The sequence below is a fragment of the Pteropus medius genome, unplaced genomic scaffold (assembly GCF_902729225.1).
Source record: "Pteropus medius unplaced genomic scaffold, Ma_sr-lr_union100, whole genome shotgun sequence".
Taxonomy (NCBI): Eukaryota; Metazoa; Chordata; class Mammalia; order Chiroptera; family Pteropodidae; genus Pteropus; species Pteropus medius.
The window spans coordinates 2,132,954-2,204,603 of NW_024350924.1; the positions used below are offsets into that span (position 1 = coordinate 2,132,954).

Here is a 71,650-nt window from a genome sequence, read left to right on the forward strand (position 1 = left end):
TTGTAAGATGCGATGCCTCCATAACTCAGTTCTGCTACAGGTACCCCGTGCGAATCTCATCAAGATGCAGGCAAATCTCTTTAAAATCAAGGGAGCAAGGACTGTCTTCCTCCACATTAAAATTTTTACTACCAAACAGTTTGGGTATTAAATATAAATACATATTCATATTTAGTATGAATTAGGTCTTTTAAATTATTAACAAGATTACAATAGGCATGATAAAAAGATGAGTTTTCATTTGTACCATCTGATAGTTAACTAAAGTGGATGGCTTGGATACTCAAAAAGGTGAAAGAATGATTCTGCAGCCCCACCTTGGCCTGCTGTCTTGGTCTTGGCAGCCTCGAGCAGGAAGCAAGCACAAAGAGGCTTTTGCACTGCGAGTTCTGCCATGTGTTTCAGTTTAATTACAACACCGTTGCCCTCAGCAACCCCGAGCCCCTTGACTCAGTGTTAGAGATAAAATCATTTACCAAGCTTGTTTTTCTGGTTTATTACTGCAGCAGAATTAGAAGAGAGGTCTGTCAGCATTCACACAAAGAAGTTGAATGGGGGAGGGGACAGTCAAGGCTACAGAATCAGATATAAAATTACCCTTGTAAATCAAAGCCTACGTAGCACTGTCAGAACACCTTAAGGACCTTACCCTATTTGTTTCTTGGATTAGTCATGTTGCAGTGATTGTTCCTAGTGGCCCTGAATCATCGAGAAATATAAAATTCATTTAGAGTACAGTTTAATAAAGCAGAGATGGGTCATATTTTTAAATCAAAAATGGTTACCATAGTAAGTTTCTCTAAAGGGTAATTTGAGGCATTAGGAACATTCATTTATGGTAGTCCTCTCTAACCTGAGTTCCATGGATTTGCTTCAGGTGTCCATGAACTTTTAAAAACTTGCAAAATCGTGTGTGTTCATATATTTTGAGATTCTCAGACGATCGAACCAAAAAAGGTTAAGAACTAATGAATTGTTTAAGAATACTTCAACCAAGAAGTGTGTAATTTTAAACTTGGGGACAGGCTAGTGATGCTTGGCACGTAAAACAGGTTATCAAGTTGTGATTGTATTTAGCTGAGTGTTGAACCTAGAAGCTCTTAGTGCATATGAGTTCCTTTTTCTCTCTTAAAATACTGCTACCAGTCTTCACTGTCTTATAGTGCTACTGCTTAAGGTAAATTTAGCCACAAAGTCAGAGCTATCTTCAGGCTAGTGGCTGCTTTTTCTCTTTAAAGGTACCCAAAACCAGTTTTGAAGCCCCAAAGTTAAAAATAGCTCAGTCTCCATCCAGCTAGACAAATAGCAGCTGCCTTAGCACAAAATCTTCAAAGCGGGAATAGATTCAACTCACTCTTTCCCACTGAGCAAAGCTCTGGGGTTTGGAAAGCCATTTGTTGCATGTTTGGAGTGAATGGAGGCCTCAGGAAGGAGGGAAAGAACCAGTAATTTGCTACTCTGTCATTAAGGAGATTATAAATCAGCCTTAAAGAAGCAAATCCAAATCTCGTTCTGACATTCAACATAAAATGTTATAAATTTACTTAATCCCTGGTCCACAGTTGTAATGAATTTTCACTTTTGTCCCAAATTTCATTAATCTATAACTATCGTTTTTGCATATTTCTGACTTCAAGAGATCTTTAATCAAATAATTTATAAACATATAATTTTATACAGTACAGAAAGTCAATGAAAAGTAACAATCCTTCCCATCCCCACAAAACTCCCAGTTCCAGTTCTTAGAGGTCCACTGAATATTTGTGTGTGCTTTCCAGAAAGTATATAGTCCCTTTGAAAAACACACAAAAGGTCACACTGTGTTTATTTGTTAGGTATCATCCTTTTTTTCATTATCTTGCAGATAATCCATCTCATTCATTTCAGTGACTGCAGAGTATTCATTGTATGACTGCTGTTATTTATGAATCGTCACAGGATATTTAGATCAGTTCCACCTGGGGCTATTCCCATGGGGCTCTGGTGGCCATCTTTCCACACTTAGAGGGGCCTATTGTGTGACTACCCGAGAAGTGAATTGCTAGTGTGGAATTGCAGCTCAGAGGGTAAGTGCTTTTAGAGTTTATAGAATTTGATAGATATTATCACTTTCCCTTCCAACAAGATAGTACCAGTTTCTACTTCCTCTGGCTGTGTAGGAGAGTGCCTTTCTTCCCCATCCTCACTGACGCTAGGTCGGTGTCTGCCTGCCTGCCTGTCTGTCTCTCTCTCTTTCTTTTTGACATACTGAAAGGTAAAAATATTTTTTACTGTTTTGATTTCTTTTATTAGGAGTTAAGAATAACATTTATTTTTAAATAAATACTTGGTTTGATTTTTAAGAATCATATCCCCTTTTTTTCATTTAAGCACTTTGTGTCCCCCATTTCTTATGATTTTGATGTTTTCTGTAGAAATAATCTTCCTATCACAATCTTCCTAAATTGTGTAATAAGTAAATACTTGGGGGGAGGGAAAGATCAAGTTTTCTTTGCTTTTTAAAAAATCCTTGGTCGCCTTGGGTCAAACTAGTATTTCAGTTGATTCCTCCATTTCTGTGCTTTAGCAAGATCTTCTGCAATAGTTTTAATCATTTGATCAGTAGTTTCTTTCAAAATGGTTGCTGTCCTTAGGGCATAATCCAAAGACAAGTTTAAAACCTACAAAAGAAAAGTCCACACATTTTAATTACATAAATTTACTTCTGTTTAGTGAATTAGGTTCTCTCTTATTAAACATTGTGAGGTAGAATTTTTAGAGTGTTCTATTTTCTACCCAGTCTGTTTTTGAGGGTTGGTTTCCTAGGAAACCAGTCTGAGATGGAATATATTTTGGGGGGTAAGTGACAGAAAAAAGACTAACATATGACTGATGAGCATGAATCAGAGGGTTAGGTCAGCAACCTGCCGGGCTGTTTCCCTGCTGTAGAGAAAGAGATCTGTGAGAAAGGAAAGCTTTTGGGGGTCAGCGAAGGGGACTTCGGGACATAACCACTGAGAGGGCCCACAGATACGGCGCGTGGACATGGAAGCATTTGAAAGTGGCCTGGGATTAGAGTTACTGATTTGAAAATAGGAACAGCTCGCAGCTTTAGCCCGGGTGTCGCTGGAACAGACCCATGAGTCGCTAGGAGCTGGCTCCAGCGCCTTCAGGCCCGGGCCAGGGGCGTCCTGTAGCTGAGGCACCACCCACAAAACGCTTTTTCCAGGAAATTCCCCTTGGAACAATTTAGGAATAATGCAAACCGTGTGGTTGCTCAGGCTTTATGTTAGTGCTGAGCACACATTGTTTTTAGTAGAGCATTTTACGATGCCCCCATACTGTAAGAATTTTAAAGCCATCAGTTTTGTGGTCATCAAGAACAAACACAAGCTGCAAGGACTCGTTTTAATGCCTTATTCCTGCGTGCTCACCTCAGATTTCGTTTCTTCAATACCGCTAAAGTTGCTTAAGTATTTGCTTCCAGAAATCCTGCAAGAGTGGAAATGGGGTAAGGATGTAGCAAGGTGTGAACTGTAGGTCGTGAAAGCCTTAAGATTTTTTCTGGAAGGCAGAAGCACAGTGATACTTGTGTAAAGCGCCACGCACACGCCGTGGCTCGGCCTGCCCCGTGCTGCGTGGCGGAGGTGAGGCCTCCGGACACCCTTCGCCTTCGTAGCTCTCAGGCCCTTTGCGGCTGACCACGGCCGAGCTTCAGGAAAAGGTGGTTCCCATGACCATGAAGGGCGTGTCCTCCCGGAATCCGACTCCTTTTCCATTAACACCGAAAGAGGCAGGACTCCAAAGAGGTTTTCATTCAGTTTTCATTGTTATGGGGTCAACATTTTACCCTCTATATTTATAAATACTCAAATCTGCCAACTCCACGCATTTTTAGTTGAGTTCTCGCACTAGTGAACTTACATAGTAAGGAGGCAGCAGCAGTAGGAAAATAAAAGTACCTCTTTAAGTAAACAGGCTCCCGCGGACCATGACACTATAACCGTCCCTTAGAGATGGTCCAGCGTCCGCGGTAGGTGACTGAGGGGTGCCAGGGCCGCTGTGCACATTTATGCAGGTTGTACCCTGAGTAGCTCTGGGGGGTTTCATTCACAAGGCCTTCATGAAGGGCACTACCTGGAGTGAACGCTTTGCACAACCATGAGTAGTGGCCCTAAGGGACACCACAAAACCTTGCCTGACACTGTGAGCAGTATCATCTCCACAAAGTCTGACTTCAAATGCTTGTGACTTGAAGCCTTTCTTCCTCCCTCTCCCCCTGCCACGTTAACATCAGTTGGCTCTGTGAGTTGGTTCAACAAATTGGATCTGTCCTCCAGTTGAGAGGTGATTGAGTGTCAGGGGCCCCTAGCTAATGAAAAGCCGGGCAGGCTTGGCAGTGCAGCGCAGTGGGAAGGGTGTGGGTTTCAGAGTGCTCTGTGTCCCCACTCTCAACAGTAACAGCCATCACTTGCTGAGTGCTTATATGAATCAGGTACCTTCCTAAGTGCTTTATGTATTGGCTCAATCCTCAATGGATCCAGCACTATTACTCTCATTTGGGGAATAACAGAAATATAAGGGGGAACGGGAGGCACAGAGGTCAGGCAACCCGCCCGAGAACCCAGGGCGAAGATCCAAACCCAAGAAGTCTCCAGAGGCCACGTTCCTAAACCCTGCACTGCAGTCGGTAGAGGGTAGAGGGTACAGACTGAGTGTGACTTCAGAGGCCAAACTCTTGACCGCTCTGCTACACTACTGACTCTGCCTCTGAAGCAAAGCTTGAATGCTAGACACGTCTCCTCCCACTTCTACCGTCCTTGGCCAAGCTGCCGTTATCTCTCCTGGGCTTTTGCTCTAGTCTTCCATTCGGTCTCCATCCTCCAGCCTTTGACTCCTGCCACCCTTTCCCCCTCAGCAGTTACAGTGATCTTTTGAAACACTAAAAACTTTAAAAACTCCCTGGTTAAAAGACTTTATTGACTTCCCAGTTTACCTAAGAGTCTGAAATCACTGTAACTGACAAGCCCCTGCACAGTCTGGCCCAGCCTGTCCCACCAGCCCCAGCTCATCCCCCGCTACCGCCTGTCTCAGGCTCCAGCCAGACCATCCCCGAATTCGCCAAGGGGCTTTTCACATCAGGAAGCTCTCTTAGTTTGTACCCGCCTCAATTGTACCCCTGCATCTCCTTGCTGGTTTGTTCATACATAACCTTTGGAGCTCAGCTTCCCTAACCTCCAAATTAGATAATAGCACTCTTATGCCCACCTCTTGGCACTTAACAAAGACTGGCTTCTTTACCAAAAAAGTAAGCTCCATGAAGGGGCAATAGTTGACTTTGTTACTATATCCTCAGCACCTGGCACAGCACCCTGCTATTGACATGCAAATATTTGTTGAAAGAATAAATGAATAATTGAAGTATTAGCCAGACTTAACTTTGAAGCCTGCCTCTAACTATGATCTAGAGGATCTTGGGTGGGTAACAATGCACTATAAGCACATAGTATGCACTCAACCAATGGGTAGCCATTTTTGTTATCAATAATAATAATAAAATAAATACTTACTTCCCTGGTACAGGCTCATGTTCATCTTGAGGGGATTTCAAATTTGCTCTCTGGGAACAGATCCATTTTGGTTTTGAACAAGCTGAAAAATATTAGCTGTGATTAAATTCAGAGCATCAAAAATGATCCTCAAATGGTGGGTATCATTTTGTGAACTTTTCTGTGTGGATGAAATATTTCATAAAAATTTATTAAGAAAATTAGGGAACATAAAACACAGAACTTTCTCTCAAGTATTCTTCATTCAAAGAATTCGGGAAAAGAAATCCAACTTTTAAAGGGGTCTTATTTAGCAGACAAGAGACCAGCTGCTAGCCGTGTGACCTGGGCATGTCTATCTAATTCATCTGAAAATGGAGGGAGATCATCTTCCAAGAGGTCGAACCAGTTGGGTTTCTCAAGTTCTTTCCAACTTTAGGAGCAAGGACCCTAGGAGTTAGAAACTAACAGGTCACTAAGACAATTCTAGAAAATAGAGACCAAACAGAAAAGAAGATAAATGTAGGAAAGTCACCCCTCTTCTTCCTCCTCTCTTCTCTGTCTACCTCTCTCTCTTTCCAGCTCTCCTTATTCACTGGTCTCTGGTAGCAGTAGCCAGAAAGTCCAAATTTAGTCATGCCGACCACCCAGATTGAGTCGTGATGACCAGAGGCATGATGAGCTCAGTCTTAATCCTTCAGTAGTCTCCAAATATAATTTTGGATTTTATTTGAAACACAGAAACTCAGAGTCGGAAAGGACCACAGAGTCATCTGATCCAGCTCCATCCAGTCCAGTCTACGTAGTACAATGTCCCGACAAAGCACATTGTCTCACAGTCTAGAGATGGGGCTCGTCTTCCCGTGGCAACCCACTCCATTTTCTGTTCCTTCCAATTTCTGGAAGCTTCTTTATTAACACAGAAAACAATGCCTCCCTGTGACTTCTGCCCTCTTGGCCACTGTATGTTTACTCATGGAGTTCAAGATCACATTTCAGCTGACTCAGCTGCTTGCCATATATTGGAATAATAGGTCTCATGATCTGTAGACCCAAAGACCAAGGAGATAGTAAAGAAAGCTGCCCCGTCGCTTCTGCAGAGTCACTGTCACCTTGACAGTACAACTGGAGGGTTTGGCAGCTAGGGATGGGTAGAGGAGGCACAGCTGATACAGCAGGTAAATGGCATTCTTTAGTCTTGGACATGGCAGTTGTGAGAGGTAAGAAACGTGGCCTGTCTCCAGGGAGGGGAAGAGCATGCTTTGAAGGTATGAACTTCCCCACCAGAAAGGGATGTCAGAGGCAAAACGAGAAGTATTTCCTTCCCTCCTCTGTTCTTAGTACACTCTGACTTTGCTGTTAGCACTTAGCGCATTTTGCTATGAGCTTTCCTTATTTCGGTATGAGTTCCTTTCTCAAAATAGACTGTAAATGCCTTGGGAGGAGCCATGACTTACTCATCTTTATAAACAAATGTTTGTGGGATTTTGATTTTTTTTCTAAGACAGCAAAATTTTGCATAGAGATTAGCAATGATGTTTAAGGATTGTAAAAAATAGCCTGTTTCTTTACATGATTACTGTTGGTAGGGATGTAGTTAAAACTTTTGCCGCTCTTGAATAATAACATTAGTGATTATTCAGTTGGTCATTTGTTCAACAAATATTGATGATTTGTTACCAGGTTGCACTGGTAAAGCACTGAGTAACTTTCAAAGTCCTTTCTTGCTAGGATTTCATATCTCCAGCCTCAGTGCAGCCTGCTGCCATCCAGGAGCAGGGCTGGATGGGGAAGCTGGAGGCCTGGGCAGCAGACTGGGGAGAGCAGGGGGCACCCCAAGTGGAAGCAGTGGCTAGCGTGATGTAGGTCTCCTGTAACAGGGAAACTAAGCCGCCCACAAAGATTAGATTATACAGGAGATGTACTTACAAGGTGAAGAATATTTATTTTCATTTAAAAAGTGAAGCGGGACAAAGGCACGTCTTTCGCTATGATTTAAGTAATTCTGTCCTGGGGTGTTGTATCTGTAATGAAATTCTAAAAAGAAAAGATTAAAAATAACTCAATTGCCTGGGAACAACAGCTGTGCCCACGTCTGCCTTTTTTCCGAGGCCCCGCTGTCGCCCTCACCTTTAAGTGGTTCTTTGTGGCAGACTCTTGGGGACCGGTGCATGTCAGTGCCGCAGGTCTCACATTTATTACTCCGCAGTCCAGTGCCGGAAGTGAAATAGCAGCTGTGTCCTGTTTCAGGGCCTGAAAAAGCCAAAAGACACGAAGGAAGTGTGAGTTCCTGGATTAGAGTCATAAAATGAGTGGCAATGCTGGGTATGCGTTAGACACCAGCGCTCAGCTCCCCCAGCTGTGTTACCCAGGGCTGTTGCCTGCCCGGGGAGTGACACTGGGGATCGATCCCTTTCTGGCGGCTGAGAGATGTTGTGATAACAGTTCTGACTCAAGGTGGAAGTCTCTAAATGTGCCTGGCATGTGTGGATGCTTAATAAGGGTCTGCTGAATGGGTGGCTCTCTGAGGACGTGGCCCCTTGGATTGTCAGACCACGCTGCGTTTGTAGTTTTCCCAGATTTGCCCTCATACGTCCCTGTTCTCATCTCAGACCCTGCTGTGGCCAAGAGCTTACGTTTTGTCACCAGGAAGTTGGAAAGATGGTTTTCCCCCATGTCATAAGCCCATATAGGAACCTGAATCACAGCTTCGCCCACATCGGTGCCGTGGAGAGGCCAGTAGCAGTGAGCATGTGTGTCTGGTGCAGGTCCTGTTCGGCAGGCTGCGGGCAGTGGAGCGCTCCAGGCGAGGCCAAAGCGTGGGAGCCCAGGCCGGGCGGGTGAGCATGTCAGGCTTAGTGTTCAAGCAGCATCTCAGCTCCAAGATTGCTGAGGCCAGGGGACAAAGCCTCTGCCGGTGCCGCCGGCCTCGATGCGCTCGCGACTCTGCCGGCACTGCCAGCCTTGATGCACTCACGACCACACTCATTGTAACAGCATCTTTCCAAGTGTAAGTTCCAATGGAAGGAGCCTTAGGAAGGTGTTTTTCTTCCTCAGCTATCACTCAGTTCATCGTCATCGAATGCCTTCTTGATCCTCAATCCGAGAAAATTACAGGTAGAAGACAGGGGCTTCCCCTGGGAAGGTTGTATCGTACAGTCCAAAGTGTCCAAGGTTCTATAGGCCTGCGTGTGAAGCCTGGCTCTGCCATTTGTTAGCTATGATGGTTGGAAATATGTCCATGATTTTTTTGACATGCTATTCAAAAAGTCAAGTCTAATTCCTCTCTCCTTGAGTGTGGAATGGATTTAGTGACTTGTGTCTAATAAAGGGAATAAAGCAGTAGTGATGGCATATAACTTCCTAAACTAGGTCGTAAAGGATATTGACGTTTCCATTCTTGGTCTTTCTCTTGGATCACTTGGGAAGAAATGACTATCATGTCTTAATGACACTCAAGCAGCTGGTGGCTATGTGAGTGCCCATCTTGGAAGCAGATCTCTTCCCCACTCAAGCCTTCAGATGACAGCAGTACTGGCCAACGTCTTGACTGCAGCCTCGTGAGAGACACTGCACCTGAACCACCCAGGTAAGCTATTCCCAGACTCCTGACCCACAGAAAGGGTGGGCGTTTGTTGTTTTGAGCCATTAAGTTTTGGAATCCTTTGTTACCCAGCCGCAGATAAGTAATACACCACCTTCTTGACACTGCAAGACAATTTCTCTGAGCCTCCATTTTTTTAATCTATAAAATAAAGATGAGAATTCCTACCATACAGATATATTGTGATAGTTAAATGATATACACATGTTAACAGTTCTCAAATTTTTAATTTCAGAACCCTTTTACACTCTTAAAATTGAGGACCCTAAAGAGCTTTTGTTTATGTAGTTTTATCTATCATATATCATAATATATACCATTTTATATACCTGTGGTAAAAATATTCAGTCAGCTGAAGGTGGGTTGGTAGAGAAATATCTGTCTATAAATTTCAAATTATTTTTGCTTATATAAGACTGAATGGGCAGTCCTGAGGTGTTTTAAAAATTTTTTTTAAACTGAGAAATTAAAAAAATATTTTACCTGTCATTTAAAAACAAAAATAATTTTATATTAACAAAATAATGTTTTTTAATTTTTTAAATTTTTTAGTTATAGTTGACATTCAATATTAGTTTCAGGTGTGCAGCACAGTGGTTAGACATTTACATAATTTATGAAGTGATTCCTCCAATAGGTCTAGTACCCACATGGCACCATTCATAGTTATTACAGTATTATTGACTGTATTCCCTATGCTGTACTTTACGTCCTTATTACTATTTTGTAACTGCCAATTTGTACTTCTTAATCCCTTCACCTTTTTCACCGAGCCCAACAAAATAACATTTTTTTAATGAAAACTAACTTTTGAAAATAAAAAAAAAATTAGAAGAGTGGCATATTTTATGTTTTGGCAAGTATCTTGAATATCTGGCTTAATAGAAAGCAGCTGGATTCCATAGCTGCATCTGCATTCAATCTGTTGCAATATTGGCCTCGTGTAGATATGTAGCTAGAAAAGAGAGGACCTCATGCCCCCCGAAAGGGTGTTAGGGACCCCAAGAGGCCTTCTGACCATACTTCAAAAAGCTCTATTCTGTTATAGCATCTGGTATAGTAAATGTTCAATCCGCTAAACCTATTTATTATTATTATTATTATTAGAAAATGTGTCATCTATAGAGAAGAAATAGAACTAAATGTGACAAACAATAGTGAGTTGAAGGAAAGGCTCTTGTCTAAGTGGCCGTGTGAACACGGCCAGCCTCGTTAGCTCTCTGGCTCCCGGCTTCCTCATGCATAAGCTGGGTAGATGAGGCGCGGGTGGTGATTTTTCATGCTCAGGAGCTGCCTGAGCAGGGAGGCCTCGGCCCTACCTCGACCCCACCCAGTTCTGCCAGGAAATGTTTTTCTGTTTAAAACATCTTTGAGGAAAGGCTCCTGTGACTGAAAACCACCGAATCCCATGCACTGGAACGCTGGGTCTCCTCCCGGCCCTGACTTTCTTGTCTTCTGGAAACGCGTACAGACAGGTCAGCAGCAGCTGCCTCAGGGTAGGTTCGCGCTGTGGGTCACACTGGGAGATGGTGACATGCAGGACCGAGGCCACCGATGACCGAGTCCACAGAGCCACGTGATTCCAGCCAGACGCAGCTGCTGGCATCGTCACCCTACTTGACAGCATCTTATTTAAATTCATTCAATTTTGAATTTCGTACATTTTGCAAAAACAAACAAACCAAAAAACATCATGTGCCGCCCTCGTCTAGGGCCGGCCCTCTACAAGCAGACCCCTTGGAGGGGGACCGTGACCACTGAGCACCCACAGCCCCAGGCCCCTCAACTCACTGAGGATTGAATTTGGGTGCAGTGCCTTTTCTTGGAGGACAATGGGAAACCTTCTGCAGTTGATCCTTCTATGGCCTTTTTTCTCCATTTTTTGCTTCCTAAAAAAGGTGCATAAGATCCCGTAAACTTTTAGTACACTTCTAACAGAGATAGTGAGTGTATCGGTAAAGCTGAAATGTTAAATGTCTTCTATCAGAGCCTGGAACAATGTAGGAGCGAGTGGCATGTCATCCTCAGGGGCCCTGTTGCCTGAGAGCTCCCCTATAAAATTGTACCCTCCACAGTTTGGCCTGATAAGATCATAGTTACCGAACAGTAAAAGTGAATCTGTTCACTAGAGGATAATATCTCATCATCACACATACACACATAATATCAAAATGTGGAGTATGGAACTGTAAGATTTGGAGTTTTCTTCATATTCATGTCTCAAAATCAGTTCAAATCAGGAAAGAAGCTGCTATATGTCAGCACTAGGTCACGTGGCTTTGGCTCCCTAAGTGCAAGCTGAGTATTTCCAAAAAGTCCAGTCGGGTGGATTTTGTGCAGTGTCTGTGGGGCCAGAGGGTGACAGTGGACGGGGGAATGTGCATCTGGGCTTAATTTAAGCTGCACAAGGCCACCAGGGGGCATTAGAAAGATTCCCTAAATTGTTACCAGAGGCTTCCTCTGACCTGACTGTAGCTTGTGCCTCTCCCTCCACAAAAATTCTCACTCCCCCATAGGGATTCTAATTACTAACAATTCTTAAAGCTCTTGCTCAGCCCCTGGGATAGAATAATAGCCCCTAGGGAAGGTTGCTCATTCTTCCTGTGGAGGGCACTGTGCCCAAGAAGATATCCTGGACCGAGCCCGTGAGCTGGCAGGCGACCAATCCCCGGGGGGTGGGATGTGAGCCTGCGGTGTGGCTTGGAGCTGCGTGCAGGTCTGCCAGGGCCTGGGTCGCTGCCGGAGGAGAGAGGCACAGCGCTCGAGTTTGGAGTTGGGGGCTGTGAAGCCCGGTTCTTCCCCTCGTCCTCCTGGAAAAACATGCTCTCCTCCTGAGTCACACCTCATTTTCTGTCCCCACCCTCCTCCTCTAGGGCATTTGAACATCTGCTCTCCAAAATGGAAAGCTTGGATCTCGCTCAATTTGAGTTCAGTGCAACACATGACTTTTTCTCCCTTTTTTAAACTTCTTTTGTGCACTGAAATCTTCTTGCCAAACCAAACAAGCTAAGGGCAATTCTACCCGAGAAGAAAGTTTTAGTAGCTGAAATCCAAAATTCTGCATCGGAAATAACACAAAGAGATAAGCACTTTACCTGTAGCATATGTGTTATTCGCATATACGTACCACTTCACAAATATCCTGCAAACAGTATGTCATCAGCAACCTCATAAAGAACGTTCCATCTGAGAGTTAATCTTCCAAAAGAGTAAAAGGTATGTGACCCTCCGTTCAATTAATTCCTCAGGGATTATGCTGTTTACCAAGCTTTCAATTTATAAATCGTGTATGTCTCATTACTCCCCGGCAGTAGATTCACTGTTAGATCTGATTTTACACTTGGTAGTGCTTTTCTTTCCATCTTGTCCACCATAAAAGAGTAAATTTAATCTGGAATGTAGGTCCCTATCTTGGTACTTAAGTGGCTCTGTAGGGTCTAGACTAGGAATTTGGAAGAGAAACACTTAGTACCTTGAATGCTCAATGAAAATGTTTTTTAAATGTCAGATTATTTTTATTACACTTAATAAAACATATAAAAATCCAAAATCTAGATTTTAATTCAATAAATAAAAATAGTAGGAATGGGATGACTCAGAAAGTAAGCATCACTAGTGCCTCTTGTATTTAGAGTCAAAGCTGATGACTGACATGTTGGTTTAAAGTAATGGCCCAACCAGATGACGCCTAGTAATTTTAGCACAAACACCGGGCTGTTTCTTTTTTGGGGGGGCGGAAACTCAGTGAGACACTTATGATGAGTGCCCGTTCCCATGATGGAATGCTTCCTAACAGGAAACTTCGGTCTTTCAGACCTTGTCCTCTGCTTCTATTAGAGGCCGATCCGATCCAAACACACACGTAATAGTGGTTGCTAAACAGCTCCTCCCTCCTTGACACCTTGACCTTTCAAAGGTAAATTAGCCAGGCTTTGCCATCATCCACCGTGCCTCCTGAGCGTGGAGGTGCTGCCTCTCTCGCTCACCGATAGAAGCTTCGAATAAATGATTCTGAATCCACGTGGGCTAACAGTTGATCCAATGAGTGTTTCCAAAACATTAAAGGTATCTCCTTTAATGTCGGTGTAGGATACTACACCAACAGCTTTGCCCATGATTTATAACTCATACCTGGAAGATTTCTCCTGAGGAATGGGGAGAAGTAAGCCCTGAGATGTGAAATTAGGTTTATTTCAGGTGGGACCAGGGGGCAGAGGTGGGACTCAGCTGGGAAGATTTTCACTCATCACAAGCAAAGAGTAGTGACGGTGGGAGCTGGTATGCAGTGGTGTACAATAATATTCCTCTGGACAATGTTCAAAGGGAGCGTACAGTCAACCCCCCATCCTTCTACGTGCTATACGCATGATTCTTAACCAAGGGGGCTTATCAGAATCACCCGGGGAGATTTAAAGCAAGAGTTCCTACTACTGCTCCACCCCTGGCAAGCTGATAGAGTAGGCGGGGCTGAGGCACTTGCATTATTTAAAAATCTCCCTGGTAACTTGGATGCTGTCCCCAGCGGAGAGGCACTGTTAGAGGTATTTAAGTTGGGAGGGAGGCTGGGCTACGCGCTCAGCCGTGGCTTCTGGCACCCGGTCAGTCCGCTGACGCCCACTCTCACTGGCATTATTATCCCAGTACTGGCTCCCACCCACCCTGGGAGTTCAGCAGCAAAAAGCCCTCACCATTCACAGATCCGATGGCAGAAGGCACAGCTCCGACTGGTTGTCTCTGCGTGTTTCTGCTTTCCGGAGGCCTTGCTGGGGTCCTCCTGCACCACAAAGCACACACAGATGCGGCTGTGACCGAGGAAGTGACTCATCCCTTGGCCGCTCGTGCACAGCCCAGCAAGCAGCTCAGGCTCGGCTGAGCTCACCCACCATCTCAGGGTTGCTGCCTTCTGATTCCTCGCTCAGTGGGGGCTTGGCTACAACAGCCTGGGGCTCAGAAAAAGAACCCGCAACACTGGCTCGACTTCTTTCCTTCTCCAACCAGATTTTAAAATCTAATTTACAGATCAGTATCTCCCCGTTTTTCCCTTTAGTTTCAAATGACCCGATGCTCCATCAGAGGGTTTTAGAAGATGATTTTTAAATCTATCAATCTGACCACTGGGTAGTAGAGCTCTGAAAGCTTTCCCAAAGATGTGCATTCAACTATTAATTAAATCAGGTTCAGGGACTATCTAGAGGCCTAAATTATTGTTCATATGTCCTTTTTAACACACACAAAAAGGAATACTGACCTGAAAGGGCTGACACCACCCAGTGTGTGTGTCTTACTGTAATTTTACCCTTTACATAAAGCGCTTTTCTCGCCATTATAAACAATGCTGACGTAAGAATCATTGTACAGATAGCTTTTTCCATATTTGAACTACTGCCTTAGGAAGGGTCTGGGTCAAAATGTGCGACTATGCGTGATGATACGAATTGCCAAATTGCTTTCCACAAAAGTACGAATTACACAGCCACCAACAAATAATGTGGGCCGCTCGGTTTGACTACACTTTCCTCCGCATCAGGAATTATCACCTGAAAATGTTTTTGTTAATTTAGAGAGGGAGTGGTGGTGGCATCTCGTGTCGATTAGCATTTCCTGTTTTTAAAGGAGAGAAATGTTTTCCCATATGCTTAGTTGTTAGTTGTGTTTCCTACTTGTGACTTTTTATTTCATACTTTTTGTCCATTAACTTTTTGGAGGATTTCAGTGTTTTCTCATTAATAAATACCACCATTTGATGATTGCTTATTATGCCAGGTGAGTCTCACGTGGCCTCCTTTATTCCTCCCACCATCTCGGCATGTTGTCTCATTTTAATGATGAAGTAATCTGAGGCTCAGAGAATTTAAGCAGGTTGGCAAGGTCACACAGAGACTAAGGGGCAGAGCTGGGATTTGCCCCTAGCTCATAAGGTTGTGCTCATCACCACATTCTGCTCCTTTGTGCACTAGTCAGAGCACTTTGTACGATAAAAATCTCAATGTCGAACTTCATTTGCTCTTAATGTTTTCCCAGTTGCCTGCCTTTTTAAAAAAAGTTGACTGTGCTTTCAGTTTTGCAAAACATGAGTTAAAATGTTGATGTTGTCGAAAAAGACGTGGAAACAGCCAAGAAACATGGGAAAATGGGTTAAATTTCACAAATAACCAAAGAAATACAGATGCCAATTTTTCACTTATCACTTAAGCAAAGATTAGGAAGAAAAAGATACAAAACTCCGGGCTGCGTCAGTCGGAGGCACCACCTGTCCTCTGTGGGCGGGCGTGGACGCGCACCATCGAAGGCCAGTCGGTCTGAGTCTACGGTGTGTAGTCTTTAAACCACGAACTGCACTCCTAGGTTTTTATCCTAAGGAAATAATCACCTATGGGAAAAGCTTGCATATAAAATGGTGTCACCTGAAGCAGTGTTTATAATATCAAAGAAATGGAAAAAAGTAAATGTCCACTAAAAAACAGATGGATTAAATGAATAGGGGATATCCATATATTGAAATATGATGCAGTTCTTTTAAAGAAGAACTGTGGGTTTATTCTAAGTGATGCATCAAGATCCCCAGTGTGTGCAGAGAAAAAAAAAGGCTGGAGAGCCTACAGCCATGCTACCCGGAACAAGCCCCATGCCATCTGATCTTGGAAGCTAAGCAAGGCGGGGCCTGGTTAGTTCTTGGATGGGAGACCACCTAGGAAGACCAGGAACTGTAGGCCTAAAAAATAAGGGATTGTAAGATGACAAGGTCCTTGTAATCTGTGAGGTCAACCAAGTGTTGCCTCACTTAAAAAATAATAATAAAAAAGTAAAAAAGGCTGGACAGATATATACTAAAATAGCAGTTATGTTCTTTCAGTGAGATATTCTTCACAATTTTCCCTGTTTTCTGATGTTCTTTTCATAAGCATATGTTGCTTTTGTAATTTAAAATAGTAAAGTTTTTTTTTCCTTCCATTTCCCGCCCCCCTGTGCTTTCTACTACTTGTAGGCTGACAGGGGTACCGTGCACTCACATTTTAGGTAGATTTACATTAGCAAAATGCAGGAGGTGCCGCCTGACTTGGGACACCCGGGATCTAAAGTCTCCTGTCATTGGCTCCGGACAAGTCTTCTCACCTTTCTAAGTCTGCAACTTCTCTTCTGCAAAAAGTCTTCACAAACTGTAAGGTTCTGAACCAACAGACTTATTTCACTGCTTATTATAATTTTGTCATTATCGTTTTAGACCCAGGGGTTTTTAATCCCAGTGTTTCCAATTCATTCATAATGAAATCATCTCCAAGTGTGGCCCCCAGAAGCAGCATTGGCATCACCTGGGAGCGTGTTAGAACTGCAGACTTGCAGGCTCACCCCGGACCTACGCAGACAAAATCCCCGTTTCAAGTCAGGTCCGCAGGTGATTCCTAGGCCCGCTGCAGCCTGGAACAGCTGCCTCTGCAAGTCCCTCCTGAGAGCTGCGAGGTGGGACGTGTAAGCAGTTCCGCAGCTCTCACCAGCACGGACGCCCAGGATGCCAGTGAGTAAAGGGCCAGGTGATCGTAAGCGCGTCCGCTGCAGAGCAGCATCACGTTCGGGTGAAGAGTCAGCGCGAGCAGTGATGGGAGGGCCGTGGACGTTCTGGAACCTCGAGGCCATTTGATCTGGTTGGTCTGGTTTTTTTAAAAAGGGGGCGGGCAGTTTGACTTTTAGGATCAGTTTTTGAGCTACCTGGAGTCCCGCTTTGGGGATTATTTGGTTTTTCTTTAACCTCGTGAACAGTCTTAGGGACTTTAAGTTCAGCATTCCTGGGACGGTGGGAAGGAGCAACCTGAGGTGGAGTATGGTCTCGTGGCCTCCCGCCCTTTTCTGCTCTCCCTCCCGCAGTGGGTTGGGGTGGGGGGTGCCGCGGAGGGGAGGGCGGGTGACCCTGGTGCAGGCCCGCTTCTCGACCCCTGGACCCCGGCGTGGGAAGGGGCCTGTCGCTGCCCTCCCTGCCAGGTCTGCGGGCCGGGAGCTCAGGTTCTCAGAGGAAGGGACCTCCCGCGGCTGTGCGGGGCGCTCTGTCCCCCACGCGGGCTCAAGGCCCCAAAGGCAGCGAGCGGGGTGCTCCTTGGGAATTTGGAGAGCCACGCAGAGGGACTTGCAGTTAGGGTTTTGGACCTGTGGGAGGTGGGTCTGCAAAGTCACTTCCGCATCTCCACGACACCCCTGAGGCATCATCCCATTCCGCCTGGAGTCCCTTTCCGGACTCGATCCCCTAGTAGAATTCTCCTTGTCCCCAAGAACTAAGTTTAAATATGACCTCTGAAAAACCTACCCTGACCATCTATCCCTAGTGGCCTTACCCTCCCACACTGAGTTACTTCTGGTCGTAGCACATCAATTAATAGTCATAGTAGTTAACACCCAGCTAACGGTGCTTACTATGTGCTGGGCCCAGTTTTAAGTATTTTACCTATATTAGCTCATTTGGACCTCATAACCGTTTCTAACAAGCTTCCAGGTGATGCCCCTGCTGCTGGTCTGTGAAAAGCACTTGGAGATTATGCATTACAAATGTGAAATAATGGGTCTAAAATGATGACAAAATCATAAGCAGTAAACAATAGTAAGTCTGTTGGTTCTGAGCCTTACATTACAGTTGGCAAAGACTCTTTGCAGAAGAGGAGTTGGAAGCTTAGGCAGGAATTATTCTCATTTTACAGAGGAGGAAACTTGAGGCCCAGAGAAGTTATGTAACTTTCCCAAGGTCACAAAGCTGATAAGTGACAGAGCCAGTATTTGGACCTACACAGTCTGGCTTCGAAGTCATAAGGAATGTATTAATACTTCCTACGTAGCCCTTTTAACATTCTGGAATTACATGTTAATTGTATTTGTTCATCGTGTGTGTCCCTCACAGAAATGTAAGCATCTTAAGGGCAGGTGATTGTCTGCCTTTTTTATGTTTATCCCCAATACCTAGAAGAATGCCTAGCATTTAGCAATAAATATTTGCCGAATGAATGAATAATAGTAGTAGTAGACTCTCTTTTCAGGGCTACTTATCACTAAGTCATAGAGTTCTCATCATTTCACAACAGTTACTATAAACTTGGGACTATAAACTTTACATAGTAAAGAAGAACGAACCCAGGCCTGAGGGAACTGCTGGGCGGAAGGCTAGGCTGGATCACGAGGCTCCCTCACACCACCTCAAAGCCAGTTTGGGTTCTTGACTAAAGGGATAACATGCTGTGAACCTTGGATCCTGCTTTTGAAAGGTCGAAATCTCTAGTTAAAACCACAGTGGCTCAGAGTTGGCTATGCTGAGCATTCACTCCATACCAGGCATTCAGTCGGGTGTTTGGAATACAAAAACAGGTATAAAGACTCAGTACCTAATCAGACATAGTGCTGTGGAGACACAGAGGCCAGAGCAAAGAACTCTGCCTGGGGCGGGGGCCAGGTCTGTGTGTGAAGGTTCTATAAATGGTCCAACTCTGAAACTAGGCCTTGAATGAATGAGATTTTGCCAGGCGGCTAAGTGTTTTGAGGAGGCAAACACTTCTTTGGAAGGGCTAATATTTATATAATCTTCAACTTCTTGTACTTAACTTTGACAAAAACCTATTTAAGTTTTGAATATCAGCCACGGGCTGTGTCTTCCAATACTATCTGAAACAAAAGAATCATTTTAAGGCAATTATCCAGATGATTCAGTTTCTCAGAATTTTAATTTAGTCTGAAATATTCTGAGAGTTGAGGCTACAAAAACAAAAGTCTAGAAAGACAGAGGTGATTGATTTGAATTCCTAATTTTGCCTATGTAGACAATCCAAAAGATTTTAATTTGAGAGAAGCGCAGAAGTGGATTTGTTTAAGTGGTTCTTTCACTGAGTGTGTCATTATTTAGAAGAGGGAGTAGAAAACCATTAAGAGGAAAAATTATATCTTCCAGGCATGATCCACAAAAATGTTACTATTCATCCAGAAGAAATAGCTCTTCAGTGGTTCCTCAGTTTAAATTGCATTTTTACAGCCTAAACTAATACTTCAAAAACCGGCACTTGAAATAGCTTCTAACTTTTAAAAGCTGGTTCCATTTTAAATAATATGACTCATGGGACTTTGAAAAGTTAAATTTTCATGAGATATTAAAATAGAACTCAGTGATTCCATGAATTAGAATTCTATAAATGCACAAAACCCATTTTTCCTGGCAAGACATTAGGCTGTAGGTTGCCGTGTTACCTCATCTGAGGGTGGAGAGGGTGTGGATGCCAACTCGTCCGGGATGGTTGGAGAACTCGGGCGAAGAGCTGAGGTTGGTTTGCTTTCATCGCTTTTCTCTTTCACATCTTCAAGCAGCATCTCTAACTTGAAGATTTCACCTTCTACTTTTCTAAATAAACATAAACAGACAGGCATCTTACAGGGGATGAAGTCAATATTCTAATCAGTAGCAATGGTTCTTGACTATGGCATCGATCTATATTACTAGCGTGGTTTGTCTTCAGACAGGAAAAATGACGGACACCCTCCTTGACAGGCATCCTGTTTATACTTTCACTCCACGCATGGCCTGGGATCTAACCCTAATTTTGTTATTCATTAGCTGTGCATTCTTGGGTAAATCATTTAACCCTACTGGCTTTCAATGTCTCAACTATAACAGGGGAAAACAATACTTTGCTTATCTGAGTCTGATTATTTTGATGTTTTTTATGTTTCTAAGAGCTATAATTCTATGGAAATAATTTTTTATATCAGTTGAAAAGGAGGAAAGACATGAAATATCTGAATAACTTAATTAACAACCTTGATCTATAGGAATATGTGCATGTGTGTGTATATATATATATATATATAGACATGTATATATATGTACATGTGTATATAAATATATTTTACCCAACAAAGAGAATCCATTTTCCTCAAATGCATTACATTTACAAAAATTTACCTCATATTAATCCGCAAAGAAAAATTTCAACAAATTCTAAAACATTAAAAATTATACCACTGCTTTCCCACTAAAGTCGAGAACAAGGCAAGGAAGCCCCTTCTCATCACTCCTTTTCAACACTGTACTGGAAGACCTAGCTAATGTAATAAAACAGGAAAAGGAAATAGAAGGTATACAAGTTGGAAAGGAAAAAATAAAACTGTTCTTGTTCACAGATGACATGATTGCCTGTAGAAAATCCAAAGAATTGACCAAAAGAAACTGCTGGAACTAATAGGCAATTACAGCGAGGTTGAAGGATACATAGTTTATATACAAAAGTCAATTGCTTTCCTGTATATGAGCAATGAACAAGTGAAATGAAATTAAAAACAATACCATTTATATTAGGATACAAAAAAATTTAATACTCAGGTATAAATCTAACAAAATATAAGGTCTATATAAAGAAAATTGCAAAACTCTGACATATGAAATCAAAGAACTAAGTAAATGGAGAGATACTCCATATTCATGGCTAGGAAGACTCAATATTATGAAAATGTCAGTTCTTTCCACCTTAATCTCTAGAGTCAATGCAATCCCTATCAAAATCCCAGCAAGTGTTTTTTATGGATATTGACAAACTGACCCTAAAGTTCATATGGATAGACAAGAGACCCAGAATAGCAAACAAAATTAAAGGACAAGAACAAATTTGGAGGACTGTCACTACCGAACTTCAAAACTTACTATACAGCTACAGCAATCACAGCAGTGTGGTATTGGTGAAAGACTACACAAATAAACCAGTGGAACAGAATAGAGCACCCAGAAATAAACTCACACAAATATGGTCAACTGATATTTTATAAAAGAGCAATACAATGAAGCAAAAATAATCTTTTCAACAACTAGTGTTGAGACAACTGGACATCTACATGCAGAAAAATGAATCTAGTCACAGACTTAACACCCTTCACAAAATTAACTAAAAATGGATCATAGACTTAATGTAAAATGCAAAACTATAAAACTCCTAGAAGAAACCATAGGAGACGGACTACCTAGATGACCTTGGGAATGGCAATGACTTTTTAAATACAACATCAACAGCACCATCCATGAAAGAAATAATTGATAAGCTAGACTTCCTTAAAATGAAAAACTTCTCTGCGAAAGACAATGTCAAGAGAAGAAGACAAGCCATAAACTGGGGAAAAGTATGGCAAAAGACACATCAATAAAGGACTGTTATCCAAAATATACAAAGAACTCTTAAAATTTAAAACACAAATAACCCAGTTAAAAAATGTGCTAAAGACCATCACAGACAACTCACCAAAGAAGAAAGGCAGATGGCAAATAAGCATCTGAGAAGATGCTTCATATAATATGTCATCAGGGAAATAAAAATTAAAACAATGAGATAACCACTACACACTAGTAGAATGGCCCAAATCCGGAATGCTTACACCACCTAACACTGGCAAAAGACGTGGAGCAGCGGGAATTCTCATTCATTCCTGGTGAGAATGCAAAATGGTACAGCCACTTTGGAAGACAGGCAGTTTCTTATAAAACTAAACATACTTTTACCATACAATCTAGCAGTCACGCTCCTTGGTATTTACCCAAAGGAGCTGAAAACTTACATCCACTCAAAAACCTGCACACGGATGTTTATAGCAGCTTTATTCATAATTGCCAAAACTTGGAAACAACCAAGATATCTTTCAGTAGATGAATGGATAGATAAACTGTATAACATCCAGACAATGGAATATTATTCAGCACTAAAGAGAAATGAGCTACCAAGTTATGAAAAGGCATGGAGGAAACTTAAATGCATATTACTAAGTGAAAGATTTGAATCTGAAAAGGCTACATATATTGTATGATTCCAACTATGTGACATTATGGAAAAGAAAAAATTATGGCAAAAATAAAAAGATCAGTGGTTACCAGGGATTGGTGTTCGGGAAGGAACAAATAGGTGGAATACAGAGGATTTTTAGGGCAGTGAAAATTCTCTGTATGTTACTATAAAGATGGATACATGTCATTATGCGTTGGTCCAAATCTATGGAATCTATAACACCAAGAGTGAACCCTGATGTACTTTGGGTAATGTGTCAACGTAGGTTCATCAACTGTAACATCCAGTGGAGGATCTTGATAATGGGGGAAGCCATGCATGTGTGGGAAAGGGCTATATGGGAAACCTCTCTTTTGCTGTGAACCTAAATCTGCTCTTAAAAATATAGACTTAAAAAATTATACCACCCACATTCTCTGATCATTAAAAATTAATAACAGAAAGAAAAAAACATAATCTAATCGAAAATTTTAACATTCATCTAAATAACTTCAGGGTTAAATGAGAAATAAAAATGGAGATTAGGGATAATTTGCAAGTGGATAATAAATGAGAGAACAAGACAGGAAAAATAGTGTCATACCGCTAAAGCAGTACTTTCAGGAAAATTTATAGTCTTAAAAATGCATCCTTAAGGGAAAAGGTTCAAAATCAATAAACTAAGTATTCAAAAAAGACAGAAAAAGAACAACAAAATAAACCCGCCAAAAGGAAGAGATTTACAAAAGGAGAAATAAATAAGATTTAAAAGAATTTGATCATTAAAATCAAACTATTTCTTTGACGATATCTATAAAATAAACCACTGAAAAATCTGAATGAGAAGCATGAATAACATTAAGAATGAGAAAGGCAAAATACTAGAAGAAAAAGTTTAGATCAAATGAAATCAAACAACTTCATGTAAACACAATTTAAATCTCTAGGTGAAATGGATAAGTTCCTGAGAAAATATAAATTATTGAAAACTACTTAAAAAGAGGTAGGAAACCCAAAAAGCCTAATAACCAGAGAAAAATAGAAAAGATTGTCAAAAATCTACTTCTCAAAAGGTACCCAGTCCAAGTGGGATTATGGATGGGTTCTATCAAGACTTTAACTCTTATGGAACATAAAAAAGAAAAATTTCCCAACTCATCCTATAGTTAAAATTAGGATATTTATCAATGAACTTACTACATTAATAGATTAAAGGAGATAAACTAGATTTCTAAATCTCATTTGATTAACATTTTTCTAAATTAAACAAAAAAAGAATCCTACTAAGCTATGAACAAGAAAACTTTCTTGATAAAACTTACGTACTTGAACCCACAGCAATCATCATACTGGAAGAATTCCCATTACTAGTAGGAACATGACAAGAATACTTGCTTTCATTAGTATTACTCAATATTGTTCTGGAAGATCTAGCAAGTGAAATAAAACAATACAAAGAAATGGGATATATAAGAATTGGGGGGAAGAAAAGATACAAAGTATAAATACTGAGGGTGAAAATAAGAATGGGAGAACTTAACCATTTTCACATGCTGTGATTGTTATACCTAAAAACTAAGACAATTAACTGAAAATCAACAACATACTAAGAACAGAAATTGCATAGGGTAGCCCAGTACAAGTTAAATATACAATTTTCTTTATTTTCTGTATCTCGATTTGGGAAGACATCTATTAACTATCAAATAGCTAGAAACAAATTTAACCAAAATAGTGTGTTAAATCGACATGAATAAAACATACTCCCGGATGGAAATACTGATTGCAAAGATTTTAACTTTTCCTGGACTGATCTGTAAATTCAACACGATCCTGAACAAAGTTCGAAGAGAATTTTACTAAGGAAATTTGCTGTGCTAAGAGTGTAAGAATAGCTAAAGAAAGTTTAAAAAAGAAGAAACATTTCAAAGTATGTACTAAACTATAGTAATTTAGTCTAATTAAACTATGGTTAACGTAGAAATAGATCACTAGGATATATGTGGAGGTTTTATATGTGATAAAACCAGTGGGGAAAAGCTGTCCCACCATTCAGTAAATGGTGGGACAAAGATCTAAGCATGAAAAACCATACTGATAATCAAAATATAGGAGAGTATGTTCTACCCTAGCAGGCAGAAGAGAATTAAGCAGGGAACGAGGAGTGAACAATTTTAAAAAGAGAGAAATGATGAAGCAAGGCTTCCGGGTCGTGGGAAGAGATGGGCTCAAGAACCCATCACAGCCGGCGAGGTCGGAAAGCGATAGAGTGAAGGAAGGAGGGGGAGGTGGGAAATGCAGATTGGGAGATAGAGAAAAGACATTTTTAAGGAGATTCGTGAGCTTTTCTATAAAGCAGAAGACAGATCGTATGCTGATAATATCAGGGGGAGGGATTAGTGGAGGTAGAACCTCGTTTCTCGAGTCTTTGGCTTCCAGTGTTGGTGCGTGAAAGACCCCCGTGACTATCAGAGTACATTCTGACAAGCAAGATGCATGAAATCCAAACCATTGTTTTTGCTCTTACCTTTTAAGGGCAACAAGAAAATCTTAATAGCACAATGGCTGACTTCAAGTGATTAGTCAGTCAATGAATTTGCAGAATTCTTTCCCCTGCAGAAAGCCAACTGCAGTGGCTTCTGGACTCAACACTTAGAAGGTTCTCAACACACCAAAAGCTCAAGGGTTGTATGGGTTCTGCTCACTGACACATTATGTCCATGTGAGGACAAGAGGACCGACCTTGAACTGAGCAGCTTTGCTTTGAGGTGACCTTAACTGAGTTTCAGGAGCGGCTGCGTCCTTTCCTTGGCCCGATGTTGAAAGCTGCTCTTGTACATGGGATATAATTGCAGTTGAAACTCTGGTTCACACTGGGGCCAGGCACCACGTGGGTATAACTAGGGTATGAATGAGGCATTGCATAGCTTTGGTCTTAAAGCACCGAATTGTCTTTAAAAGGACTGCCAAAGAAGAATTCCTTGGAAAATAAATATCCTTTATTTGTTTTTAAACAAATAGGGAAAGCACATGGAGATCTTTTGATCAAAATAAGGCTTTGATAGTAGAACAAAAGTGAGGCTTTAGAGAAAAAAATCAGTATTAAAACCCCATTCGTGCTGTCTAATTACTCAGTATTGAAATAACAGTAGACAGAGATTTCATTCATTTTGGAAAAGTAAAATTGTACTTTGGGAAAAATACCTCAGGACTCAAGTGCTAAAATATAAACCATTAAAATATTTTGGCATCAAGAATAATTCCGTGTTGAAATCTTATGAATAGAAAGAGCTGAACTTTAAATATTAAGCCCAGTAAATGGATTCTTTTAATTCATACCAGGAAATTATATGGAGACATTCCTAGCTTTGAGTCCTGGAATACATCTTAAAATTATTTGGATTGGAGAGAGGAGCATAGTGGCATAAAAATCTCCAGCTGGAAACTTCAATAGGAGTGTGCATCCAAGTTTCTAATGTGGATTAACTCAAGAATCATTTGACTTTAAGTTGGAACATTTTCTCTTTATCAGGATTCGTGGATCCCTCACCCCAACATTAACGAACCTAATGACGATCCTCTCCTGCCCACTGCCACTTTGGCACTGTCTGTGGATGAGAAAGCAAAGGGCGGAGGTGGGGGAAGGGACAGCAGAGAAGGACCAGGCAGGGGACATAAAGGCAGGAGTTGTGGGAAAGAGAGGGCAGAGGAGGTTGGAGAGGGGAAGGTCCTCTGGGCTTAGCATGTGGGCCTTTCTGGAGTTTTCTTGTGCTTCTGGTCTCAGAACCAGCTATAATGACATCCAACAAAATGCAAGATGGCGGCACAAGATCTCTCCTCCAGGAGACAACCGTTCATTTTGGGCACTCCATCTGGGTCAGAGCCTCGCACAGGACCTTACTCACAGCAGGAACGCCTTACTACTTGTTGTGTGGGGTGACACTTCTTCATTAGTGGCACAGTTTTTACTGACCCTAGACTGGGGGCTCTCCAAGCACTAAATCAGCAGCCGCATCAGAATCCCACCGGAAAGAGGTCTCTCCTCTGAGCCCTCCACCTACAGAGTTTAAATCTGACCTTTCTGGATCAAAGTTACTGGCAGCTGGGGATTCGTGCTTGTAGACTTGCTGCTTCAAAGTCAGATGCTTCTCCTTTTTGGTCAGAAACTCCTGCCCCAGCAATTCAAGATGTCCCTGCAGTTTCTCCAGAACCTGTAGCAGAGAAGGCACTGGAATCATTCACATGTAAACCCGTGCATGTCATTGTTTTTCCCCCAAACCAGTGGGGGTGAACCCTAACAGCGTCAAAACGAAGTCACCGTCCTTCAGGAGAAGGCAATTGTTTTGTTTCAGCGTCTGACATCTAAAATACGAGCGATTTCAACATTCACATCACCCTCATAGCGCAAAGCTAAAAAGAATAGTTTCCTCTGATTTCTCTCCCAGAACCCAATCACAGGCCTCTGGGCTTCCTTAATGGGACGTTAATCATCCTACATATTCACAGAATGATTTTTAGCTTATTGAGCACTTGCCCATTCATTATTTTACCTAATCGACACATCGATGTTATAAATGTTGCCAAATGGATTTTATTTCAGTTTTATAGACGAAATCATAGCTCTAGGAAGTACGTCTGATGCCACGTAGATCTCGAAAAGGAACGGAAGTTAGAGGACCCGGATTCGAGTTTGTGGCATGTAGGAGGTGAGCTGAGGAAGGGGCAGCAGGAAGTTTAGCCAAAAGCTGTGAATGGGCCTTTCCGACGTCATCACAAACAGGTGAATGTTTAAGTCATGCAGGTCAGGGCCTCGAGATCTTGTCTTTAGCCCCACAGACAGTGCTCGGGTTTCTAGCTTGGGAGATGGGAGGAATGTGGAAAGGCTAACAAGTTTGAAGATGTCAACATCAACACATTCTATGATGCTGGATGAGGCAGACTTCTCAGCGAGAGTGGAATATCCAAGTGAAGATGCACGCAAACATTTGGAGACGTAGATAAGTCAGGACTAGTAATTTAGGAATCGATAGCTTGGAAATAACAGCGAAAGAATTGGGTGTTCAAAGGAAAGAGAAAAGAAAGCCAATTATAAATTATAATTTAGAATCTTGGGATTTGAATTGTGTTCTATCTCAGAAGAAGACAGGGCACAGTTTTCTAGCCGGAAATGCACCTCATTTAACCCTCATAACCACTCTGATCTGGGAGGACGTGCTACGTGCCTGAGATCGTACGACCAATGTGTAGAACTAGGATGTCTGCTTCAAAACGCAAACGCTTTCTACTACGTGGTGCTACTCATGCCGAGGTGGTTCGTTTTAGCCCCGTCCGGCCTTCTTCCAACACTGAACCAGATGACCCTGGACGCTTAGACCGAGGCTGACGCTGTCGGGAATCGCCTTCACGTGGCTCAGTCCCCGCACAAATCCCCACATACCCCACATACATCGGGGAACATCCTGAGTGGAGCCTCGGAAAGCTAACGCCTCGAGCTGGTCCCCTCTGCCTTGCTCGGCCCTTCAGCATTCTGTGTTTTCCCGGTTCCTGAAAGCCTCGGTTTTTGGAAATCTCCTTCATCACCTACCTCTTAACTCCGTACTAATTTAATTAATCCCCTGAATGAATGAATAATGAACCGCATCTCTTAACATTTGGGTTCTCCTGGGTTTTTCTATGCTGTCTGGTTTCTGAAGCACAGCCCGCCCAAAGCTGTGCCTGTGTCTTTTACATCAAGACTTTGGACCACCTGCCTTGATGCTGACCCAGGGCCTGAATGACAACTTCATCTTTCCTGGATCTGGCAGTCTCAGCTTTTTGCCCCATTACCAGGCTCTACCCCCATGTCTTACGACCCTGGCACTGATGAGCAGGGCTGTGGTGGTTACAACATAAATCTGTGATTTGATTAAATGCAACAACAAGCAAGTTTGTGACACTCAAAAGATTTTGATCTAAAAAGCACAGCTTCAAGATCGATTTTAAGTTTTCAAAGTTTTGTAGGTTGAGTCACCAGATGCTGACAGTTTTTATAACCTGTATCTGCCAGGATCCATCAACTGTGGATGAGCTTGCCCTTTGTTAACAGCTGAGTGGAATTCTCTTGAACCTGCTATGGCCTCAGATTTATTATGGGGTGATGGGTGAGGAATATCAGCCATAAGTGATAGATCCCTTGAGAAAGAGAGAGAGCTAAATACATACAGAAATAGAATTCTAAGCTCTTTTAGCCCTCGCAACACTAAGACCCTGAGCCTCAGCATGTTAAGAAGTTGGGTGGGAGGGATGGGATGGCGGGGTGAAGGGAAAAGGGAAAATAGCATCAATGAAACATTAACACAAGTTTGTACTAAATAGTTACCAATATAACAAACTTGAAATAAATCATTAAAGATCTTAATTCGATTCAATTTCGCCTTGATAATGAAGCGTGTAATGTAAGGACATCGCAAGGCCAGGCCTCCGGGGGAACTGGGCAATAGAGAGAAAGACAAGATTTCTGCCTTTAATCTTCAAAACATTTCCACCAGGGCAGGCAGAGGAGACGTGGTGCTATCAAGTCGTTTGTATTTACCCGTGTCAAATTCCCTAAGAAAGATTTAAAAAACTGGATAAAATTTGTTACCAGCCTCTTGTCTTGCAAATGGCAGGGAGAGTTCTGGGCTATGCTTTTGGAAAATTCTTGTACCTGCAGTGAAAAAATGCAATATTTCTTTAATGGCATGGTGTCTTATATTTGAATTTGGTTACTTCTATTGTTCATAATAAGCTTTTAAAGTATTACTTTCGTCTTCAGTTGGTCAGTCTGTTCTCTTAACTTCTGACACATCTTTTTCCCGTGGGATATCTTTTGAAATATGTAAGAAGAATTCAAGGAAGTGTCTTTCTGGGATGTTGATGCCAACTTAAAGAGACTTGTCTCAGATTCTATTCCTGTATAAAAAAGAATAAGTTTTGGCTACCATTCATCTCAAGTTCATTGAAGATTTATTAAGTACTGAAAACAAGTCTGTGGTAATCGTCATCAACAGTTATTAACAAAAAGTTTTCAAAGCGTGTATCTAAATCAAAGAGATTTAAAAACGTTAGTACCTGCAAGATGTTCTTGGTGGATAGGTAGCGTAGGCTCCATCTGCATAATTAAAGATAAGAAGACATTACTGTTGATACAGATCAATGAGATCATCACCGAGAATGACCTGGTGTGTTCTGGTGGCGGCCCAGTGCTGTGTCGAGAGCTGGGGCCCTGATGCCAAGGTCAAAGTCCACCGTGACTCATATCTGCCTGGCAACCCAGGGCAATTACTTGATCACTGTAAACCACAAATTCCTTAGCAGTAAATGGGGAAAGTAATAGCCCACCTTACAGGGTTGTCATGAGGATGAAATGTCATGAGGAGTTACCATGCTGTCCGGCGTGTGATGAGCATTCGATACGTGTTAGCTGTGAGCACTCCTGTTTGACACTGTTACGCGGATACTGAAACATTTCTCCTAAAACTAGGCCATGAGCTCTGTGAGGGCAGAGACCGTTGTTGGTCGTCACCAGCTTTGCTGCTTGTGTACTCAGTAACATCAAGCGCACAGCAGACACACTCTAGGTAATATCAAACAGTGTGCGTTAAGTTCCAAAACGTGTGTCTGGAGAGATTGTTTACACAGGACGTGCCCTTTTCCGATCACCACGGGCTAAGTGGAGAGGAGTTAAAATTCCAGAGTGATTTACCTCGAAAGTCTTCCTATCATTCCCAGTACCTAAAGCTCAGAAATGTGCTGGTGCCAGGGAGCTAAATGGTAGCGGTCAAGTTAGACGGTGATTATTATGAATATCTCAGTTACGTGATGGATATGGAGCCTAGAGATTCCAGTTCTCCAACCTGATTGAAAGGACTGGAGACAACCGAACACCTGACTTGAGACACCTGCTGCCAGAGAGAGACAGACCCGACGTCCCTTGTGCTCCTGCGAAGCACGGGGCCCGGGGCACCGAGGAGCGAGCACACCCAGGGGTGCTCTCCTGCCAGCGGAGCGAGGCACCCGAAACTCCCCTGTGTGCAGATTTCTCCAAGACTCAGAGAAGCTTCCCAGGCAAGGCCAGGCGGGCTGCTGGCTCCAGGGTGTGGGTCTGATGGGGGCTCTGCTCGGACTCCCCGGAGTGTGCAGTTGAAAGAGAAGGGAGTTGAAGCATGAAAGGGTAGAAATGGAATTAGGCAGTGAGTGTTTAGTCCAGGGTACTCTTCATACAAGGCTTAAAAAAAAAAAAAAAAAATCGTATAGTCCTGGCAAAGTGCCAGAAAACTGAAATATTTATACTTTGATCTTTAACGTGAATTTACCTAACGATTGAATCTCAGTCCGTGAGATCCTGGGCCTCAGTGTGTTAGGAAGTCAGGCTGGGGGATGGGAAGATGGGTAAAGGGGAAATGGTATGAATGAAACGTTAACACAATTCTGTACTATATAGTTACCAATATGACAAGCTTGAAATATGTTATTAAAGATCTTAATTCAATTTAGCATTAATAACTAGGGGTGTAACATATGTAAGACACAAGGCCAGGCCTCTGGGGGCAGTTAGGCAATGGAGAGATGAAGACAGGTTGCTGCCCTCCAAAGTCTTCAAATCTAGCAGAATAAACAGATTTCCAAATTATTATGATTCGAAGCAGGCTGAGATAGAACACTAAAGAAACGAGGATGGGAGAGTCTGTGTTGGGAGGTTCTGAAAAGTCTGTGGCCTACGGGGAACTGCAGGAGGCCATGAAATGGAGCAGGCTTTTGGTAGGTGGAGATGGGTTGTCCCATGTGAGGCAGAAGCTCAGACGGTCGGGCCTGCGGAGAGGTCGGGGACCAGCTAGGTAACCGACGATGCGGGAGGGGAGCTAAGTTTAGAAGGGTAGGATGAAGTAAAAAAAAAAAAATGGAATGCAATTTCCAGGCTGCGAATTTGGATTTTATTCTCTGATGTGTTGTTAGTCCAGCCCCTGATTCGTCTCATGCGGACACTCACTGAGCTTCTGAGAGGTCAAGGTACTCGGTCAGAACTAGAACCTGGAACCTCAGAACTAGAACTCAGTTTCCGTCTCCTTCCAAAGACCCACACTGAGGACGGATGAGCGGTGGCCTCGCGGTGCATTTCCTGGAGGCTCCCTTCGCTCTCTTCTGCCTGTCGTGAAGGTTCAGTAGTTTTCTTTTTCTACTTGTTTCTAAACACAATTTGATAGACATGCTTTCTAAAACATCTTGCTCAATAGCTAACTTACCTCTTGGTTTAGGAGAGAAGCTGGCTTATATATCATAAGGAGTTTATCAATTATGTTATTTTTAGGGATTTTCACTTTGGGACTAACCTTAGAGAAATCAGAGAACCGGTGAAACACTTGACCTTGGCCGCATTTGAACCCATTGCCTGATCTCGCTTTTTCAGTCTGCTGTTTCTGGGGTGTCTGCCCTTGGCCACTTTTTTGGTTATCTCTTGGACTCTTGGTTTCAGTTAGCAAATTTGAATTTTCTGGATCGCTGTTGTCTCCGGCAGCCACTGGCTCTTCCACCTCAGGGGTGTTTCCTTCTGCTGTAGTTGGAGAACAACTGGGCTTGTTCTTGTTTTCACCATCTCTTTTGGGGTTGAGTTGGTCAGCGAGTTCTGGGGGTGGTGCTTTTGGCCAAGAATTCTTAAGATAACGCAAAATAATATTTTTAAGAACAGCCTCATCAAAACTGTCAGCATTAGAGGTCTCTGAGAGAGTTTCACAATTAACACCTTGACCTTTAAAAACTTCCTCTTTGGAAAGATGATGCAGTAAAACATCAGAAATGTTTGACTTTGAAAGGTCTCCTTGATTAGCCGGCACGTGAAGATTTGAGGTACATTGTTTCTCTTTATCATATGTTTTCTTGACGGCATTTTCAGTCATTGCATCCAGCATCAGGGCTCTTTCTACATTTCTGCAAGTCTCTTGACGTGTAGCATCTTCTTGAGGATCATCTACTGTTGAAATAATTTGATCTGAGACATCAAGGGTGTCATTTTTTGAGGTAAAATTGTAATCATTGTATAGCTTCATTTGAGAGAAACCCTCATCATAAGGCAAGTCCTCCTGTTGCTCCAAAGTTGTGTCTTCTGAGAAATTGGCTTTATCCATATATGTGCAGCCTGACCTTTGTCCTTTGTGCTTGGCCTTGATGTTTTCAGTCGTAACAATAGATCTTCTGCTTTTCATTAATTGTCTTCATTGTGTGTCCTGTTCTATGCAAAATGAGAAGAGCCTCGTTGTTAAATATATTAGAAAAATGTATGAAACTATGCTTATCCTGGCATCTATGCCAGAACAAAATAGACGCTTTTCATGTAAAGAAATTCAGCCAAGAGCTAACTCATCTTAAATCCTCTATTAACATAATCAGTGTTCTGTAAGCAAGGAACAATTAAAAGGAAGGAGTGGTGTTAAAATTTTCATTCATTGACTGCAAATTGTTACAGCCACTATGGAAAACAATATGGAGGTTCCTCAAAAAACTAAGAATTGACCTACCATATGATCCAGCAATCCTTCTACTGGGTATTTACTCCAAAGACTTGAAAACCCATATCCAAAAAGATATTTGCACACCAATGTTCATAGCAGCATTATTCACAGTGGCCAGGACATGGAAGCAACCAAAGTGTTCTACGATAGATGATCGACTAAAGAAGCTGTGGTACATACATACAATGGAATATTACTCAGCCGTAAGAAGGGATGAAATACTGCCATTTGCAACAACATGGATGGACCTCGAGATAATCATGCTAAGCGAAATAAGCCAGACAGAAAGCGTTGAAAATCACATGATATCACTTATATGTGGGATATAAACCTAAAAGCAACAAATGAACAAGACAAACAGACTCAGGGACATGGACGATGGACTAGTGGTTACCAGAGGGTAGGGGGAGGTAGGAGCGGGGAGGTAGACAGGGTAAAGGGGGTCAAATATGTGGTGACAGAAAGAAATCTAACTATGAGAGGTGAACACACAGTGTAAATATATATGCCTTACTGTTAAAGTATACAGCTGAAATTTATTAGATTTTGTTAACCAATGTCACCATTAAAAAAATAATTAAAAAATTTTTTCATTCATTAAATTTCGAGAGAGACATTGGTCTCCAGTTAATGACCAAATGTTTATCAACCTCTCTTAGGAAATGCTGTTTGGAATTCATTTTCCCCCAATATGAGCCTGGATGCAAGTAAAGTATTGATTTTTTAAATTGCCGTGGCCAGTCACTTGTCCACACCTTGCTGACGGGCCGGATGCTGTGTGGCTGAAAGCTGGTTCAGCTGACACGTAACCGCCAACCTTCTCTGTTCCGGTGCTTTTTCATCGGTCCCTGCAGACATTCTGGTCCCTTCTCCTGACATCCCTTTATATGTTGGGGAGAGGCAGAGAATGGCTGACAGAAATATGACCAAGAAGCAAAAAGGCCTTTAGAACACCCGGAGTGCGGTCTGCTGCCGGGCGTCCCTCTCGTGATGATGAACACGGTCAGAGGAGCTGCCTTGCTCTGAGCCTGCGCCCCGAGCAGCCACATTCTGGTGGCAGAGGCAGGTCGTGGGGCGGCGGGGAGGGGGGTGGTGCTGCCAGCAGTGGTCAGAACATAACAAACTGCCATTTAGGATGTTTTTTCTTTCATTTATTTATTTATCATTATTATTATTAAACACCTACAGCACCCAGTCTTCCTAGGTGGTCTCCCATCCAAGTACTAACCAGGCCCGACCCTGCTTAGCTTTCGAGATCAGATGAGATCGCGTGCATTCAGGGTGGCATGGCCATAGACTAGGATGTTTTTTTCTTTTAAATAGAATCAAAAACATACATTTTGATACCTTTTCTTGGTTTGGGCACTTTCAGGACAATTCCAGTTCAAGGCGGAATAACTAACAGAGGCTCCGACACACCAGGGGACCGCAGCCACCAGCTAGCCTCCCTCGCCCTTACAATGATGGGGTTGGATGAGTGGCTCTCTGAGGTCCTCTCCCCATCTAAATGTTTATGAGTCTGGAACTTGTGATTTATTAGATGATCTAAAGAGCTAAAGTAATATGTTGGACCAAAAAGAAAAAAAAAAAACTCTCCAAGAAAAGAGAAATACAAACTAAATGTGGTAAAGACATCTATTAAACATTGTACAAAATCTTAATTTACAGATATGTGCCAATAACTCAAAAAGATATTTTGTTAAAAATGATAGAGAGAAGGTAGGGAGGCAGGAGGAAAGGAGAGGACGAAGAAAAGAAATCTCTACAGCATCACTTTAATCATTTACAGCGTCAAATGTTTACTGCACAATGAGGTATATCTTAATGAACAGAACGACAGGCTGTGCCATCCCAAGTTGAAAAACAAAGAAAAATGCTTCCCAGGAAAGTCAGAAGCACAGTAGGAAAGCAGGAGTCGAGAGACCGAGATTTGAATTCCGGCTTCTACACTTGTTAGCTACACGCCATGGGCAAGTCGATTAACTCTTTTGAGTCTTAGTTTCCTCTTCTGAAAAATAGGAATAATCATACCTCGTTCACAGGATTGCTCGATGAGCATGAGATGATGCATGTAAAGCTCTTGGCAGGATGCTTGGCACAGTGAGCATTTAATCAATGGTAGTTTAAAAATGAAAAACGGAACCAGTCTCAGTGTTGGAATGCTGAAGAATGCCCAGGTGCGGAAGGCTAGGCTCTTTAGCTATGGGGATATTTAAAGGGTAAAGAAATGGCATACATGAGACTAGAGCTATACAGGAGCTTTGAAAATCTTTTTAAAACGTATCTATAAATGAATATATTGTTTGATGGTGAAAACCGTCACTAAATAATTTTAAGAAAAACATTGTCTAAGACATCCAAATGGCCAACAGGCACATAAAAAGATGTCCAACATCACCAGTCAAGGAAATGCAAACCAAAGCCACAATGAAATATCACCTCACACCTGTTAGAATGGCTGTCATCAAAAAGACAAAAGATAACAAGTGTTGGTGAAGATGTAGAGCAGAGAGAATACTTGTGCACTGCTGACGAGAATGTAAAGCCATTCAGTCACTAAGGAAGACAATGTGGAGTTTCCTCAAAAAATTACAAATAGGGCTACCATCCGATCCAGCAATTCCACTTCTGGGTATATATCCCAGGAAAATGAAAACAGGATATCAAAGAGGTATCTGCACTCTCGTGTTTATTCACATTCTTCACAATAGCCAAGCTATGGAAAAAACCTAAGTGTCTGTCAGTGAATGAATGGATAAAGAAGGTATGCACACACTGAGAGAGAGAAAGACATCCTGCCATTTGCAACAACCTGGAGCACGGCCTGGAGCATATTATGCTGAGTGAGATAAGTCAGAGACAGACAAGCCCTGGATGCTGTCACTTAGAGGTGTTATCTAAAAAGCAAAACTTGGAAAAACAGTAGAAGGGTGGGTACCAGGGGCTGGGGGTGGAGGGATAGGACAGATGTTGTTTAAGGATACAAACTTGCAATGAATAGTAAATAAGCCCTAGAGATCTAATGTACAGTATAGTAAATACAGAGAACAAAATGTATTATAATATTCAAACTTGCTAAGAGACTAGATCTTAATTATTCCAACCACTAAAACGAAATAATTATGTAACATGATAGAGCTGCTAATTATTGCTACAATGGCAATCATATTACAACATATAAATGTATCAGATTAATATTCTGCACCTTAAAATTACACAATGTTATATGTCAAATATATTTCAGTTTTTAAAAACAAGTTGACTAAGTTCTGAGGGAAAAAAGAGTGTCTTTAAATGCCTATAGAAAAGAGGAAAGATGAATTCTTGTTTTGCAGGACTTTTAATGACTCAGGCTACAACCCCAACTCACCCTTGTGCCTTTGTATCTTGATACTCATTTCAGAGCTCCAAGCCCTTCTTACCAAGGGAAAAAAGACCCTTTGCCAGCCAGATACTCGTTTCTAAAACGTCATTCCATTTAAACTAATAAAATTTAATATGTGCTATGACTCTTAAGAAAAAGAGACCATCAGGATAATCCGGAAGCGTGAAGAACTCATTACATATATGAAAACAGGTTCTATTATTATTTGTGTGCAAAATATCCAAAGGTTTTTTTTCCTGTTAAAGGACAGTCTACACCCTTAGCATTGTGACGGACACCTTACAGGTAGCTGGAAGGAACTGGAACATCTTCCCACGTCAATACCCAGCTCAATCTTGAAATCCAAAGGTTCATTCAAAGAGATTCTGGTCGGAACCCAACAGAACCTTTCTATAGAACCCAAGTTGATTTACTGAGTTCAGGTGAACTCATATGGGGGTATGATGCTTATGCAGCTCTACTGACCATTATGTGGTCAGCAATAGCTCACAAATCACCTGAGTGTGAACACTGAGCAGATGAGGCCACCACATCCCAGTGACCCAGTCCTGTGAAAACACTGCAGTCTGGATGCTGAGAAGGGTCGAACAACACGGTGCTCACCATGCTGACGTCTCTCCCCGTGTGGTTTACTTTAGTATGAAGTCCGAGTTTGGTGCCGAAGTGCTGGCCTAAGCTCACTCATCTGCCCAGCTTTGAGAAGAAGATAAGCATGGCTGGGATGACTGGGAATCTGGTGGAATCAAATAAGAACATCTATAGATGGGAAAACCCAAACCCCTCAGTGCTTAGAGGCCAAAGACGGTCAGCGAATCACTGCCTCTGGCTGGTAGGTGATGTTTGTTCTGTTCACAAAACCCATTAAGTGGTAATAGAAATGTTATATATCAGAGCACTGTTTTCGTCTCCAGAGGAAAACTGGGGCCATGTGCCTGTGGCAATCTCTTAACCTCATCCCCAACGCCCTCTGTTCCGTGTTTAGACCTCTGTTAGCCTCCAGACAGCATGCATACAAAAGCGAGTATTGTTTCTACTCACTCTTCCCCACCTCCCTCCGCTAAGGTACCAGCCACTTCCCACTCCCAGGTCCTAAACCCCACTCTTGTAAGATGGACCTTATTGACCGTAATGAAAATAGGAGTTGACTTTTGGAGGCACTGATTCAACAATCCAAATTCTTACTCCTTTATACGTGTGTCATTAAGAACGTGAATTGACTACAGTTAGAAGCTTTAAATACACAGTGCAACGATAATTTGTGCTGCATAAAGCCATGTGCTGCTCTAAGGGTTCAGCTGGCACATGCTGCCCTCAACACAAATGGCTAAAACCGTAGCCATAGCAACAGAAACTCACCTCTGTCTTGGGGTCTCTGGACATCATGGCGTGAACCAGTCGAAGGGCCTTGGGATATGAATGAGCAATCCTTTAAATCTTTCTTTTTTTTTTCAATAGTTGGAAGGTGGCTGCAATTGAACAATAGAACAAAAGCTAAGCTTCGAAGTCATGGTGTGCCTGCTTCTGGGTTCCTTCGACTGAGAGAAGTTGGCTTTGAAGATTGCGTAGGGAACTTCTGATGTCGAAGCATCTTTTTGGGGTGGGGGGTGTCTTTTAAGAGCATTCAAAAATATTTAGTTCGCCTTCCATTTTAATTTTCAAATTCTCTTTCTCTATTTCTAGATCGAGATTTCTGTTTACCCATGAAAGCAAATAGGAGATGGCTCAGAATAGTGTGTGCTGGGCCACACCCAGAGGTCAGGTGTCGGTGGATTTTGTATCCGGTGTGCTCTTTCTAGATTAAAATATTTTCAACGGTAATGTGATACAGGCTTCCTCTGCAATGACTGCCTTTGATGATGCTCTGGTAATCCTACCGTCTAACTTTATCTCAGAAATATTGGGGACCCACAGATGCAGGGTCCATCCCTGGAACCAGATACCACTCAGTGTGGCTTCGGCCTGTTACTGTTGAGTGGCAGAAGGGAGACATTGTGATGGCACAACAAATCAATCCAGGCCTCCCTGGGGAGCCAGATGGATCTATTATTTATAGCCAGTCTTAGAGACGTAGGCCTTCTGTGAGTATGCATGAGTTTGATGACCAGCTGTTACAAATTATTTATCCTGAAACTATTTTAGAAGAAAAAAAAAATCTTTTGAAACTGTGAGCAAAGCCATATTTGGAGAAGCTTCTTCTTGGTGTTTTACCAGCAGCCTTCGCTTGTTTTTCTTGCTCTTTGAGAGTCAGCGCTGTCTTTTTATCCAATTTTCCCACTGACATAATGATGTAATCATCATAGATTGTCTAATTTGTAATGTAAACCACAGACTTTTGCCATGCTTTGGGAACATTCAGAAAACTCTTGCCAATCGATTTCCTAATAATAATTCTAATGACGAACTTTAAAACACACTGATATAAAGATGTATAGTTTAAAAAAAGAAGATGTATAGTTTTTTGTGTTTTGTTTTGTTTTTTAATACTGTTATTCCCTAATCTTTCTAGCTTAAGTTTGGCAGCCTCTGTCTGGAGATAAGGGGCAAAAATATTTTAGGAAAGTTCTTTCTCTTTAAAGATTTATCTTTCTCTCCCCCACCTTTCACCGCCTGCCTAAAGAAAGAACATTGACTTGAAATTAAACATTTTTTTAAATGAATAAAATGTCAGACATATCACACATCGATGCCTGTTCTATGCTCCACAGATGATTTTGATAAAAAGTTCATCCTTGCAATAGGAAAAAATTCTAGAGAACGTATTCCCAAAATCTCTATGTGGTAGGATTACAGGTACATTTTAATTTTACATTAGAGTTGTTTTATTAAAGAATATTTATTGAAAATACCTATTAGTTGCAAGTCACTATGCTAGTCCTGGAATGAAAAGAAAATACGGAAAATGGTTAGGAGTGTGAATTTTGGTGCCAGACTGAGTTGGTAGCAAGACTCTACTACCCACGAACTGTGCGGCCTTGGCTTGTCTTCTCTGTTCCTCAGTTTGCCAATCTGTAAAGTGGGATATTAATAGCACTGCCATATGGGCTTGTGAGGGTTATGGGAACTGATGTTTTTTCTTTTTGTTTTCTTATTTTGGGAATAGCTGATTTAAAAAAGAAAAAACACATCTCATTTACTTAGAAGAGTGCCTTACACTGTTCTGAGCACTTTAAAATATTAATTGCATGCAAGGGATTTAGAATATTATACACTATAAATGGTGTAAGTGCTATGAAGGATAGGAAAAGAACATTAGAAAGGAAGAGAAAATTGTCCTGAGATAGGATAGGCAAGGAAGGGCTCTCTGAGGATGCGCTTTTCAAGCTGGAGCCTGAAGGATGCAAAGCCAGCTATGCAGTCCGGGCAGAGTGTCCCAGGTCAAGGGGACACATGTACAAAGAGCTGAGGATGAGAAAGAGTGTTGTGTATTCAAGAAGCTGAAAGGAGCTAGTGTGGGTGGTGACGGTGAAGATTTCAAAAATGAAGGTCTTCACCACAAAAAATCCAATCAAAAAATAGGCAGAGTACTGAACAGGCACTTCTCCCAAGAGGACATACAAATGGCCAACAAACATATGAAAAGATGCTCATCATTGCTAGCTGCTAGGGAAATGCAAATCAAAACCACAATGAGATACCATCTCACACCTGTTATAATAGCTATAATCAACAGGACAAGTAATAACAAATGTTGGAGAGAATGCAGAGAAAGAAACCCTCATACACTGCCAGTGGGACTGCAAATTGGTACAGCCACTATGGAAAACAGTATGGAGGGTCCCCAAAACCCTAAGAATTGATCTACCATATGATCCTGCAATCCCTCTACTGGGTATTTACCCTAAAGACTTGAAAATTCATCTGACAAGATATTTGCACACCGATGTTCATAGCAGCATTATTCACAGTGGCCAGGACATGGAAGCAACCGAAGTGTCCTACAATAAAAGATTGGCTAAAGAAGCTGTGGTACATATATACAATGGAATATTATTCAGCCATAAGAAGAGATGAAATACTGCCATTTGTAACAACGTGGATGGACCTTGAGTTAATCATGCTAAGTGAAATAAGCCAGACAGAAAGTGTTGAAAACCACATGATATCAATATATGTGGGGTATAAACCTAAAAGCAACAGATGAACATGACAAACAGAGACTCATGGACATGGACAGTAGACTAGTGGTTACCAGAGTGGGGGGAAAGGGGAGGTAGGTGAGGTAAAAGAGGTCAAATATATGGTGACAGAAATATAACAATGGGAGGGGAACACAATGCAATATATATATGCCTTACTGTTAAATTGTACAGCTGAAGCTTACAATTACATTAACGAATGTCACCATAAGAAATTAATTAAAATAAATAAATAAATAAAGTAGATGTCGTCGAGATGTAAGACATACTTTGGAAAGAAAATCAATGGAACCTGGCAGCATGAGTGTGAAGGCGGGCAAGGGCTGGGGAGGAGCTAATCACGACTCAGCCATCGTGTCTTTTTGTACTTCCCAAGAATTTTATGATAAAGATCATTTAGAGTAATAAGAAAATGACCCCAGAGAGCAAAGGAAATGAACTAACCAGAGAAAGAAATATACATGGCATTAAAAAAAAAGGGAAAGATGATTATCTAAATACTTGAAAAGCTGGTTACCTTCATTAGAGCATTTCGTTCTATGGTTTAGACATATCTGTAGTCAACTAACAGGAATACTTATGAGCCACTTACCCAGTTGTCTATACCACCTAGGGGCAACTCCTGCTCTGGGAGACAGGACACGAGTCTGAATTCTATTTCTGCCACTTTCTAAGTTCACAATTCGGGGCAATTTACCTAACTTCTCTGAGTCTTATTTTCCTATTTTGCAAAATGATGACAACCCTACCTCAAAAGGTTAATGTATGAATAAAATGCGATAATGCAGTGACTTATCCCGGTGTCTGTCACATAGTAAGTCCAACGTGGTAGCCATTTACTATGGAACCCAAGTCTTTATGCCGTGTGGATCCTCTGCCCTCAACCTCGCCCTGATGAACCAGTTATATGTACTTGGAAATTTATGCAGATAGTGATACTCTCTAAGTAAATGTGAAATGTTGGAGTTGGGTTACACCTGTTTTAACTTTAATGCGAGCACAGCGTTTAGAACATTAATATCTGATAAGCATTGACTTTAAAAATGTAACTGTCTATGGCCATGCCACTCTGAACAAGCCCGATCTCGTATGATCTTGGAAGCTAAGCAGAGTTGGGCCTGGCTAGTACTTGGATGGGAGACCACCTAAGAAGACCAGGTGCTATAGGTGTAAAAAAAATAAAAAAATTTAAAAATAAGGGACTGTAAACTGACAAGGTCCTTGAATCTGTGAGGTCAACCAAGGGTTGCTGTGGATGAAAAAAAAAATTAACTATTACATAAAATATCTCAGCACTTCAAAATTTTAGCTTTTTTGGTCAATCTGTATGGTTTTATGTGAGATAAGGATTTGAAATGTAAATCTGTTATGAATTATGCTCTCATAGAAAAATAATAGCTCTATTTCCCTAGACCTTTTCTTGTAAAAAGCAGAAAGCTCTTTAAATAGTTATTAGACGCCCCCTCCCCCACGTGACTACAAAGTGTATATTACCTAATTCAATGCTGAAATGCCAACTTTTATCTGACAGTATTAGCTGCTATATTAAAATACTGGAAGTGACAACCATAGGAAAGGTAAATAATACTCAACATTTAGACTTTTATGATGGGCTTGTGTAGGCTTAATAAACATTAATTAATTAAGACTCATAACATCCAGGTGAGGTATTTTGTCACCCTGTTAAGCAAGATCAGCTCAGAGATGGAACCTTAGTACAGCGCTAAGCAATTTAGGACAGGAAGTAATTACCTGCTGAAAAGTTAATAGCATCTTACATCTAAATGGCACTTTTTAACCAAGAGGATCCAGCCACATTACAAGCTCTAAACACTCTCAGAGACTTAAGGAGCATCTCCCTTTGAACTCATGGAGCAGATTAAAGGGAAGGAAGTAGCTACACCAAAATCACACAGCAGGTCACTGTCAGTGATGATTTAGTCTCTTGGATTCAAATATTAGATGGGAAGTGAAGAGTGAATATTTATTGAGGGCCTACTCCATGCTGGGCCCTTTGCGTGTATCATCTCATCCATCCTCTCCACGGCACCTCGAGATAAATACCATATCACCCCCCCCATTAAGATGAGAAAATGAGCTCAGGGTAGCAGCTACAGGTTGGTCAGTCTGATTTAATGCCAACTTGCTTCTGCTCCTATTAGACCACTTGTCACAAAGTGGAAGGAAAAATAGAAGTGGTCGGACTCACCAGAGCTTTTCTTTCTCTCCTTCCTTCTCTCTCTCTCTCTCTCTCTCTCTCTCTTTCCTTCCAGGATTGGTAATTGTCCTAATTTCCTATTGCTGCTATAACTAATTATCACAAACTTAGTGGCTTAAAACAATACAAATTTATTATCTTTTTGTTCTGGACGTCGGAGGTCTAAAAATGGATCTTATAGGCTTGAAAATCAAGGTGTAGGCAGAGCTACATTCCTTCTGGAGGCTCCAGGGGAGAATTTCCTTGCCCTCTCCAGTTTCTAAAGACCGTTCCCTGGCCCGTGACCCCTTCCTCCATCTTCAAAGCCAACATCACAGCATCTTCACATCTCTTTGACTCTGACTCTCTTGTGTCCCTGTTCTACTTATAAGAATTACTGTGATTATAAAATTGGGGATACCCAGATAATCCAAGATGGTGTCCTCATCTAAAGATCCTTGATCACACCTGCAAAGTCCCTTTTGGCGTGTAAAGTAACATATCCAGTTTCCAGGGGCTGGGATGGGGACATCTTCCGAGGCCATTATTTCGCTTCCCACAGTACTCTTTTTATATTTTAGAGAATTCTTAGAAAACTGAGATCTGTGCCTCAGCCCCAGGCAGCATCTCATACCTGCAGGAGGTCTCTTACACACAAGGCTGCTCCTAAAGTGGAGCTTTGTCATTCCATGGAGCAAAGCTGTTAAGATAGAGTAAATACTGTAGGAGGGCATGCTTCAAAAGTGGAAAGTTTTAAAACGTGAGAAATGAAAACTATTGATATGTGCAACTCCATGGATGAACCTCAAAATAATTATGCTATTTGAAAGAAGCCAGACCCGCCCCCCCCAAAAAAACCATATTGTATGATTCCATTTAATTAAAATTCTACAAAATTCAAACTAATATGTAGCGACAGAAAGCAGATCAGCGATTGCCTGGAGTTGGAGTAGAAGTTGAGGGAGGGGTTACCAAGGCATGTGAGGAAATTTTTAGGAGTGATATGTTGTTTGTGGTTATAGTTTTCACAGGTGTCATACAAATTTCAGGTCTTAAATTGTGTACTTTAAATATGTGCTGTTTATTATATGTCAGTTATAGCTCAGTAAAGCTGTTAAAAAATAACACTACATGAAAAGAAACTTTAAAATCCTCCCAGGCACACAGGCACTTTACAAATGAGGTTATAGAGACAGAGAGACACTGTGTCACACTGCGGTAACCTTATCGATATAGCTCTTCAGAAAATTCTTAAACACCTCCTTCAGATGTTATCACTTCAGGATGATTAAAGGTTTGCAAATGTAACACATTCGGGAGTTTATTTTGCATACTACCTAAGCTTCTTAGCGTGCAGACGAGGCCCTTCGTGAACTGCGGCTGTCCGCGCCTCTCCAGCCTTCTCCCTGCTACACCATGACTTGAAATTCATGCTTCAGCGATGCCGAGATGTTTGCAGCTGCCCAGCTCACCTGGCGTTTTATGTCTCCATGTCTTTGAATGTGCCGCTGTCCTCTCTGCCTGGAATGCCCTGCCTCCTGGCCTCCTTGGCCAGGAGAGGCCGTTACTTCCTCCTCTGCCACCTCTGTCACCTGTACAAGCTTCCTCAGTTGCACTTACCCCACCATATTGTAATTACTTGTTTTACATCTGTCTCTGTCACTCGCCTACCTATACTCCCAACCTTGGCATGTAGCAGAGACTCAACCGTCATTGCATGGAATTAGAAATACTCCTAGTATGTCATAGAGACAAACGTGAGAGCCATTAGAGTATCTATAGGGAAGGACATCCAACAGAAGCGGAGATCCGATGTTGATAGGTGAGCGGACAAAGCATGGCCAGGAATTTGGTGGCAATGACACTCCTGCAGCCCAAACTAGAGCAGTGGTTCTCAACAGGAGGCATTTAGCTCCTGGAGACCAGGGTGGCAGCTAGGTGCAGAACAGTCCTGTACCTAGAAGAATTTTCACACCCGAAGTGCCAATGGGGCCTTCATTAAGAAATACTGCTCTAAAGATAAGAAATGTTTTCTCTGAAAAGACCAGAAGTGTTCCTCTTCCTTCGTGCTTCAGCTGAGGGTGCAGTACATTCAGTAAAGGACCAGGGTCCTCTCTGCCAGCTACAAGCGCTCACTCTCCTGGCCCCCGCCTGCCCTGCCAGCCACGTTCCACTCTGCATTCTTACTCCCGACTTCATTTCTGTGGTTCCTCAAGACCCCTGTCTCCTGACCACCTTGGGGCCCTCCCTTCACGCTGCGCACTCTGCCTAAAGCATCTGCCTTACCTTTCTCCCTTCTACCTGATTATTTCTTCTTCATCCCTTAGCGTGTCACTTCTTCCAGAACCTTCCCTCATCTGCTTTACTAGGTCCCGTTCCTCTGATACAAGCCTTCGGAGCACTCTGCGATGCATTTATCACGATTGTAAACTATTGGTGGAAGGAAGGGAGAGGAAAGGAGGGGTGGAGAGGGAAGAAGAAAGGGAGGAAGACTCGTCTGGCTGCATGAAGAGAATAGAAACGGCACCTTTTAAAAAACCAGACTCGTCTTCGTTCCGCTCCTTATTAATTGAGGACCTTGAATAAGTTATCCACTGATTTGAACTTCAGTTTCCTCAATCATAAAAAGGGTGTGTGTGGGCATTAAATGAGATAAGTATACAGAGTGCCTTGCTCAGTGTCTGACACATGGTGAGTGCTCAATACATGTCAGGCCTTTTCTGTGTCTCTCTCCTCCTTTCCTAATGTAGAAACTTAATTGAGAAAGCTCAATTAATTGCAAAGGTCTTTATACCTAGCTTGACGGAGAGAACATCTATAAGCCTTTTCAGTAGGTTTAAGGGGTTCTGAGAACTCACAGATGTTTTAAAGGAAGCCTTGGTCAGTGGGTGGGCAGTTGTAACGTGTGGTGAGTAGAAGCGATGAAGCAAGTTTGTAGACGCTGACGTGGTAGTGTTGCTCAATATTCTCAAAAGATCCGTTTCTGCACAATCCCTCCAGCAGGCTAACAAGTATCTGTAGGATGACTACGCCTGGTTTCTTAGAAGAAATATGAGCTAACTGGGAAGCGAGGCATCTCTAACGTACTTATTCCTTTATGTGTCTGAGATCGGGGTCCTACTGAGATGCTATTGATGCAAAAAATAAGTAGCTTGGGAAGGGTCAGTGACACCTCTCTGAGGTGGAGCATAGCCACTAAGGAAGAAAGAGTCCTAAATGACTATGGTTTGATTCGTGTGATTTGCCCGTCAGAGGAAACCTCTGGGCATATTTGCAATCCCATAATTAAGACCAATAATAACGCCATAAAACAGGAGGTATTTATTATCTTCAGAGAACATCTGAGCACACACACTACCCTAAAGGCAGACAGACTCTTAGAAGTTAGACACATAGATTGCTAGGGTGGCCGCAAGAGAGTCCTGCTTCCCTCTTAAGCAGACCACCCTACTAAGAGATCTTTGAAGTTACAGGGTAGCAAGTTTCGTTGTGCAACTTCTTTCGCAAGTGACACCTTGTGAATTAAGAGCCTTGGACTGCTGCTAACCAGCCTCTTCCAGATCTGCTGTTAAGCAGTGATATTGACCACCTCAACTTTAGGGAGCCCAGAAAGTTAAACCCGTCAAAGAACACCGGGCTGTTTCCTGGTTAAAGGCCTGAACCACTTAGGTGCTTCTCTTTTCTCAGACAGGCCTCTTAAACCTTGCTTCTTTGTTCCACGAGCCCCAAAGAGTTCCACCTGACTTCACCAACGCCTGTTCTGGATTTAAAAGAGAAAGTTCTACATCCTGGGACCCCCTCAGTCTGGGAGGCACCCTAGTGTAGGATAGATTCCCTCGACCCATCAGACTCCTAACTTCTCTGTTGTTCCCTCTCTCCTAAGCACTTAATCTGTTTCATATCTAAGTTTTTTGTTTGTTTTAATAGAAAGCCTAGAAGGAAGTGACAGGCGCACTTATGGGGAATATATAATTCCACAGTAATTTTTTCTTAATTTTTAACCTTTTGTATTAATTTATGTTTTCCTGCTTATTGTAGAAAATGTAAAAAGTAGAGAAAAGTATAAAAAGTCAGAATGTTTCAGTATAATTCCTTCTAGTGTTTATTAAAAATGTTTTACATGGTTGGGGTCATAATGTAGAAACAATTTTGTAACATGTTTTTTTTTCCATTTAACATCAAGAACTTTCCTCATGTTATTAAAAACTTTGAATTCAATACCTGTTTTTAATACTTATATTCACTACATGACTATACTGTAATTAATCAATCATTTCCCTAATGACAGACATTTAAGTTATAACCAGTTTTTCAATATTTTAAAATAACATAATGGTAAACATCTTTGCCTATATTTTAAATTATTTCCTTGGGATAGATTCTTAGGTGGGAAAGTATTAGGACAGAGTATTAATATTTCAATATTCTTAAAATATATGCCAAATGGATTTCAGAAAGTCTGTACAAGCATATATTCTCACCAGCAACATGGGAGTGACATATTGATATACTCTTCAGCACTAAACAGTAACATTTAAAAAATCTTTGTTAAAAAAAAAAAAGGTATTCCAGCATTGTTTTAATTTGGAATACTTAGATAACTGGTAAGGTTGGACATTTTTCACTTGCTTATTAGCCATTTTTATGCTTCTTTGGCAAATTATCTCTGCCCTTTGCTCATTTATCTATTATCCAATTATGACTAGTTTTTGTAATTACAAAAAGTAATACATGCTCATTGTAAAATGTGTTAGAAGATGTTAATATTTATAGTGTTTTATAACCTGATCCTTAAAGAATTCAATCCAATACATTGCCTCTTCTTAGTCAAGCAGTATACATCTAAGCCTTCGTTTCTAAGGGCCGCATCATATTCCACTGAACGGATGAACAGGATCTGTTTTCCCCAATCCTCTGGGTATCTAAGTTGTGTCAATATTTCCATATTAAAAATGATTTTGTGATAAAGGTGAGGAACATCTGGAACATTCATTTTGCATGCTTATCTGATCATTTACGTAGATAAAGTCCCAAACAGTGGAATTTTTTGGTGAACAGGTACTGAAGCTTTTGATATATACTGAAAAATCTTCCTTCAAAATGCTTACACCAATTTCTAGGCCCAACGGCAGCTCGTGAGAGGACAAATTTCATCATATCCTCACCAACGAGTATCACCATTCTTTTTTGATCTGCAATCTGATAGGCAAAAAAGGTGTCCCATTGTTTTAATTTGCATTTATTTAAACACTAATAAAGCTGAAGTTCATTTGTGGGCTCGTCGTGATTCCTTGAACTTCCACTGAAAGCGGTGGGCCTTGGCCTTTGTCTCTCTATTGGATCGTTGCCTTTTTTTTCTTTTGAGTTGTTTCACTGGAAGAGCTCTTTAACTACTAAGTGTTTAGTATTAACCCTTTGTCGGTCACATATGTCTCCATTTTTCATTTTCCTTTTGACTTTATAAGAGGCAGTGCAGGAAGAGGTTGAAAGCACTGCTCCTGAGACAGGTTGTCTCTGCCGTTTACCAGGTGTGGCAGATGCTGTCCAGGTGCCCTGTTCAGATGCCCTTCGGACCAGTACACGCATTTCCCAGCTGTTGTGAGGCTGGTTACTAAAGATTATAGCTGCCTCCCTTCCTGTAGAGTTTGTGCGAGAGGGACCTGCCGGACCTGGGGACATTATCTCCCACCCTATCGCGATACAGGGGTTTACAAAACCAGTTCCCTTCTGTGAAGTGAGGGCTTATTCTAGGGTGAGGTTTATGCTCTGGGCTTTAGAACTCTCCCCCTGTGAATCAGAACCAGGCCAAGATTTCCTTGGCTCCATTCTTGCTTGGTGCTTTTTGATTCCTTATCCTGTTTCACTCCCTTCCTTACAGGTTCCTCCTGAAGAGCCCCCACCCCCACCCCAAACACCACCACCAATAAATCGTATGGATCTAAATCCCTGTCTCGGGATCCGTGTCTAGGAAAACGACCCTAAGGTTCTGTAAAATGGGGATGATATTAGTACCTATTTCATAGGGATGTTGTGAAGATTAATTATTTATTAAAATAATAGTAATAGCAAAAATTATCCAGCACTTATTATGTACCAGGCATTGTCCCAAGCACTTTACATGCATTAATTCATTTAGTCCATATATCAGTCAGGGTCCAGGTATAAACCTCAAACACGTAAAGTGCCAAGAACTATGCCTGGTGTATATTTAGCATCAATATATCTTAGCTATCATTATTACTGATTCACTTATATTTCAACTGAAAGATTAAGCCTGTTGATAGGCTATTTCCCCTGCATTTTGAAGTCTTCTTCTTATGCCCCTTTTCTTAGGTATTCCTTTGGAAAGCTCCTTTCTCCTTATTTTCTCCCGCTTTTTCCAAAAGGTGGAGCTACCAAGTCCACATTCTTGCCAGGGAAACTCCACACCTGATATTCTGACTTTCAGCCAAGGGAGCACTGTTACGCTCCGATAGACTTTGTTGGAAAAGGAAGCAACAGGTGTTATCTACCTGGTTCTTCAAATTTGCCTTGACTCAATGCGGTCATTTATAACTTGGAGAAAAGTCCAGCCACCCTAGCTTTATCTTAAGGGGGAAAAAAAATTTTTTTCTTTCTTTTTTTCTTCTTTCTAACGTTCTTGCTTAAAGTATTGTCCATTTCTCTTCTCATTTAGGATTCTGATTGGACATATGTTAGATCTATCCTCTATGTTTCTCTTTAATATGGAAAAAAACAGTTCATGTCTATCATTCAGTTTGGGAATTCTCTCTGCAGCATGCCTAATCTACTGTTAAATATGTCCATTGAATTTTAAATTCTAATTATTATGTTTTTAAGTCTAGAAGTTTTGTTGGATTCTTTTTCAAAATGCCTTTCCATTTTCCCCAGAATTTTGTTCTTTATTTATATTTTCAATCTTTGATTTTATTTCTTTAAATATATTCAATATTTATTACCTATGTTTGATAATTCCAGTTTCTAAGTCTTCATGAGTTTGATTCTGTTATCTGCTTTTTTTTCCCCTGTTAATTCTTATATAAGATGCCTTGCTTCTTTGTATGATTTCTGATTGGATTGAGAGTTTACATTTCTTGTAACTTTTTCTGCGGAAATTTTTGAAGTTGGTATCTTAATCAACTTGGGCTGAAAAAATACCATAAATCGAATTGCTGAAACAAAACATTTATTCCCCACAATTCTGGAGGCTAAAAAGTCCAAGATCAAGTTGCCAGAAGATTCAGCGTCTGGTGAGGACCTACTTTCCTGCGTACGGAAGACTGTCATCTTGCTGTGTCCTCACGTTAGAAGGGGTGAGGGTGCTCTCTGGGTTCTCTTTTATAAGGGCACTCACCTCACTTCTGAGGGTTCCACCCTCATGACCTAATCACCTCCCAAAGGCCCTACCTCCAACTACCATCACATTGGGGATTAGGCTTAAACATGTGAATTTGGAGTGGGTGAGCGACACACATACTTTAAAGCAGGGAGGTTTCTTTAGAGGTGATTTGGTTTACCCTTGCCCGTTGCCTAGGGGCACCAATAACCTGAAACCACTTTATGTGCTTAGGTTTTTCAGACAACTCAGGTAGAACAGATTGTTTAAAAAAATCTCAGAGATGATATTTCATCTTCCATTCTTTGTTAAGCCTGATTACAGGTGGTTTTCTCTTGTCGTCTCCAGAGAAAAGGTTAGAGAAACCCTTGGGGATCTTGGCTCTATGTGTGGAGTCTGACGAGATTGCTCATCCCGGAATGACCTGGCCTTTGTCTCTTCTTTCCATGCCTCATGAGATGATCACAACTAAAACTCAAGTTCATCTGGTTGAGTCAAGACAAAACTTGGCTTCAATGCTCTGCTTATCTCTTTTCTAGTTCTTAGCTTCTGAGACATCCTTACTTCATACCAGCTCATCGATAAATTTTCTATTTTTTTAAATATTTAAAAGCTTTTAAAGTAGTTCTCAGTGGCAGAGTTGGACAGGGTATTTAGTTCATTACTGTCAGAAATGGAAGTCTACAGATTCATTTTCTTCACTACTTTCTATTCTGAAAAAGTCTAAATATATATAAAAAAATAAAAGAATAATACATGAATAGTATAGTACAAGAATTGTGTGTGTGTGTATCCCCATATATCTTCACCTAAATTCAATTGTTAATATTCGGTTTGTACTTTTTTTCCCTCTGTCTCTTGCTGAACCATTTGAATATAAGTTGCATAAGTCATGATGATTTAACCTTAAATATTTCAGCTTGCATTTTCTAAAAATAAATTCTCCTATATAACCATAAGTCTATGTCACATGTAAGAAAAGTAACAGAAATGCCATAATATCATCTAATATATAGCCTATATGCAAATTTCCTCAATTGTTTAAGTGTCTTTTATAGTGTCTCTGTCTCTGTCTCTCTTTTTCTCTCTCTCTGATTCAAGACTTAATCAAGATTCATGGCTTTTTTTTTTGGCTTGTTTCTTTTTTCATACAATGATGTTTATGAAGAATCTGGGCTAGTTGTCTTGTAGAAAGTTTCGAATTCTGTATTTGTTTCAGAGTGCTCTTTTAAAAATATATACAAATAAAGTTGTTCCCAAGCTTAAAATCTTCCATGGGCTACTATAATATTTAGAAAATAAAGCCCAGACTCATTACCTTGGCTTACAAAGGCCTGTGTGATCTGGTGTGACTTCATCTTGTATGTTCTCCTCCCCGTCACTTCATTAAGACACAGCGCCCTTCTTCTAGTTTCTCAAACCCACAAAGCTTGTCCTCACAGGACTTTGCAATAGCTGTTCCTTTTGCCTAATGTGCTCTTCCCTGAACTTGGCTTGAAAGTTGCCTCATCCTTGTAATTCAAACCTCAATTTGAATATCATCTTCTCAGCATGACCTTTCTTACCTTGACCCCCAGTGTCGAGTAGTCATTCAGTCGCTCACTCTTACATATCACATCCGGATATTTTTGTTATTTTATTGAACTCCATGAGAGCAGGGCCTGTGTTCTGTCTTGCTCATTACTGTATTCCCAGAACTGAGAACAGTTTCTGACAGGGAGCAGAAATTTATTAAATACTTGCTGAGTACTGTAATGAATGAGCTGAAAACTGAGGGCAGAAAAGAAGCTAGCTATTCAAAGAGCCTGGGGGAAAAAAATCTAGGCAGAGGGAACTGTCAGGGAGAAGGCCTGAGAGGCCCCCAAGGAATGCCCTGTCTACTTGGCAGGTAGTATACCAGGAGGAGAGGGACATGCAGAAGCGTAGAAACAGAAGTAGGGCAAGATGGTTTGGGGCTTTGCGGGCCATGGTAGGGAATTGGGTTTTAAATCAAGTGTGAAGTCACTAAAGGTTTTCAAGTTGAAGAGTGACATGATCTGATTTATGCTTTTTAAAAGCTAATTCAAAAGATAATTCAATCTGAGTAAGCTAGAGATAATTTATATGAGTGATGAGAAGTCATATGTGTAAAAGAAGATTTGGGAGGAGGAAATAATGATTCATTTAGACATGTTGAATTTGATATATTGGACTTCCTTTGTGGGTTTCGTTTCAAAACTCCAAAGGAGAGTTTATGAGTAAGAAAGAATTATAATACCTACCTCTGAGATAGTACAGCCAGCTAATGCAGTTGTTTATAAGCACCTGATATTAAAGATAGTTGTTGATACTAATGATAATAGGTACCATTTATTGAGCAGTCGGGCACTATGTTAACCACTTAACAAAACTTACGTCACTGAAGCTTCACAATCACCTTTACGAAAAGAGTATTATCTGTGTTTTACAGTTGAGGAAAACTAAGGCTAAAGGGGATCATTAACCTGTTCAAGGTCATTTAGCCAGTAAGTGGCAGAGGTGGAACTCAAATGTAAGTCTAGTTTGATGCCAAGGCTGCTATTTTAACCATTTGCCATAACATGTTCCAAATAAGAGAAACCGTGTTTGGTCACTATTTATCTCATTCAGAGAGACACTATAACTGGGATTTTCTTCAACATATCCTTGAGCCTGTAGAAACATTTAAATTTCATTTCAGTGGAGAAATATCTGAGAAATAATCTAAGTCCATCAGATTCTTTCGCCCAGAGAGACTATAGTCTTGGTGTTTTTGTGGAGAACAAACTGAGACCCATTTTTTGGTTACCTTGGTATGGAGAGGTAGTGAATGAAAATAAAAATAAAATTTATTCTTCTCAGTGTATGTGGAAGGTAGCAGCCTGAAACAGTAAAAGTGCCACTCGATTTTCCTGGGAACTAGCGATTCTGCAGTCAACAGAAGTTTCCCTTTTAAACAGCTGGAAACGCCAGAATTGTGACACAGCCACCAGAACTGAGGCTGCCTTGTTCACACTGTCACACGGTCCCCCTGTTCCTTTCACAGAGCCCTCTTTTTTCTCAAACAACACACAAATGCCGCTTGGGATACTCCTTCTCTAGGCCTGGGCGAGCCCTCAGCGCAGGGGGCACTTGTTTGGGGCTCCCATCTTTTCGAAGGGTCTGGGCTCGACTCTCTCCGCACAGCTCTGTCAGGACGATATTCATCGCTCGGCCCTTTAGTGTCTGGAGAAGAAAGAAGAGGACAGGGAAGCAACTTCGACTCGGCGGTCGGGGGCCGGGAGGACCGAGCCGCGCCGGGTCCCGCTCTGCCCACCACGCAGCGCCCCGCCCTCCACGCCCCGCGCCGGCCATTGGCGGGTCCGAAAGACGCGGGGCGTTGTCGGTTTGAATGCGAGCGACGGGCGCTGCGGCGCAGGCGCAGAGGAGGGGCGCGGGAGCGGGCGGGCGGCGCTGCACCCCGAGCTGGCGGCGGGACCCCTGCGCAGCCGAGGGGAGAGCGGGGAGCGCTGGCTCACGTGGTCCCGCGCGGCTGGGGGCGGGCGCGAGGGGCGCGCCTCGGCCTCCCGCGGTGTCCCTGCCTGGCCCGGCGCCCGCCGGGGGGCGGGGACGCGGCCACCCGCCCGGCGCCCGAGGCGGCGGCTGCTGCGGCTCCGCGGCCCCCGCGCTCTGCGCACTCGCCGGCCCGCGCCAGGTGAGTTCTGGGGGGCGTTGGAGGGCGCCCCGCGGACGGGGGCGACCGGGAGTGTGCGTGCGGGTGGGGCGGGCCCCGCGTCCGCGGTCTGGGGGCGACCGCCGTCCGGAGGAGGACGGGGGGGACGCGGCGTCGAGAAACCAGAAACTCGGGGTGCGGGGCAGCGCGCCCCGGGACGAGGCTCAGTCGCTTTCTTGTGGGGATCGTCCAGGGCGAGCAGAGCGGACGAGCTGCGTTCGCTGATATTGGAAAATAAAAAGTGCAGTAGGCTCCAGTGGCTCTTCGTGTATTCTCTGCGGGAACCCGCTGAAACCCCGCAGCCCCGTGGAGTTAAATCCGAGGCCGATCGTGGTCACCTGGAGTGGCGCGCGGGCCGTCTCCACCGGGCAGTTCCTGGTTTTGTCACACACCTGCGTTTACCACCTTTCGATTCAGGGCCCTTTTGGGCACCAGCCTGTCGATTTACCGTAGAAACTGGTAGTTGCCGCAAAAAGTTTTAGTAAGCACAGAATGTTAAGAAAGCCTTTTCGTGAATATCTATAGAATATCTTCGAATAGTAAGAAGTGGAGAATCTGTAATTTCTTGTTTTAATGGTAACCAGTTAGATCCTTTTAATTAACCAGTATCATTCGAACTCAAAACGAGTCAGGATGGAAATTTTGTTTGCCTTAATGCGTAATTTAACCCTAGCGCAGAAGAAGCTTCTTGGCTTTCCTTTCCGTCGGCTTGCAGAGGAGTCTGGTGGCGTGTGCGGGAAGGGAACGCCAACCGAGCTGCATTTTCAGGCTGCCACTTGAGAAGGGTAGATTTCCGGCCTGATAACCACCAGTGCGATCACCTCTGATTAATACCACTCTTGCTCGGGTTGTCACTGCTCGAGAATCAGCGTTGGTTGATTGTTCAGAAGTGAGCAAGCAACTTGAAAAAGGGATGATCCCTGTGGTGAATTGGGTGTTTGTGAAGAGAGTCGGGATGAGGGACAGTCGCCTTTTTCCTCTACCTTACCATGGATTCGGTCTAGCAAGCTCTTCTCCGGCTCTTATTTGTAATGTAAGGAGTGGAGCGGATACAAAGTAAAAAGTTGAGTGATATCGTAGAGGCATTTCCCCGAAATCCTCTTTGGCTAGATAAGCAGTTGTATTTTCTTCTGTTATTATATCACTCACTGTTAGAAATGTTATATTTTCATATAAATCTCAGACTTGGTACTAGGCTAATTACAACAAAGATAGGATATAGTAGTTCTTTAAAGGGCCTTGTTCTGAAGCATCAAGTATTTTGTAAGATTCACTTGAAAAGATAAAATTTTGTAATTCCCTGGAATTTTAAAATTGAAAACCTAACATGGATTTAGACAATTTCTAAATCTATTCAAATTGAGATGTTCTTTTTATATAATGAGAACAATAGCTATTATCATTATTACTACTATAATTTATGGAGTACCAGAGCCAGGCACTGGGTTAGGTTCTCAATAAATCATATCTTTAATCATTGTGCCCAAACCAACTCTGAGAGTTTAACTGGCTTAGGATCATATAACTAGTAAGTTATTGCTGGTATTCAAACCAGGGGCCTGACCCCAGAGCACGTGCTGTGTTGCTTCTGTGTGTTTGACTCTCCTCCAGGACTCTGGATTCCATTTGGAGGGACATAATCCTACTTTTAAGATGCCTGTAAGAGCTTTAGAGTTCCGGTCAAGATGGTGGGGGCACATAGCTTCATTAAAAAAAAAAAAAAATCATTTTTATCCATCTTAGAGACATCAGACAAATAACAACAAGAAAAATACCTGTAGGTGCCATGTTTTGTGTGAAACACACAGAAATATTAGAGTCTTTTAGGACTGCTGTCTTCCTTTCAATACCTTATAAATCACATAATGCTTTCACTATCCTTTTTATTCATCTTTATAAAAACAGTAAAAAATTAAGAGTAAGACTTTCCTGAGTTGTTTACATGAATACGAATATACTCCTCACCGTGAAGCAGAAATGTGTTAAAGTACGGTTTTCTCAATATTATAGGATTTTTTGCTGCTTCATAGTTCTGTTCTTCTTCCCACGCAAGACATCAGAAAAGTTTGTTGGACATCATCAGTTATGTGCAAAGCAATTTGCTTGGTGGTTTGAGATGAAGAGAAGGCTTCTTGTCATCTGCGGTTGCTTTTCGGAGGCTTTGCAGTTTTCTGTCTCCCCGCCCTGCCCTGTATGTTGCTGCCAGTTTATCTCCCTGACACAGATCCAACTTTGCTATTCCTTTGTTAAAAAAATTACGGGGTTCCACATTATGTAAATACAAGGCCCAATATGTGCCTCAGTCACATTCGCATTCAGAGTCCCCAGAATTTAGTACCTTCTTAGACTTCCCTTGCCCTCCGCCCAGCCCAGTGTGCTTGCCCTGGTACACATTGTGTGCATTCCCAGCTCCTGGCTTTCGCTCGAGCCGTTTCCTCCATTTGCCAGATGAGGTCTGCCCGCCCCTCAAGGTGCACTACAGATTTTCCTACTTCCAGAAAACTTTCCTTATTCCTTTTTATTTGGAATTATTCTCATATCATCTTACAGCATTCCTGAATTGACTGGAATCATTTTTTCACAGAATGGTGATAACTTTTGGAAGGAGAAGACAATTATATTTTCTCATGAAGAATTCTAAATTCAAACTCCCTGGGTATCTTTTTTAGGCTTTTATAATCCTTTTACATTTGGAATTTATTTCTGTTTAAAAATGTATTTGAACCCAGTTTTGCCTTTTTAAAGTCCTGTTAGTTACCTCTGTTTTCTAAACTTGGTTTAACATCGCACAGGCTAACAACATTGGTTGTTGCAATCTTAAAGATTAGAAAAAAATTAAGACTTTAATTGGAGTACATGCTTTAGGATTATATATTTAGTTAAAGAAAAACTTTACCGATACAGTTTTACAGCATAACTTATAGTAAATTCTAATATCTGCAAAAAGATAGAGAATATAATGATCTGCTTAACTAAGTACTGTGATTGTTTATTAGGATTGTGCAATTTACATTTGGTATATAAGACAATTATTCGTTAACACTAAAACCATGTTCGACGCTATAGATAGGTAGATACACATACATAATCTTGAGTTATCTTTAGTTCACAGTGTTATGCAACTGCTTGATTATATTATTGGTTTTCAGATTGAGTATGTTGAATAAGGAATCAGAAGGGTTATGCATTGCTTTAATTCGTTTCTCCTATTGCAATTCCTCTTTAATTTTGCCATTGATTTATTGCAATGTTATCGTTTAGATCTCACTGGTACTTTTAAAAAATTTTAGTTTATAAGATGTGTGACTATTCAAAAATATTCAGTTCTACTTTCCTCTCTGCGGATATTTCACCACTTACCAAATTTTATCTGATTTCAGATTATCTCGAGCTTGATTATTTTTTCAGCTATTATTTGTTAATATAGCACTTTACCAACTGCAAGTATTCCATTTTTTCCTCTCCAAAGTATCACTTTCGCAATCTAATTTGTCAATCACTGTGCACACTGATACTGTTCTACCTATCCTCAAAATTAGAAATTGTTTTTTATAATATTTACAATTTTTCCAATTACCATCGACATTCAATATTAGTTTCAGGTGTGCACGATAGTGATTCCTATAACCTATGCAGTGACCACTCTGATAAGTCTCGTACCCATTTGAAAGCATACATAGTTAGTTATATTATTGACTGTTCCCTATGCTGTACCTCACATCTCCATGACTGTTTCATAACTACTAATTTGTGCTTTTTAATCCTTTCACCTTTTCCACCCAACTCTCAACCCCTCTCCTATCTAGCAGCCATCAGTTTGTTCTCTGTATCTGAGTTTGTTTCTGTTTTATTTGTTCATTAGGTCCACATATAAGAAATCATGTGGTATTTGTCTTTCTCTGATTTATTTCACTTAGCATAATACCCTTTAGGTTCACCCATGTTGTCACAAATGGCAAGATTTACTTCTTTTTTATGGCCGAGTAACATTCCATTGTACGTATGTACCAAATGTCCTTTATCCATTCATCTATCGATGGGCACTTAGGTTGCTTCCATATCTTGGCTGTTGTAAGTAATGCTGCAGTGCACATATAGGTGCAGATTTCTTTTTGAATTAGTGTTTTAGATTTCTTTGGATAAGTACCCAGAAGTGGAGTTCTATTTTTAATGTTTGAGAAACCTCTCTACTGTTTTCCATAGTGGCTGCACCAATTTGCAGTCTCACCAACAGCGCTCCAAGGGTTCATTTTTCTCCACATCCTCGCTGGCATTTTTTGTTTGTTGATTTATTTGTGATGGCCATTCTCACAGGTGTGAGATGATGCCTCGTTGTTTTAATTTGCATTTTCTGATGATTAGTAATGTTGAACATCTTTTCATATGCCTATGGGCCATCTGTATGTCCTCTTTGGAGAATTGCCTGTTTGAGTCCTCTGACCATTTTAAATCAGGTCGTTTGTTTTTTTTTGTTGTTAAGTTGCATGAGTTCTTTATATATATTGGATCTTAATCCCTTATCTGAGGTGTTTTTTGCAGATATTTTCTTTCATTCAGTTTGTTGCCTTTTTGCTTTGTTGATGATTTCTTTTGCTGGGTAAAAATATTTTAGTTTGATGTAATCTCATTTATTTATTTTTTCTTTTATTTCTTTTGCTCAGGGGTATATATCAAAAGAGATATTCCTAAGAGCGATGTCAGAGAATTCACTGCCTATGTTTCCTTCTAGGAGTTTTATGGTTTTGGGTCTTACATTTGAGTCTTTAGTCTGTTTTGAGTTTATTCTGTGTATGGTATAAGAAAGTGGTCTACTTTCATTCTCTTGCATCTATCTGTCTAGTTTCCCCAAAACCATTTATTGAAGAGACTGTCTTTATTGTATATTCTTGCCTCCTTTGTCATAGATAAATGACTATAGAAGTGTGCGTTTACTTCTGGATTCTCTATTCTGTTCCACTGATCCAGGTGTCCGTTTTGATGCCAGCGCCATGCTGTTTTGGTTACTATTTCCTTGTAGTATAGTTTGATATCAGGTAGCATGATATCTCTAAATTTGTTCTTCTCACAATTTCTTTAGCTGTTTGGTTTCATTCATCTTTTCTGTTGTTTGCTTAGACTCTATTTCATTTATTTCTGCTCATATATTATTTCCCTTTATTCACCATGGGCTCTGTTCTTCTTTTTCTAGTTCCTTTAGGTGTAAAGTTAAATTGTTTATTTGAGATTTTATTTCTTTAGGTAGGCCTGTAGTGCTGTAAATTTCCCTGTTAGAATTGATTTGGTTGTGTCCTATAGATTTGAGTGGTTGTGTTTTCATTTTCATTTGTCTCAAGGTATCTTTTGATTTCTTCTCTGATCTCTTTATTTACCCATTCATTGTTTAGCAGCATGTTATTTAGCCTCCACGTGTTTCTGTGTTGTTCAGTGCTCTTGTAACTGATTTCTGATTTCATGTTATTGTGGTCAGAGAAGGTGCTTGATACGATTTCAGTCTTCTTAAGTGCACTGAAACTTTTGTGGCCTAACATGTGGTCTATCTGCAAAATATTCCATGTGCTCCTGAAAAGAATGTATATTCTGCTGGTTTTGGTTGAAATGTTCTAAGAATATCTATTAAGTCCATCTGGTCTAATGTGTCATTTAAGGCCACTGTTTCCTTGTTGAATTTCTGACTGGATGATCTGTCCATAGATGTCATGGGGTATTACAGCCCCCACTATTACTGTATTACTGTCGCTTTCTCCCTTTATGTTCACCGATACTTGCTTTGTTTAGGTGTTCCTACGTTAGATACATGGATGTTTACGAGAGTTAAAGCCTCTTGTTAGATTGAGCCCCTTATTATGAAATGCCCTTCTTTGTCTCTTGTTACAGCCCTTGTTTTAAAGTCTGTTTAGTCTGGTATAAGTATTACTACCCCAGCTTATTTTTTTGTTTCCATTTGTATGAAATGTCTTTCCCATCCTTTCATTTTTAGTCTGTGTCTTTGACTCTGAAGGTGACATTTACGAGTCTTCTTTTTTTTTTTAATCCATTCATCCACCTTGTGTCTTTTGATTGGAGCAATTAGTACATTTATATTTAAAGTCATGATTGCTAAGTATGTAGTTATTACCATTTTGTTGTTTTCTGATTATTTTTGTAGTTCTCTGTTGTTTTCCTATTCTCTTGCTTTCTTCTCTTGTATGTTGACTTTGTATAGTTATGTTTGGATTCTTTACTATTTCTTGTGTAACTTTCGAAGATTTTTTATTTTTGATTACCATGTATTTCATATATACCAAGCTGTGTTTATAGCAGTCTGTTTTTAAGTTGGTGGTTGCTTAAGTTTAAATGCATTCTAAAATCACTACAATTTTTACCCCTCCATGTTTATATTTTGTCATTATTTTGTTACTTTGTGTGTGTTTATCCCTTATTTTTGTAATTACACCTAATTTTTCTGCTTTTGCCTTTTAACCTTTGTACTACCATTATACTTGGTTAATCCACTGCTTTTACTGTTTTCCTTTGTCAGCGATAATTTTCTTATGTTTTCTTATTCACAGTTTGATTTTTTCCTTCTTAAAGAAGTACGCTTAATGTTCCTCATAATAGTGGTTTAGTAGTGAACTCCTTTAGCTTTTTCTAGACCGATCAAAATTGAAAATCTTGTATATTCTGTTACTGCTTGACCTTTGCCTCTTACATCTAGTCATTGGGCATTGTTTTCACTTTTTTCTAGGTACTCTTAGCCAGATTACTGAATCGAATACCCAGACATTCTTGGGCCTGATGTCCCTTGCTTTAGGCACTAATTTCTCCCATCAGTCATATATTCTGATGTCAAAATAATTTTTCTTGCTTTTAATTAGCTCCTCATCCTCTGCCACACTAAAATCAAGCTTTGAACTTTCTGTTGGATTCTGTTTACTACTACACCCTTTGCCTTTTCTTATACTCTCATATTTTTCTATATAAACTTTTTGATTTTACCTTGCTACTCTTAATTTGTATTGTTCCTTATACTTGTCATCTTGTTTCCTCTATATCTTTCTTTTTTTCTATTTTCTTATGTTTTTTGCTTTTCCCACTGTATCTTTCAGATAATATATAATTAGAAATAGAAGTGAATTAGACGACAAGCCACTTTTAGTCCATCTAAAGTAAATTAGTGTCTACTTAGCAGGTACATAATTTGACAGAAAATTACCAGTTTACCTAGGATATTTACTTGAGTTTATTTGAGAGGTGGTGGTTTTGGCATCCTATTTTATTAACCCCCATTGTTGGTATGATGTATATTTATTACTGTAACCTGTACCCTGCGTTCTTTATTGTAAATACATTCTTGATTCTTCCTCAATATTTATCCCCACTCACATTGATAAAGGGCTGCTGTATCTGACTTGAACCATCACAGCTGAAAAGGATTTGGAGAATTTGAGTATTGTACCTTAGAAGGAATTATTAGAATGAGAAGTTTAAAGAATTTAGAGAATCTAACCTAGAAGCAGGAAAAGTAAGTTATATTTGTTGTCCTATGAGTGTTATCAGTTTATAGAGATGCTTAAATGAAAAAACAAACCCAAAAGTTATTGACATTTGAGTAGCAGTAATGGGTAGATTAGATAAATTGAAAGAAGGACAAAAGATCTAGAGGTAACTGTCCATTCTCTATTTTTCCCTGTTGCCTCGTTTGCAAATCCTTTACTGCCAGTGGAGTAGAGGAGCGCTGGGATTTGTTTCACCTGATTACATACCTTGAGCAGTGCCTAGAAGTCCACTTATGACAGGAGTCTGCCTTTTTGACTTGCTAATCAAGTAATTAAACGTGAGGCAATCAGAGTTATGCACTCGCTGACCTTTCTATATGCTTCTGTCAGTTTCTACGGTGTGGAAAAAACTTATTGCTTTCTCGTTGTTTCTCTGCGGTCAGACCAAGAGATGCTGTGAACTAACAGTTCTGTTAGCAGTGAGTTTTTGGAATATTGTCTTTTAAAACCTGGGAAATGCTCTTAAAGACAGATCTGTTCCTTGAAAATTACTAGTTATAAACCTTAATGGAGGTTGAGGTTAAACTTGGTGACTTCTTAATATTCTTTCAGACCTGTAATTTCCATTTCATTTCCTGGTCCTGTCATTCAATTTTTTATCCTAATGAACAATTCATAATTTAATATTTGTTGCAAATTATATTAGTGTTACACTAGTAAAATAGAAACTGGGTGTTAAATATGAAGTGGAGCGTGGATGAACACATTGTCACTAAGTTGGTTAGAGAGTTCTGTAACATGAACCATTGAATCAAAAATAGCTTGTTCAGTAAATAATCGTAAGAACGGCTACTTATGTTACAGAGATCGTAAGAGTGACTTTTGCGGTTACTCTGTTGAGGATAGTAAAACCATAGTATAATTGTCCTTAGCAGGACGGTGAATGGCATTCTGTCTTCTTGCTTGCTTTATTGTTTTAAAAATGGCTCTCTGTGCAGTCTTTTAAACAATTACCTTTATTTTTATATTCGCATCCCCCCACTTGCTCCTCTTTGGCAACCATCTGTTTATGTTTTGTTTATTTATTTATTTTTTTTAGATTCCACAGCTAAGTGAGATCATACGTATCTATCTTTCTCTGTAGGACTTATTTCACTTAGCATAATACCCTCTTAGGTCCATCCATTGTCACAAATGGCAGATTTCATTCTTTTTTTATTGTCGAATAATAATTCATCGTGTGTGTGCATATATACGTACACACCACGTTTTCTTCATTCATCTATCACTGGACATCTAGGTTGCTTCCATATTTTGGCTATTACTAGTAATGCTGCAGTGAACATAGGGATGCATGTATTTTTTTGAATTAGTTTTTATTTTCTTTAGATAAATAACCAGAAGTGGAATTGTTGGGTCATATGGCAGCTGTATTTTTAATTTGGGGGGGAATCTCTGTGCTGTTTTCCATAGTAGCTGCACCAATTTACAATCCCACCAACAATCTTTGAGGGTTCTCTTTTTTTCCCCATCTCTTGTTATTTGTTGGTTTATTGATGACAGCCATTCTGAGAGGTATGAGGTGATATTTTTTTTGTGGTTTTTAATTTTCCTGAGGATTAGTGATGTTGAGCATCTTTTCATGTGTCTGTTAGCCATCTGTCCTCTTTGGAGCAAGGTCTATTCAGGTCTTCTGCCCATTTTTCATTTTATTTTTTAATTAATTAATTAATTAATTAATTCACGCCTATAGCACCTGGTCTTCCTAGGTGGTCTCCCATCCAAGTACCAACCAGGCCCGACCCTGCTTAGGTTCAAGGTCAGACGGGTTTGGGCATGTTCAGGGTGGCATGGTCGTAGACTCTCTGCCCATTTTTAAATTGGATTTTTGTGTGTGTGTGGGGGGGTCTTTAAATTGTATGAGTTCTTTATATATATTGGATATTACATATATATATAATTTGTAAATATTTTCTCCCATTCAGTACATTGTTTCATTTTTTAATGGTCTCTTTTGCTGTGTAAAAATTTTTTAGTTTGAGGTAGTCCTATTTGTTTATTTTTCTTTTGTTTCCCTTGATCAAGGAGATATATCAAAAAAGATACTGCTAAGCAATGTCAGAGTTCACTGCCTATGTTTTCTTCCAGGAGTTTTATGGTTTCAGATATAACATTTAAGTCTTTAATCCATTTTGAGTTTATTTTTGCATATGGTGTAAGAAAATGGTTCAGTTTCAGTTTTTGGCATGTATCTGTCCAGTTTTGCCAACACCACTTATTGAAGAGATGTCTTTACCCTTTCGTATATCCTTGCCTCCTTTGTGAAACATAAATTAATTAGTTGTATAAGCGAGGATTTATTTCCATTCTCTAAATTCTAGTGCATTGACTTATGTAGCTGTTTTTCTTCTAGTACTGTTTTGATTATTGTAGCTTTGTAGTGTATTTTGATGTCAGAGAGTTTGATACCTCCCCCTTTGTTCTTAAGATTCCTTTGTTTATTTGGGGTCTTCTGTGGTTCTATATGAATTTTAGGATTAATTCTAATTCTGAGAAGAATGCCATGGGCATTTTAATAAGGATTGTATTGAATCTGTATATTACTTTAGGTAGTAATCCTTCTCATTTATAAGCAAGGTATATCCTTCCATTTATTATCTTGTTCAGTTTCTTCAGTGTCTTTTATTTTTCAGAGTACAGGTCTTTCACCTCTTTGGTTAAATTTCTAACTAAGTAATTACTTGTAATGCAATTATAAATGGGATTATTTTCTTATGATCATTTGTTATTGATGTATAGAAACAACAGATTTCTCTGTGATAATTCTTTATCCTGCACCTTTACCAAAGTAAGGTATTTTGCAACTCTACTTACATACATTTGTTAATTTGACTACATATTTACATTTTAATAAGTATGAAGTTAAACTGCTTTTTAATGATTGATAAAATTTGGAATTCTGTTTTGATCTCATATTTGGAAAAAATATTTCAATGAAATTATCATTTAATTCAATTCTAAGTTAAATTAATTCTAATACTTCACCTTTCGCACCATTTTATAAATAACAGCCTAAACCTCAAATCGGATAGTGGAAGGCAGTTTGGTTAACACTTTAGCTGTTATGTAATCTAGGTGCACATTGGAGCTATTGCTATGAATATCTACAGTGATTCTCTTTAATACCGTTTTTTGTTTTTTGTTTTTTAAGGAAAAAGGCACAATGTAATTCTGAACAGAAGGAAAAGAGAGTTGTTGAATTCATAGCTACTACCTACCTTTTCATCCTTAAGATAATGTTTCCTTTGCTGGCCAGTGGAAGGGATAGGAGAAATAATATTTTGTGTCTCTTATGAGCCAAACCGGTTATTAATATGAAAACCTCATTTCCTCTAGGGAGCTTGTCAATATTTTCAAGGCTGATCCTTCCCACCTTCTACCTTCTTTCTTCTTACAGGTCCTTACCATTCTGTACCCTACTAACCTCACTCTAACTACTTATTTAACAAAGCAGTGGGTGTGTATTACTTAGAGCCTAGTTTATGTTGTGGCTGAAATACTTAAAAGGATGTTATGTGGGAGAGGAATTGGGCTTTATTGGATGGCAGCAGTAGAAAGAAATGGGTAGAAATGGAAAGATAGCTCAAGAATGGAACAACTTTCTAAAAGGACTATTCAAAATTAGGGTTAGCCGTCAGATCTTTCTGGAAACGGTGTAGTAAAATGTCGAACTAACTGACCTATAGGTTTGTTTATAACACTGAAATTTCAGGACTTTATAATTGTATCTACTAATTTACGTATTAATAGTATATTTATTTACACACATCTTAATATTACATTGTCTCTCTCAACTGTTACCTTACAGGTTATAGTTTATATCTGATGGTCTGTAGTTTTTATGTGATATACCTGAGTATGGATTCAATTTTATTAATCCTGTTTAGGACTTGGTGCGCTTCTTCAGTTTGCTAATTCATGTCTCTCTTCAATTCCGAAAACCTGTCAATCTTTATGACTGAAGATTTTGCATTTACTGCTCTTTCTGTTTTTCCTTCTGGAACTCCAGTCGGAGCTTCTCATTTTGTCTTCCTTTGCTCTGAGCTGCTCTTTAGTATTCTTCATCTCTTTGTCTGTGTCTGTCTGGACAGTGTCTTCGGATTTTTTCCTAGTTCACTCATTCTCTCTTTAGCGTATCTTCTGTGCTGTTTAACCAGTACATTGAGTCATTAATTTGTGTTCATAGCAATATTTTTAATAATAGCCAAAAAAACCTCCCAAAACACTGCAACCCGAATGCCCAGCTACAGCAGAATGAGAACTACATTTGATGTACAGTGGTGTATGATACAGCAATAAAAATGTGCGTATTACAGCTACGTGCAACAACAAGTGAGATGAATCTCAGAAACGTAATGTGGAATAAAACCATATAAGACTAAATGATATATCGTTTAGGCCTATACAGGTATTTATAGCAAAGTTATAAAGACAAGGGGATAATGAACAAAATTCAGTTTAGAGATCACCTTAGAGGGGTAAGGAAGGTGATGAGTTAGGTCGAGGTACCCAGGAGACTTTAAAGGCAATGATAACGTTCTTTATCTTAAACCTAGTAGTATATAAATGTTTGTTTTGTCCTTCTACCATATACATATTTCCTAAACTTCTTTTGTATCCACTTAGTATTAATGAAATCATTTTAAAGACCTTAAAGAGTTTAGAGTATACTTTGAGAGCAAATGAATACAAATATAACCTAATTATCAGCAAAAATATCTTCTTTGCATAAATGAATTTATAGTTTAAAATCAACTTGTTTAATTGATTATTGAATTTTCATTTTAGTTAATAGTTTTTAAAAGCTCGGTGGGTCATAATTTTGTTTTTAGATACTAATATACACATTTTATGTTTATAATAGAAAATATTATATAAAATTCTATTTCAAACCATTAAACAAATTAAACTTAAGTACAGTTCTCAAATTTCATATATTCACATCCTTATTTAGAAGCTTCATGGTAACAGCTAAGCCCTCTGTATTTCTCCCGTGACTGATGTGACAGCAGTCTGTGGAGTTAGCTGCGTGATTATGTACAGCTTGGGATTACTTTAGGTTATTCTTTGAAAATAGGACTTCAAGCAAAGCATCTTGTATTCCTTTTGCAGAAATGTTGCTGAAGTGCTGCTGAAAGGGCCAGAGATGCAAGGATTTGGGATACATTTTGAACCTTTAAGCTGTCTGACATTGACCTCCTTTCATTATTAATAAAGAAGAAGCAGGAGCTTAGGATGTATTAACACCAACTCATTAATATACTAACCGGACAATGTTCTGCAACAATTCTACATTGTAAAGAACTGGATTGGCACAAAATAAAATATTTTCATATTATACTCAGCTTATAATATGACCTGATGGAGGAAAATTTGATAAGCATGAGGGAAGACCATTCTTTTCACGTTCGTTACAGGTAAGACTACTGCTTTCTTAGTGGGGGATTTTTACTCCTTACTCAAACATAAACTTAACTCTGATCATTTGAAATTTACATTTGACAATATTCAAAATATACCAGCCATAGTTAGTCTCTCCTATAAACAAAGTTATCTTTTTGGTACAAGTTTTTATATCCTTTCTGTAGGAAAATGGTAGCAGAGACCAATTATATACTATACTTTGTTTATTATTGTTCTGTGGAAGAGTTTATGAATAGCTATTTTATATTTTGTAACTGTGTAATGCAAATATAAAGTTAAAATATATTTCTAAATCTTGGGAGGGGGTAAAGGGTGGATTTTTGTAATGTCAACTGAATGACCTAATTTTTGTTACAATTTGTAAATGGTAATCTTTCTAAATGACCTTTTTAAAAAAATGAACATGATAAACTAATAGCCAGATTAATACTTACTGGTAAAATATGAACGACATTTCTGACACATTTAGGAACACAGGAAGGATATGTGCTTCATTATTTAACATTTATTCTGGAAGTTCTGATCGTTGCACTAAATTGTAAAATAAACGCAAACAAGTATTAGAATGGAAGACAAATTTTAGTAGAGAGATTAAATACTAATAAATTCTGTATCAAAACTGTTACGAGTTAATAATATCAGAACTTACAGCAATGAATATTCAAAATCTCTAACGAGTTAAGGGGTTTGTCACCAAATCTTAGATGTCTTAACACATGTGCAGGAAGTAGTGGGATTTATTGTCCTCTGGAGAGGAGGGTTCGTGTTAGGCCATGGTGCCAGGGAAGTTTATATAGGTAGGGTGAGGGCATTTTTATTAAAAATAAAGTTTCAAATGAAAAACTGGAAGACAGGCCGCATAATTAAAATGAGCTTTTAGTATATGAAATGCCCTCCAGCTGCCTTTTTGGGCACAGTTCCAGAAACCTGGGAGTTATCCTGCACACTTTCCTCCCTTCTCTCTCTCTGTCCAGTGTGAAGCCTGGCCAGTTTACCTCCTAAATAAATGCTGCTCAGATTCGTCTACCCATCTGGATCCTCCCCACCACTGTTGTAGTTCAGGCCCCATTTTCCTCCCTCTAGACTCCCTCCGTTCTCCATTCTTATCCTCTTGGAATCCATCTTTTTAATTTGATACCAGAGGCTGTCTAAATACACAGAGCTAAGCATGCAGCAACCTCTGCTTAAACCCTGTGGTGGCTCCTAGTCACCTGTAGGGCAGAGCCAAGCTTAACCTAGTAGCAAGATCTTCCGTTTTCTGGCCTCTACCTATTCCTTTTCCTTCCAGTCTTCACCTTTCACTTCGAGCCCTGGTTCCTGTACGTGTCATGCCGTTCCATGTCACAGTGCTTTTGTTCATGCTACACCCTGTGTCCTGAATGCGCTTCCCACTTTGTTTAGCTAATTCTACTCAATATCTAAGATTCGGCTCAGGGATTATCTCCTAGAAATGCTGTAGTTAGGCCGTGTGCCCTCCTTGTGCTCACAAAACATCCTGTACATGTCTCTTTCTTAGCACCCACTATATTGAAATTCAGGGTATCTGTTTCACGTTTGTCCGCTCCTCCCTGCCACTCCCTTCTTAGACCATTAGCTCCCTTAGAGCAGCCATGATGCCTGGCTCGCTGTCTGGCTCACAGTCCACGTTCGATGGCGGGTCCATTGAACTTCCTTGGATACAACCATCAGATGAACCTAGAAAGATGTTTATCTGTCTTGCTATTTGTTTTCGAGAGTGGTGTACTTCTTAATACCGTAAGAGCAGTAGATAAGTAGGAGTGGATTGTACCTCTGCCTGTAGGAAGGTCTTAGATCTGTTTTTTCCATGATCCAGTGTAGGTCAGACATGGTTATACACTGGTACAGGACTTCACTAAAAGAAACTGAAAACTCTAATTATTTTAGTAAGAGTGTACCAAACAAATCTCTGGTTTCATCTGTGCTCTAAGATCAGCATTCTGTATATTGATTGGATTGTTGTGTAATTGAAGATAATAGTTTGTATCCTTTAGGATTGGGATCATGGTCTAGTGTCACTTATTATTCTACTCCGGTAAACACTTAGTGTGTATTCTCTTATCCTTCTGGCTCTTTCATTGTGGAGATTCTCATCTATCCCTGGAGGAGCTTCGGAAGCACAATGAATTTGTAATTTTGAAATGTAGTAATTATTTGGACACTAAGGAACTTCCTGAGAGACATCAGAATACTTTATGACATATTTTGCAACATAATTGTGAAGGTAGAAATGGAGATTGATAGTAAAGTGGAATTAGTTTCTAAACTTTAAAAAACTATATGATCGATTTTAAGTAATTCATCTTTTTAGGTATGATAATAGTATTGTGGTTATATTTTTTTGAAAATGACTTCTTTTAGAGATACATACTAAAATATTTAGAAATGAAATTGAATGCTTTCTAGAATGCACTTCAAAAGAGCCTGGGGTTGGAGAATGAGGATGGAAGTAGAGTTGAAACTTATTGATAATATATCATATATTAGTAATCGTTGATGTTGAAAGGTAGATTTATCAGGTTCATCATACTGGTTTCTCTAGTTTTGTACTTTGAGAAATTTTCTCATTCATACTTGTCACTATGAATAGTAAACATTTAATGCTTTTTAATATTGTAAAAACTAGACTATTGCACGTAAGTTGTAAAGGAATGCAATTTTGGTGTTGAGTTCTCCACAGAAGGTTATTTTGAGAGTTAAATTTGATGTATCAGCACTTCCCAACCTTTCTGGCGCCAGGGACCGGTGCTCCTATGAGAATCTAACGCCTGCTGATCTGAGGTGGAGCTGAGGCGGTGATGCTAGCGCTGGGGAGCGGCTGCAGATACAGATGAAGCTTCGCTTGCTTGCCTGCCACCTTTTGTGAGGCCTGGTTTCTAACAGGCCACTGACTCGTACCAGTCTCCTGCCCCTGTAATATATAATAAAATCATTTTTAAAACTAAATTATCAAGCAGTTTAAATTTAAATCGTGATAATTTTGTTCTGCTTTCCCTTTTACAAAGTAAACTAGAGTAACTAGACATATGTGGTAAATCGAATGGATGAAAATTGTTTACGGGGGCCGGGACTGGCAATGGAGAAGGTCAGTGCCCAGTTAGAGCACAGAAGGCGGAGCTAAAGTCTATAAAGAGAGATTTGACAGCTGCAGAAGACAGCACAATGGAGAAATGCAGAGTAGTCCTATTTCGAATCTTAAGTCCTGAATCCTATCATTTATTCTTAAATATACAGTGTAAACCTTTGAGGGGAGCGTCAGATTTGTACATAATCAGTATTAATCTTTTAAAACGATGTAGCATCAAGGGTTCGGTTCTCTTTTGCTTTCATTGATGTACTGTGAACACAAGAAACCAAAATTAAGGAAGTAAAAAAAGTCTAATGTGGAAGAAAAGTTAAAATTAGTAATAAAATATAAAAATTAATAGAAATGACATGAGTTTGAGCAGAAAATGAGGATTATAGTAGCTATGTTGTTAAGTCAGTTAGCAAAAATGAAAACATTTTATTCCAGGATAATAGTACCGTGATTTTTATAGTTATTAGGAATGTACTTTCTTTGATTGTACAACTAGACAGGCCATTAGGAAGAATAAAAGAAACTTTGTATGTGGGACGTATTTTAATGGAGAGGAATTTTCCTGGTTTATCTTCTACTCTGGGTATGTTCTTCGTTTTCAACCCAACTGGTAAACAAATGAAGTAATTCCATTCTCTCATAGAGACAGAGAGGATATGAAATTACTTTCTCTGTTACTATTTAATGATCTTCTAAAAAATTTATAAACCAACCTGCCTTTACTATTTTGCAATTGGATATATTTGATTGAGGTGTTGGAGATTTTGCCAGAATATTGACTTCTTTTTAATAAAATATATCAGAGCTATAATATATCTCAGAATTAATCGTAAACCAGAAAAGTCTGGGACTATTTCAGGCATTAGTTACTGAAATAACTTCTCTATGGTGGTTTTTTTCCTATAGGGCAGTCTCACTCCATGGACTTCAGACAGCTGTGTAGCCAGTTTGCTGTCACCGTTTCTAATGAGAATTGTGTAAAATACCTTTTAAAAATTTGTAGCTTATATGACACCATTCAGCCTTTAGCAAATTTTGTTCGATAAAATATCATTCAGATTGATAGTTCCAGTATAATGTTGTGTAAGTTTAAATCTAGAAAGTCAAATATTTGTGGCGAAGATATTTATTTGAAGAAGACACTTCTCTCTTTTATATGGATATAGGTAAACACTGGTGTAAACTTTCATTTTCACATGTCTTACATATGAATAGCTGGTTCTACTTTATCCCATATTTCCTGGCCAGCACCCTCATCACTCTCAACTATCGTTGCTTTCGTGTGTGACTGTTTCTCTCCCTATCCCTCAGGGAAGTCATGTCATATCACTAGTATTCCATTGTATGGTGGCAGGTAATTTTTTTAACCAGTAATCTGTTGATGGACATTTGTTTGTAGTGTTTTGCTGCTGCTAACATCCTTTTACATATATCTTTAATTTGTATATGTACCGACCGCTATTAAGTATATATTTCCAAGCAGCAAAATCGCTCCTCCGTCTGTAATTTTTTACATGATTGGAATCATGCTTAAATTTTAAAATTCTAACAGGAAAAGTAATGTATTTTATATGTAAAAGTATCTTTTCCATTTTTTTCTCCTATGATAATTCTTAGAAGTTCAGTGGCTTCAGTATTTAGACAAAGACAACTAACTAGTTAAGGTACCTCATCTAGCAAAAGGACCCTTTAATAAAATCATGTTTTTACAGGACTCATTTCTCGTCACACACAGAATACTATACCAGTGACCTCATAAAACCTTAAACAAAAATAATCTTTTACTTTTAGGAAATCTTTCATTTTCAGAAATATAGTTCTAAAGGACAGTTGTCACTTGTGAAATACAAAAATAGACTTCATTAATTTGAAATGGCAAATACAGCAATTTGAAGTTTCTGATTTAACTGAGTTTTCCACGTGCTTTAGATCTTCCCTCTGTCTCTAATTGACTTGTCCAGTGTTAAAGCAGAATGTTACAGGTTCGCTCGCGTTATTCGGCCTACGTCTGTGGGTGAAATCACAAGTCTAACTATGAAGAAACAGTACTTTGGCTAAATCACTTGAATTATAAAAAAAAAGATACCTCGATATAAAACTTGAAAATGAGCTGTCAGAGGTGACTATGAACCTGCCGTTCTGAACCAGAAGTCGGCTTCGACCCTGTGTAATTGGCCGTTCGTCTTATTCCAGACTTTTAGCTTCATCAGATTTATTTTCCACTTTTACAATTCCATTTTAACGTATGGCTCTGAGAAGCCTTGAAGTGTTCTAGGCTTAAAGCACCTGAAGAAACGTGTAAATTGGTCCGCTCCTAGAAGGACCAAAGTACAATCATATTTGACTGAATTTAGGGCGAGTGGTTGTTTAATTCACATTTCCTGTTAAAGCAGTGATTCTCAACCCTGGCTTGTG

At 40.3% G+C, this 71,650-nt stretch overlaps 3 protein-coding genes, 1 non-coding gene and 3 pseudogenes across 6 annotated transcripts in view; 3 read left to right on the forward strand and 4 right to left on the reverse strand.

Annotated features, from left to right (window-relative positions):
• Window positions 1-1,613: 1,613 nt before the first annotated feature.
• Window positions 1,614-32,032, reverse strand: AKNAD1 (AKNA domain containing 1). Its single transcript, XM_039840995.1, has 14 exons — window positions 31,154-32,032; window positions 28,983-29,136; window positions 28,675-28,823; window positions 28,516-28,578; window positions 25,971-26,104; window positions 19,342-19,492; window positions 16,543-16,778; window positions 13,821-14,042; window positions 10,924-11,021; window positions 7,659-7,781; window positions 7,458-7,565; window positions 5,550-5,631; window positions 3,414-3,543; window positions 1,614-2,660 (listed from the first exon to the last, which is right to left on the reverse strand). Exons 1-14 carry the CDS (start codon window positions 32,030-32,032, stop codon window positions 2,529-2,531), a joined length of 2,661 nt encoding a protein of 886 aa, XP_039696929.1. The 3' UTR covers window positions 1,614-2,528.
• Window positions 15,727-15,845, forward strand: LOC120585300 (uncharacterized; annotated as a pseudogene).
• A 1,563-nt stretch (window positions 32,033-33,595) lies between the features above and the next one.
• LOC120585268 (5S ribosomal RNA) lies at window positions 33,596-33,714 on the reverse strand. Its single transcript, XR_005648289.1, has one exon. It is a non-coding gene; the product is annotated as a 5S ribosomal RNA (ribosomal RNA).
• A 7,274-nt stretch (window positions 33,715-40,988) lies between these two features.
• Window positions 40,989-41,107, forward strand: LOC120585333 (uncharacterized; annotated as a pseudogene).
• An 11,578-nt stretch (window positions 41,108-52,685) lies between these two features.
• On the reverse strand, window positions 52,686-65,910 carry LOC120584939 (translation initiation factor IF-2-like). Its single transcript, XM_039840996.1, has 2 exons — window positions 65,827-65,910; window positions 52,686-53,161 (listed from the first exon to the last, which is right to left on the reverse strand). The coding sequence occupies exons 1-2, from the start codon at window positions 65,879-65,881 to the stop codon at window positions 52,686-52,688; spliced, it is 531 nt and encodes a 176-aa protein (XP_039696930.1). The 5' UTR covers window positions 65,882-65,910.
• GPSM2 (G protein signaling modulator 2) overlaps window positions 53,029-71,650 on the forward strand; it is a 42,185-nt gene continuing 23,563 nt past the window's right edge. The window contains exons 1-2 of one of the 3 annotated variants that reach the window (XM_039841038.1): window positions 53,029-53,161; window positions 65,827-66,131. In XM_039841038.1, the coding sequence (XP_039696972.1) occupies window positions 66,076-66,131 (56 nt within the window). In that variant the 5' untranslated portion in view covers window positions 53,029-53,161; window positions 65,827-66,075. Of the gene's footprint in view, window positions 53,162-65,826; window positions 66,132-71,650 lie in introns of those variants that run through there. The other 2 variants (XM_039841039.1, XM_039841040.1) reach the window with 2 other exon arrangements.
• On the reverse strand, window positions 62,399-62,516 carry LOC120585290 (uncharacterized; annotated as a pseudogene).

Excerpts from the sequence above, each read along its gene's own strand:
- AKNAD1 (XM_039840995.1), bottom strand. The coding sequence starts at position 32,032 with ATGGATAAAGCCAATTTCTCAGAAGACACAACTTTGGAGCAACAGGAG. Across the intron at positions 16,779-19,341 it reads CCTCTCCACCCTCAGATGAG|ACCAACCAGATCAAATGGCC; the intron begins GTAACACGGCAA and ends TAAAAAAACCAG. Across the intron at positions 3,544-5,549 it reads CATGAGCCTGTACCAGGGAA|AAAAAATCTTAAGGCTTTCA; the intron begins GTAAGTATTTAT and ends TCTGCCTTCCAG.
- LOC120584939 (XM_039840996.1), bottom strand. The coding sequence starts at position 65,881 with ATGTATCCCAAATCCTTGCATCTCTGGCCCTTTCAGCAGCACTTCAGC. Across the intron at positions 53,162-65,826 it reads GCAGCACTTCAGCAACATTT|CTGGCGCGGGCCGGCGAGTG; the intron begins CTGCAAAAGGAA and ends CCCAGAACTCAC.